General features: G+C 47.4%; 2 protein-coding genes across 2 annotated transcripts; one reads left to right on the top strand and one right to left on the bottom strand.

Annotated features, from left to right (window-relative positions):
- The first annotated feature begins 10,032 nt into the window (after nt 1-10,032).
- LOC144138307 (uncharacterized) lies at nt 10,033-12,481 on the top strand. The gene has a single exon (XM_077670520.1). The coding sequence runs from the start codon at nt 10,174-10,176 to the stop codon at nt 12,295-12,297; it is 2,124 nt and encodes a 707-aa protein (XP_077526646.1). The 5' UTR covers nt 10,033-10,173; the 3' UTR covers nt 12,298-12,481.
- Nucleotides 12,482-24,753: 12,272 nt separating this feature from the next.
- On the bottom strand, nt 24,754-69,280 carry LOC144139253 (uncharacterized). Its single transcript, XM_077671664.1, has 6 exons — nt 68,664-69,280; nt 42,392-42,564; nt 41,252-41,374; nt 39,115-39,429; nt 26,864-27,115; nt 24,754-25,397 (listed from the first exon to the last, which is right to left on the bottom strand). The coding sequence occupies exons 1-6, from the start codon at nt 68,773-68,775 to the stop codon at nt 24,942-24,944; spliced, it is 1,431 nt and encodes a 476-aa protein (XP_077527790.1). The 5' UTR covers nt 68,776-69,280; the 3' UTR covers nt 24,754-24,941.
- Nucleotides 69,281-71,840: the final 2,560 nt, after the last annotated feature.

The following is a 71,840-nucleotide window of genomic DNA, read 5'->3' as shown; positions in this document are numbered from 1 at the left end:
GTTGGCCCATATGACGTCATTCTTGCTCATAACACGTCACTGTGGCGGAAAATTTGAAAGTTTTTAAATATTTCTTGCTTTTTTTTTGTTAAAAAACATCTTTTTGGGCTGTAATGGAGCTGAGTGAGATACTGAATCCTAGTTCTTTCAAATTGCACGAAGTTGTATTTTCTCTTCATGGCTCCTTTAAGCTATCTAGGTTATCTGAATTTCCGGTTTCTTAATTCTTTACAATAAAGGAGCAAGAATTTCTTTTCAGCTTTTCAGATTGTTTCTTACTGTCCGTGGGCAGGATGCCATTGAAACGGAGTGGCCACTGGTCACTTACCCTCCGATCTCCGGCCTGCCAAAAAGAAAGACGACTATGATGTTACTACCTAACTTTTGTTTCTCACTACTATTTCGAGATGAAGCCGCACAATCCGGAAGCCAAGACTACCGCCTATTACTCCACTAACTTCAACGTGGTCTACCAAAAGCAAAAGGGCAAATATCTTCATCAATATATTTCGATTATGCCTTGTCTTGCGATGTCAGGAAAACAAACATGTGGAGAAATTAAGAGAGTACAGAAAAATTCAGAGACTGCGCAAATGCGCAGTCATTCTTACGCCACTTGACTTCATAGTGGGTTTTTTAAAGCCAGAATTTTATATGAAGAGCCAAACACGTAAGGCAACTGTTTTATAGTTTACCTGTGTTTCATGCTCCAAGGATATACATTCCCACTATTGTAGCCATTGAGTCAGCGCCGCCAGTTATGTATTTACCGCGAAGCATACGTATAATTCCCCCACGTAGTTGCGCCCCCATAAAACCAGAACTCGGCGTGTAGTACGAAAACTCGGGCAGATGTGTTCGGCATATACCGAAATCGCAAAAAACGTTTTTCTACATAAATATTTTAATAAAACGGGTCTCGTATTTCCCCTGGAATATGTCGTCGCCACACAAAGTTTGTGAGGTGAGGAAACATCTGTGTAAGCGTGAGCTTTTTCAACTGACTGTCAAACGTTGTGTGTTGCGCAGTGAAGCATGCCCATCTAGTTGGCAGTAAGGCCACAGCGCTATTTTGTACTCCTCTACATCACCGCCACCTGTTTTCCTTATCGTGTACACTGCTTGCGAAGAGCACCGTCCATTTCGCCTCCCGCCATTTTTATGCGTGCATTTAAGCGGAAGGCGGGGGGGGGGTGCATGCACACCCTGTGCGACTTCACGCCCTCATCGCTACGCCATCGTCTTACTGCTGTCCTCCGTGGTGAACGGCTTGGGTTGGCGTGTTACACAGAAAGTAAGATGGCAACGACACGTGAGGAAAACGGACAGCCAAATGTCCGCTAAAAAAGCAGTAGAGTCCTTCCACGTTTCATTCAGTTAATTATCTAGGAAGTGGGAGAAATCACAAATTATCAACACAGGTGCTTTATTTCTTGCACTCTTTGTACTGCGCCAGGATTTGCTGGTTACCATTCTTGAAAGAGTGGAAAGGTATTGATTTTTCATAAGTTTGAAAGCAGAAAACTGCAACAATCTTGAGATGCTATTTATCGAGTGCGAAGGAAACGTCAACGTTTACATTCTGCGAACAAAGAGATTAGAGTTCGTTTGCTTGATCACCAGATCATCGGGAAATAAATAGCAGCTCTTTCAGAAAGACAAGAAAGGGAATCTTTTAACTGAAAGAGCAATACAATCTGAACAAAGCCATTAGGCCGTACTGCCATTTGAACTCGTTTTGCCGCCTACTTGTCCTAGCACACGCGATGAGCACCAGGCATTGGTTATTCCGCTGGGAACAGAAATGTACTGCTCTGCTCTGGCTACTGGGTACAAAAGGTAATGCAGTCCTACCTAACAACGGTCTAGATGCCATAGGTGAGCAGAGAGAAGACGGCCAGGCAAGTTATACACTGAGGTTCGGTGGAAATCCCGCTGCAGGGTCACGCATGCTTCGTCTTCGTCCTCTTAATCTTCAGTTATTTTCAGGACGAGCTTTAGCTTGAGCTGTTGCAACAATGCCGCAATACCGATAAAATAATGGCCCAGTGGGTTTGAGAGAGTGTCTTTGTTTGTACAAATAACACATTTCTTAAAAATCCGAGTTTTCTTTATAACGTAGCACTGAAAATTCCGGGTTAGCATGGCTCGTATGTCTCCACAGAAAAAACTTGAACAGAAATTCAAGCGCTATTTCTCGCTTATTCGCATAGATGTGTATATTGCCATCTTTCACGACTTTCAAAAAGGTTGTCCTTTAGGCGAAGGAGAAAGGAAGAGGGAGGGAGAAGGCTCTTTAATAATTTGATGAGCTGGTGCATGCTTTCAAGGGTTTGAAAGCGCAGCGAAAAAAAAACGAGATATAACACGGAGGCGCACACAGTAGCGCGCTTCGTGTGTGAGCCGGTTTAGTCCCCTGTTTTGCCGTAGCCATTTTAAACCCTTCGATTTTTATGACGTCGACGGGATGGACATGGGAAAGTTTCTCTCTACGTAGACTTTAGTCGCCTGCATGCTTCGTCCCCGAAGCGGCTCGCACTCTAATTACAAGATACGGTCAGTCATGGCCGCATATCCTGGCTCTTATCGCCACCCAGCCGGCAGTATGCGAGAGTACCAGTACTGCGCGTACGGCGTGTTCGCAAAAGAAGGCTACGTTGGCTGAGCTCGCGAAAATGGTAAGCAGCAACTGCGGTGTGCGCTGATGCTCATTTGCACTCCCGTTGTGCCGCCGCTTCCAACCTTCATACAATCATGGCCGCCTCTGTGGGCTTGTTTAGTGAAAAGGAAAGGAAATATTAACAGACGCTTTGGCTTCGCCAACCACGAATCATAGCAACCATACTATAACGAGAAACCCTCTACTTTCCGGGTATCCACCGGCTTTGCCTTAACTGACTTTATACGCACGAAGTCGTGGGGGCTGGCGGAAGCCATTATACGCACGACGCAACTGAAAACTGAAAGCGCCCTCATCATACGGGTTGGTGGGTTCCCCAAGCCCCCCTTAGCGGCTTCGACAGCACATTCGAAGTTGCTTCGCAATTTAGTTGTTTTAGCGATTTCAATTACTCGTTTAGAAAATTTCAGCTCCAGAACAACGCCCTTTTCGTAGTGAAAGCTACAAAAACAGTGGACGTCGTCAATTCGCGGCTAAGTGTAGGACTTGAATGACTGCATAAGAAACTGAAGTACACAAACGCGAGAACCGGCTCAGACATCACGATAACAGAATCGCTCAATAGACTCGGACACCACCATGAGCGTTAATGAAAGCGTCCGATTATTTTTGGCACGATCGGTGCAATTTGTTGTTGAGTTCCGTGGTTGCTGGCATGACTGTTATGTTACACGCTGATACTTCTACGCATGCCGTTTTGTTTTCTTGTCCGGAATAAACTGTTTACGTCTGTTTCTTGCGTGTCGGCGTCATTTCGTCGAGGGGGTGAGGCTCGCGAACCGTTCCCTTCACGACGTATACATAAACCATGCACTTCTCGGAATGTTCAGTGCACATTTGGTTTATATTTTTAGTGTACGTAAATGGCTAATGCCCAAAGCAAACCTGAAAGTTGTTACCATTGCTCAACGCATGTGTATGTGCTTGAAATTAAATGTCGTGGGTATTCAATTTTAAATGGTGAAAAATGGCTTTCATGTGGCCACCGAAATCCGCTTAAGAAAGAAAATGAAATGGGGGTGCATCTCACTTCGTTTTTATATAATTTGTTGCAACTCAACTTGAACCTGTAACTTTTTATGGCGCGTGAGTAGTACCATTTGCCGCATCGGCTAGGCTTTCGGTAAACGTAATCGTCCATATACGAGTTAATTTTAAAAATAGGACAGCTGCTTCCATCCCACAGTATTAATTCGGAGGCTGGATAAGAGCACCGCCATCCGTTGTGGGTTTGATGCGATCGCAACCCGAGAGCTTCTGAACTGCATTGACTATGCAGATTGTAAGCCGAGATATGAAATGCATAAAAATTATAACCCAGGTTATTTTTTAGAGAGCTGAACGTTATTTAAGTGCCCCAAATTTACCATCAGTAATTGGGAATATGGTCGGTGTGTCAAGGGCGTAATGTGGCTCATGTCTTGCTTTGCATCCATAACATCATGCTATGCTTTTTTTATTGCGATACGGAGCGCGAGTTGACGAAAAGCCATTTCGAGGAGCGTTGTACGGCTTTCATTTGAACTATCGGCTTCTCGACCCGTAATATGGTGGCTAGAAGCCACCAAACCCGTGGTACGACAGAAAACGGCGATATAGCCGCTTGGTAATTGGGAAAAAACGCTCTGTCAGGGCGATTGAGACGGGTGGAGCAACGGCGCGGCGCCGGTTGTTCCACCTGCCGCGTTGGCGGGTCCTTCGCGTCGTGCGTATTGTGGCTTCCGCCAGACTTCGTGACGTCGTGCGTACAAAGTCCGTCTTTGGCCTTACCTTTCGCTTTGAGGCTTTACTATATATACAAGTGCGAGCGTCTTGACGTGCAATTACTTTTTAAAGTGAAGCTTTCTCAGCCTCAGTGGCGGCGACGGTTCACTCAAAACACACCGCAGGAAAGGAAACTTTCTCGGACGATGATGATGATCGTGGCTGAAGGGATTGTTGAGTTATTGTTGTCGTTTGATTAAGGGGCACGATGGTACTGATGATAATGATCGTGTGTGAACAGAAAGATGTTTGAGCCGTCTTTGTCGTTAAATGAAGGGGGAAGCTGCATATATACAGAGCATACAGACGATACACAAAGATTGGAAAACACGAGCGATTCTTGTGCAGCGTCTGAACCCCAACGTTAAAGTGGCAGTGGCCTCTACAGTTGCTGGCAATGCACAGACAACACGCTCTTGTAGGAAGCGGACTCGGTTGGTGTGGCTCATGCGGCTTTCTGCATTTATTTTGAGAAAGTAGGCCCGGCCAGAAGTGGGAGCGGCGAAGACGAGCAACCGCCCAGGGGCGCCGTCGTGTTCGATCTCTTGTCGCGTGACACTCCTGACGCTGGCCAGGCACCGCTGATGGTGATTGTGGCGCTGATGATTACTATGACGATGGTGTCCGCACACAACCATTCACTCACGATCATCATCATCATACTACCTTTCGTTTAACGACAAAGGCTGCTTTCCAATTCGTGGGCAGCTTGGTAGACCGCTTACAACGCAGTCTTATTACACGTCTAAAGGAAGAAGATTTGGAACGGTGCAGCGCTCACCAACGCAGACGACAACCTCCTAGCAGGCATGGTGACAAACTTAGCTCAGGTTCCGCAAATAACATTACCGTCATTAATAAAAGCATGACGTAATTCAAAAATCAAACAAAAGCATTTTCAACACTCGTAAAATATACTTAATATTTTAATTAAAAAACAAGTTAGTTTGAAATAGCGTTAATACGCTAAAAGGTGGCGCTGACGTAACTTGTAAGTTTAGACAGGAAGGTAGGCTGCATCGTTGCTGACTTCGAAGCGGTCTCCGCGAAGCAGCCTTCGTTGACGGCTTCGTTCGAATTGGAACGGAACCTAACGTGACAGACTGTCCGCAAAGACGGCAACAAAGCCGTCTATAGAGTAAGTTGGAACGCACACAAAGATTGTTTAACCATCTTGCACTTCCCCACCTTCATCATCATCATTGTGCCCCTCAACAGAACGGAAAGTTAACTAGTTGGATCTGGCTAGGTGGTGGTGGTGAAAACATTTATTGAACACATTTGGTGGACGAACAGCAGCCCCGATGAGTGGCGTCAGGACTAACTCTAAGTGACGTGCTAGGCTCTTGGTCGAATCTAAACGAGCATCTCGAGCGACAAAAGCTGTACTGTCTTTCCTGCGAAGCACAGGACCTGACCAGGCACCTCTGATGATGATTGTGGTGCTGATGATTATGATGACGATGGTGTCTCCACAGTTGAACCAGTCCCAGGTTAATTTTGCTAGTAGCTTGTTTGATTTGCCCGCTCCCAGTCGCAGCGGCGCGTGGAAGCAAAACCCGGGCCATCTCTACTAATGTCAAAACTGGGAAGGGGCGAAAAACTAAGTGTGTAAGTGTATTCTTGGCGCCTTGACGTTTTCGCGAATGGGGAGGAAACTGTGGGGGGGTAGAGGTACACAGCTTTTCCGTAAAAGTCTCTTGTCCTTGAAGCACGAAGCTCCCAAGCGCGAGGCGTAAACGGGTGCCCCGGTATTTTTTTAGTATACGCGTTATGTTCTAGCGCGAGGCGTTAACGAATTTCCCGGTGGTTTAGTACCGTGACTGCATAAGACGACGATCACAACGAGGACATCAGAAGACGCTAGCAGCCCCAGCTCCTAAAACAAATACCCAAACGTACAGAACGACCGCCGACAAGCTCGGATAAAATTCCTTCGAGGGAACGTCCGGAAGTACAAAAGCACGTACACGCCGACGACTTAATGTTCATAATGCCCTCTTTACCACAAAGGAAGGAGAAATGCCAGGGTAAAGGCACTGAAAAAAGCTTATGGTAAGGATGGCGCAACGAGGTACGTCGACGCAGCAAGATATTCAAGCGCAAACCATGCAGCACACGCGATAACCGTGACCGATAGCAAAGGAAAAGAACCAAGCTCGGCAACTATCCCGACTGAAAACATTGACTCCGCAGAAGAAGCAGCGATTGCTCTCGCTACTACGATGATCAAGCAAAGCCAAGCTCGGATGATCATAATCACAGATTCCCAAACAGCCTGCAGAAATTTTCAGAAGGGTCTCATCTCCACAGTAGCGCTTAATATGCTCCTGAAGCTAAAGGATCAAAAAGAAGAAGATGTACCGGACATATACATCGTGTGGACACCGGGGCACGAGTTTCTAGAGGGTAATATGGCGGCTGATGCCGCTGCCCTCGGGAGATCATTCTCACCGGGCAACAACCGCTACCCTCACCCCCATCACAGAAGCTCAAGCCACTCCCCCGCCAATGTTCCCACCTATCCCACGACGCACCAGGGACATATTAGAACATTACAGATTTAGCAGACGGAAATATCCACCTCCTCATCCACAACTCACCAAAGAAGAAGCGACGCAGTTAAGAAGACTCCAAACTAACTCTTTCCCGCACGCCTCACAGTTGCACATGATTCATCCCAGCCTGTACAGTTACGACTGCCAATTCTGTGGCACCCCCAACACTCTCTGCCACATGCTGTGGGAGTGCAAGGGTGTGAAGGAACTCCCAGAGGTCCTGGCGCCATCGACGGAGCAGTGGGAGGCCCTGCTGTCCAGCGAGGTCCTGGATGACCAGCGCGGCCTGGTGATCCGGGCCAGACAAGCAGCTGAGGGCCATGGCATCCTGGACTAGGGACGCCACCCACCATGGATGGTCAACGTTACTGCACTGAAGATCATCCAGCTCTCAATCTTCTTTTTATAGGAATCAATAAACGTTTATTCCTCCTCTTCCTCCTCATAAGCTTACTCAAGTCCACTGCAGCACGATGGAAGGATTCTGTTGGCGACGGTATTGGTCTACGTGGGACTTTGTAGAATCTTTAGGGCTTCGAATGAGTCCGTCAGATACCTATTTGGGAGAGGACGGGGGCGTTAAAGTCGAACATGAGGACGTCTATGGCTTGTATGAGCATTGGCACTGTCCAGAATTTACTGGTTACAGAACATTTAACCCTCCTCCAAATGCCTCATCCTCATACAGCCACCCTCGTACATTGGAACCCTCCACGCTGATTTTAATTGCGCATTACTCTCTGGGAAACAGTCTAGCGCGAGCAGTTTAGAACCGTGAGCGTGCTCTCCACCCCCCCCCCCTCCCACACGGCCTCTTCTGCTATCTCAAGGAGCCAACCACCTTCGGTTTGAACTGTCCGTTTTCAAGATAAGTTATAATCACCCCACCGTCTACTGCCGCTTCCCCCACTTGGCCTATCGTCTTCCCGCTGCAATAAAGGCCATCTCTCTCTCTCTCCCTGTTCTGTGCTGCTAGAGTCCAATGTTTACCACCGAATATCTCTATTTCATCCCTCTATCATGTTAATGGCCTCCCTCTTCTTCGGCACCCTTCTCCTGGTATCCACTCTGTTACCCTAATTGTCCAACAGTTCTTCGTTTGTCCCATAACATGGCCAGCCCAAGCACTTCCCCTTTTTAGTTGAACTATGATATCTTCTACTATACTTTGTTTTCTGATCAACGTAGCTCGTTTGCTGTCCCTGTGCGTTACTCCTGACATTATTCGTTCCATGGCCCGTTGAGCAGACCTGTTCGCTTTCTAGTTGTTTAGTAGGGCGCAAAGTTTCAGTTCCATACGTCACTACAAGCAGTGTGCACTGGCTGTAGATTTTCATTTAGAGTGATGAGGTAGCTTATTTGCTTATTTTTCATTATCTGTGGGGGGTCTTGCCGAGTGCTCTCCAGCCAAGTCATATCCTGCGCCGGATTTCAATCTCGAAGCTGGGGGCAGCACTGACCATGTATCCGAGGTAGTTATATTCTTTTACTACATCTAGCGTTTGGTTTGCTAATATGAAGAGGACGCTTTTGGCAGACTCATTCCTCATTAATTTAGCCTTATTCATCTGTAGTTTTAGCACCACGGCCGGACGTCCTAGTTGTATTTCCTTAAGCATTGTTTGCAGGTGTTCTGCAGTCGCCGACTAAGGTCCACTGCAGGACGATGGATGGATTCTGTTGGCCATGGTATTGGTCTACGTGGGACTTTGCAGAATCTTAAGAGCTTCGAATGAGTCCGTCAGATGCGTATCCGTGAGCGGACGGAGGAGGGAAAGTCAAACATGAGGAAGTGTATGGCTTGAATGAGCACCTAATTTGGCGCAGTAGGTAATTTACGCGTTAGAGAATTTTCAACCCTCCCGCCCAGCTATTGTCTCAGCTATTCCCCGTTCACCCTTAATCCTGTGTTTTCCCAGCCAAGCTTTCTAAATACCACCTCCAGACATGCTGTGAATAGCGTTTTGGAGACCGTATCCTCCCTTCCGGATCGGGAATTTATGGCTTTGCTGTTGGAGGTTATCTTGCCTGTGCATTCCTTAAATATCTCTTCTAGAAGTCTTACGTAGGTCCCCTCAATTCCCTTGTATTTTAATGTTTATATTGCCAGGCTACGATGTGTATGGACTAAACGCTTTCTGGTAATCTTAGTTAACTTCCTAGATAACTAGAATCCCAAATCAAGTGAACTGCCGCGACAAAGTGGCCACTAAACGTCAGACTCGCGTTATCGTGGTAGTGTTCCGATAGTTTGGCAAAGAAAATAAGCTCGATAGTTATTTTTTCGTAAAGTTACCGCCAAACAACCAAATGTAAACAAACTACCTGCACCGTAGCCTTAATCGGCGAAGCCGCCGGTGCAAATTCGCAGAAAATCTCAAGTACCACAAGCGTGAATAACGTCTGCCTCTCCTGCGCCGCAGCGCCCGTGTGTACAAGATTTCGGCGCGCGTTAAAGATTTTGAGCTGGTCAAAATTAATCCAAAGCCTTTCACTACGGCACGCCGCATCGCCTGCGTTGCGTCGGCGCGTTATACACTACGATCAATAAAATCGTCACTGAAGCGCGTGGAAAAAATAACGGTAAATGCACGAACTGCAATCCGATTCCGCTCCCTCCACGACAGAGTAACGCTATCGCGTCACACATATTAACGACTAAACACAGCTGTGATCTGCAACTTTTTATTTCCGGTTTTTGGCATGTTGAAAAAATTGTCAATCTGCAACTCGATTCCAGTTTTTCTTCGGCTGATACAGCCTTGCCTCCCGAACATGTCGCGAAAGTATGGAAGTTTCAATTTGGGCAGGTTCAATTATCTGCGATGCTAGAATACTTCAATCAAAGTGGCAAGAAAAGTACCGTAAATATATCTAGATTAGTAGAAAAGGCAACCCCCCTCTAAGACACTAAGAAAGAAATCAGCAGTGAAGCCGTTATCAAAGATAAGAGGCGAAGATTGTCATCTGAGCAGCATTTGCGCATGCGCTGTTAGTAGCCACCGAGGATATTTAAGGGTGCATAAGGGGATGAAACGCTCAGAGATCGTTTTTGCAACCAAGCGCTTCCACCCGACAATAGGCCGGACGCAGTCCGTGCCTTGCATTTTTTAACAAATCAAGCAATCCTTTCTTCGACGTGCGGTTTCCTCCGCGAGGCAATCTTCGTCCATGGAAGAGCGTCCACCTCCAGCTGTCGTCCTTTCCGATGCGGAAAGTAGACAGCCAGTCCCTCAACTTGAACAGGAGCATCAAAGTCAGCAGATCGTTCCGGACGAAACAGAACTTCGCACCGGTGTCGCCCACACCCTGCCCTGTACCGCCAGCGACGATGACAACGCTCCTGTGTGCCAGCTGTTCCACCAACTTCCCTCCTGGAACCGCGTCCTGTGGCACATCAGCATGCAGCTGCAAGAGGTCGACGCGCCCGGCAAACTTTCACTGGTGCGAGTGAGCCATGATGGCATCGGCTGGCAGCAGGAACAACGCAGTAGTGATGCCAGGGTTCTTTTCCACGCCCTACTCGCGTCGCACCGCTGTGTCATCCGCGTCGACCTGTCTGACGCCGTCTTCGAGGGAGGAACACTGAACGAGATCCGTGAGCTGGCCTTGAGGGCTCTTCGTGAAAACAAGAGCCTCCGTATACTAAACATCAATACCTTACCCGATTGCAACATCATCCGAGCGGATATCTTGACGGTACTCGCCGAAATGGTAGGTCTTCAAGAGTTAAGTATCGGCGAGAGCGAAGATCTGCGGCTTGTTGTCGACGCACTTGTCAGTCTCATATTGCAGTCGACTGCCCTCAAGACTCTCGACATATCGGAACTGGTCGTGGGTGACACCGACTCCGAGCGGTTGTCGGCATCGCTGAAGAGGAACCGCTCGGTGACAGCGCTTTCCGTTCACACGAGCATCTTGATCGCGCGCAAGGGCAGCGGTGCAGCCGAATTCTCACAATACTTGAAGAGGGCCCCCTGGATCGCCTCCCTCACTGTCTCTGCTTGCGCGGCAGACGCGTCGCACGAGGATTTAAGGGGAATCATCGAACCGCTGCTGGAGACGCGGACAATTTCCGCGCTAACCTTGGTTGGTTTCCAGCTGGACGGGCGTTGCGCTGGTTTGTTGGCGCAACTTGTGGCTCACGGCGTCTGTCTGGAGCGTCTGAACATTGGTAGTTGCTACTGGATACGTCACAGGTCGTCATACGATGAAAAGGACGAGTCTTCGGTTCTTGAAGGTGAGCAGAGGAAACAAGCAGTGTCCACTTACTTTATCGCGTTTATACGAGCTTTCAGCCTTAACAAACGCCTCAAGTTTCTTACTCTCTACCTCGGAGAGTTTCCCCCATATGCGATCCGAGCGCTTTTGTCGGTTTTGTGCAAAACCAAATCCCTAAAGAAGGTAGCCGTTAAAGGTATAGCTGAAGAGGACGTGCGTGGCCATGGACTAGCTGTTCGTGAAGCCGGCCTGTCAGGCCGGGTATCATTTGAGCATCAATACAGCATTTGCCCCGTGGTCTTGGGCGCACTTGAACAATGTCCGTCTCTTACCAATGTCATTGTCGACACCCGCGCCATAAGGCGGGACCTGTTTCACGCGGCGATTTGCCGGTTACCCGGCTGGAGGTATGTGACCACACTCTGGCTTTTGTTGACCGAAGACACACTCGACAACGCCACAGTAAAAGCCATCACAATGTACTTGAGCGAAACGACCGTACTGAAGGAATTGTGGATGTTTGGCTGCGACAAAGCGGACTTGCGCGTCGGAACCACCTCAGCGGCCAAACCGCACAGCTCGCTTCTGGAAGCGTTATTCTTGAGCAAGAGCATCACTGTCCTGCATGTCGGTCGATTTGTGTTCGGTGAAGAAAACCTGCGATTCCTCGCCGAATCGGTGCGAAATAGCAACACTCTAAGCGAAGTCTACTTTTTGCCCCTTGAGGATATCGACCGCCACAGCTTCTTTCGCTTCCTTGTTCCGGGGATTGCGGGCAACTACACCCTCCTGCGCCTTCACACCTCGTCGCCGGTCGAGGAAGAGACTACCGAGGACCAAATCATCGTCCGGGACGTCATCATCCGTAACAGAGGGCTGGTCACGTGCGCTGCTCATTTTGTGGTCTACAATGTCCGGACGGACCATTGCACAGCGGCGATCGAACGCGTTCAATGCAGCCTTGGATTGGTTGAACGAGTGAGTGATCTTGCTTCTGTGGACAAAACTGAAGCAGTGGCCATGATTCGGAGGAGTATTCCTCCTGAAACGCGGCGACAAGAAGGCCACCAGTAACGGCAGTTACCGAAGCGAAGAGTTGCACCTGTTTCCTTTCTTTCCGAACTTTCACGCACATGCTTTTTATTTGGGGTCGCTGTTACAAAGAACAATTTGTGCGTACAGACTTGCTAAACTTGTTTTTAGCGTAGACAAGGTGCACAGTCGTATTTTTAGAAAATAAACGCATTGTCGGCTCTTTGTTCTCGTTTTTTTGGCTTGCTGCTGACACAAATTAAGCATCAACGGCAGTGAAGTGGATCAGTGGAAAGCTCAGTTTTCGAGGCAATCAATGTGAGTAAGAGGCGAACATGCCCTCGATAGTAAACGGAAGAATTGCGATCAGCTGTTCTTTGATAGGCGCATGTCGCGTTTTTGTGATGAATAGCTGCACACCCTCGCATTCGAACACTGTGACGGCGCATGAAACATAATCTGGTGACAATGTGGCCGTAAATTATTTCAGCGTTCGTCTCTTGTCGTTTTAGCTTTATGACCACTCACGTAGCGATAGAAATAAACATTTTAGAAGCAGCGCACATCTTTCGATGCACGATGCTCTATCGCTGCCACATTCGGATGTTTCGCTCATGCGCAGTTTTTTTCAATATCTGACAATAGAGCCTACACTTAAACTGCTACTGCCTGCTCAAATGTGGCACGGGTAATTAATATGGTTTCCTCTATTTTGCAGGCGAAAAGCAAAAACGCCCGTGTGTACGATATTTCGGCGCACGATAAAGATCCCCAGGTGGTCAAAATTAATCCGGAGCCCTCCACTACGGCGCGCCTCATCGCCTGCGTTGCGTCGGCGCGTTAAACCCCACAATCAATCAATCAATCATCCTCTATTTTGCACAGCTGCGCGGAAACGCTTTCAGTCTGCAGTACGCATCGAACGAGAAGTACACTTTTTAATTCCGTTTTCTCTAATGTAATTTGTTAATAGGAGTACAATCATCATATATCGTTGCTTTAAGCTTTACATTCCGCTTTGTGAATAAAGGTTTATCAGCTTGCCTAACCAATAGAAGGCTCTAATCGATGTTCACGAGGCAATCGTTTCTACCACTGTAAACAAAATGAACATTGTCAGATTTAAAAGGTCGGGCCAGCAACTTGCTTTCTGATTATTGCAAAAGCGCTACTTGATAGCTTGCTTTCTCAGCTGCGCAGTAACTGTGAAAGGCAAAACTAAGGAAATGTTCAGCACCAGTTCACCGACCCGACATCCCATCCAATGGAAGGTTGCCTGTGTGTGTGAAAGACAAGTGCATGTGCGTAGCATTCGAAATTGGCAGCCAAGTAACGCCTCTTGCAGTGAAGGCTGTTCGCTCTTTGTTTGGCATTGCTTTATGTCCCCCTCCTGGATAAATTGAGGCCTGGGGGCAGTGGAAAAGAGGGCTCCGCGGAGAAGCTAATGGTGTCCCAGTTACTTCGTCTCTTTCAGGCAAATTCATTAGCTTTGCGTGCCGTCAAGGCGCACATACTGCACTGCAGAATGTGCGTGTACCGAGGCTTAATAGCACTGCAGTAATTGTAGACACAGAAACCAGCTCACGAGATAAATAACTGAAGCATTTCACATAGCGAAAACAGATCATGGATGCGTCAGCCACCCGTAAATTTTATGATGCACCCGCCACGGTGGCTCAGTGGCTTAGGCGTTGCGCTGCTGAGCACAAGGTCGCGGGGTTGATTCCCGGTTGCGGCAGTCGCTTTTCTGATGGAGCCCAAAAGCAAAAACGCCAATGGGCACGAGATTTCGGCGCAGGTTATAGATCCCCAGGTAATCAAAATCAATCCGGAGCCCTCCCCTACGGCGCGCCTCATTGCCTGCTTTGCGTCGGCGCGTTAAACGCGACAATCAAATCGATCAATCAATTTCAATATGCAAGAAAGAAGTAGATTATGTTGAGGCTGTTGGTGTGCGATAAGGGACGGAAGGTAGTCCGTGCGGTGTTGCGTTTTTGTGCGAGCAGGGTTCAAGCGGATTCGTAATTTTAATTGATTTTTTTAATTGTGTTGAGTTATGCACGCTTAGCGTTGCACGCCTAGGTTTATATGTGTGTATTTTTCAAAAAAAAAAAAAAAAAAACTTCATCGAGAGACAGCATTTTTGGTGTCTATTACTTACTAGTCTCCGGTCCTATTACGCTGTGCAGTATGAACGTATTCTGACTCGCCCTAATTTCCGACTTGATCTGGTCACATAGATGGGTAGAATTGCACTCCATTTTCCATCTTTTCTCTAATACAGTGTTCATGCATCGTGTTCGTAAAGACACAAAGACGAGCCCCAATTTCCTAACGTTCATTTCATCTCTGATCGTCATGTATGTGTGGCTCCAATCAGAAACCAGGCCAGCTTGACGCTGACGAATACCACCAACGACAGACTGTTTTGGTTATAGCTAACCGATGCCGACACGACAATTTCCCGGTATGGAGAGAGTCAGTCGCGAGTTCCGTGGTTCTCGTGATCTGACGCCAGCTGCGCGATGTCTGTGGCCGGCCCAAGGTAGACTCCTTTGAAATGCTTCAGCGTTTCTACAGCGCGCTGTGTATGAGGCGTTTCTTTGCGAAATTAGTAAGATCCAAAAATCGAAACTAAGTCAGATGAAACGGCAAAGGCAAGAAAAACTCGGCAACTTTGTCCTAAAAGTGGGGTGGCAAGTAAATAGTTGCAATAACGCCCTGAAAACCCGCACGCAGATCGTAGTTCGTATCGAAAATCAGCTAGATCCTGCTGCTTCACAGATCAAAATGAGCCGAATTTATTTCCCCAATCGGCGTTTGCTTTTGGCTTGACTGCCCATACTGGGTCGCGGGTGTTATCGTTTGCCTTTCGGAGCGGGATTATCATGAATTCCGACGGCAACTAGGATATCAGTGAAAGTTCTGTCCCCAAATGTCAACGACGAAGTGAACGGGAGACGAAGTGAATGAAATGAAACTGAGACCGAAATGAAATGAAACAATCATTGCATTTTTTCTCACCCTACTCTACGAAATAACTCTGGTTATATTTATTTTTTCTCCAATATTTACGATTTAGTACTTAACTAAACAGCAGCCGCTTACAAGCCCTGGCAAATATCCCCCCCTCGCCCCCCCCCCCCCCCCCCCCGTGTACGAACCAATTCAGTAAGCTGTAGACGAAGATATGAGCAGCTTGTGAAGCGTTTTGAAAATTCAGGTCGAAGCCATGAAAAGCTTGCTTACTTCGTGAGTGCCTTCAGGCCTGCCCAAGAAAATTATCCTAGGGAAAAATTCGAAAAGAGCTGCTAATGTTGCCAAGAGAACTCACCTGCTCTCCATGTATAGTTATACTGTTCTTGAAGCCCTGTTGCATATTTATAATGCCTTTTTCACCAAAACTCAATCACACCATGCTTGAAAGTCAAATTAAATAAAGTTTTCTAACGAATGCCGCACCAGCTTGAGTGTTTCAATTCAATAGTTGCAATATGCAAGCCTATCACCTGGTATTGCTGGTATTCACTGCAGAATTTTTAATTTCTTGTGGCCGTAAACTTCACCTTGCTGGCATGTAAAATGCATCATTTAATAGCTTTCACGGCGTAGCATATAGATCCAGTAACTAACTTCCGCCTGTTTCGGAAATTCTCGTTAGGTGGATCTGGCTCATTATGGAAAAAACGCCTCATATGTCCCCCTGTTCTCGCCACCGTAAGAAACGTAAACTCGGGGACCTGTGTTGACCAACTGGACAGAATAAATAAAGCAATAGACCCAGGTGTTAGGGCTTCTATAATTTATTATGTCTTATGTCGTCCCTGAGAAAATGTCTCCCCAGCAGTTAATTTTTGTTTAGAGGGGAAGCCGACTTTTACGGGAATCGGTGTGAGCTTCGCATTTGTAATCTCGCTTTCCCGAGCTGTGTGTTGCAAAGCGAAGCATTGTGACCTGCTGAGGAAGCAAGGTTACAGCCCAAATACTCTTCACCGCCACCACCTCTTGTCCGAGGACTGACAGCTCGCTTTACTCCTTTCTCTCTCTCTCTCTCTCTCTCTCTCTCTCTCTACTTTAGCCTATCCCTCCCCCTCTACTTCGCTTCCCCTCAGCTGGGTTGTATCTACCATCGCACATTGCCTGAGAAAAAGACGCCACGAAATTTCAGGAATTAATTCAAAATGCTGACACTATCTAACTTTTGCTCTTATACTTGTTTTTTCCTCTTTTCCGGAACGTGCAGAGCAAATGTGTACTGTTTTTTTACCGTGATTCAGCTTATTTGCGGTGTGATGAGTGAGTGTATATTTTTTATTCCTTTTCACGTGTGCGCTTTATTTTTCTTTTTATTATTAAGTATATTGGTTATTTTTCCTTGCATTTTCATAGGTTGTTCACTGTGTACGTGTCTGTATTCGAACGATTTGTTGCCTATTCGTTGCTCTATTTTTGATGTCATTACCAATTACTTGTTATAACGTTACTTCAACCTTAGTCTGTATTTAATTTGAAATTTTATCATTTTTTGTTTTTTTTTGTGTTGTTTTTGACGTTCATTGTTTCTACTTTTGCTTGTAACCCCCGTATGTAATACCCTCTCACGACGGCCTTTAGGGGTATTATGAATAAATAAATAAATAAATAAATAAATAAATAAATAAATAAATAAATAAATAAATAAATAAATAAATAAATATGCAGGTGAGCTCCCTGCTGAGCTCAAAATATCCCCAGTGCATTTACTTTCCTCCCTGTAGCGAACCACAACCACCGCCAGTGGTGTATGCCGCTCGCCACGCCCGGTGTCTCTCTCCCCCCTGGCACTTTTGTGCTTGCATTCTGGAGGGGGATTACACGAGCACCCAGGCTTCACGCACTCACCATTGGCATGGCTGTTCTCGGGGGGGGGGGAACATTTCAAAGTGGGCGTCTCACAGTCCGATGCGACCTGACTTCACTCCTCCGTTGTAGAGAAGTTTGGGTTGGCGTGCTACACAGACCGCAAGCTACCCTCGACGGGGAATGGAAGCGGACAGCCCTGTGTTTGTCCGCGGGAAGAAAACTCTGGTATTCTCAAGTTTCCCTGAGCTAATTAGCTAGGAAATATGGTCAACTGCAAATAACAAACAAACGTGCTTTGTGTCTTGCACTTCTTGCACTACTTGCACTGTGCCCAGCTTAACTGGTCCTTCTCCTTCACAGATTTGAAGAACACTCAACTTTTATACCGATTCGACGACGAAACCCATTTGTCCACCGGTAAACTTTCACGCTCAACATTTTCGGCAAAAGAGAAACTGCAAATGAAGCGCCCTAGTCATAAGTTGATAGACCACCTATTACAATGACCTAAAGGAATTTCTTCTTAGCAATGCATTTGCGTAGAGTAGTCCAACCGAAGCCCGAATGGCTCGGTGTATAACGTTTCTTATTGATTTTGAATGTTTTTATTAAGGGGCCCCCAGGCATCCCTTATTTAAACTCTGGCTTTTATGCCCCCGAAAAAAGAAGCATCTTCTTTCAATTTCAGTGTTGTTGTCACATCGTCTCTGAATCGGGTCGGTGAACAGCAGGGAGTTCGTGTATGGCAATTTTTTCTTCTTTTTGTTTGGTTGTGAGGACAGTGCCCATTCGTCGGCCACGTCGGTGGAGGGCAGACCCTTCGCACTTCTCAAGGGTACCGGTTAACACGCTTTCAAGATGGCTTTCTGAAGATCCAGTTAGCCGTTACTATAAGAAATTTAGAAATTAGACAAATTAGACCAGCTTGATGCTGACTAAGATCAGCTAGCTCTGGCGCTGTCGATCAGTGTTAATCGACGGTCGAAGTTTTGAGCTGTGGTGGGGGAAGGGGGGAGGGAGTTCGTCGAGAGGGCTGAGGGCCGTGTAATTTGACGCTAGGTGCGCGATTCCTGTGGGCAGCCCAGGCGGTTTCCTTTTAAGTGCTTGCAGAGACAGACAGCCGATTTCTGTGGAGTGTACGCTCTCTAATGCAGATGAAAGGGCATTACTTTAAACACCTTGATCAGAAAGAATTTCTCTGACACGATGCTAGACCGTTTGAAGGCGGAGTATTTAGATCTACCAGCCGTACGTATGCTATCAAACAGAATGCTCGCCACAGTGACAGTGACCCGAGCGGGAACTTGCTTTTAACTGTACCTGAGGAGAAAGGGGTGCGTAAAAGCTTGTCTACAGCTAAAACCACAAAATGGCGTCTTTTGTTTATTTCCTTTACGAAGTTTTTGATTTACGCACTTACACCAACGTAGCGCTGTGTCAACGTACGGTGGTGACACGTTTAGACACTACGTGACATTGCTTTCCAGGCTGGAAGGAGTACTGACACGGAATTTCAGTGTTGTGTTTTTTTTTTTCGCTGCTATGGGCGCCTACCAGCCTACTAATCATAGAAGGGCACATCAGACGGCCTGGCTCAGTGCCTAAGGCGTTGCGCTGCTGAACACGAGGTCGCGGGTTGGATTCCTGGAAGCGGCGGCCTGTTTTCTAACTGAGGCGAAAAAGCAAGAACGGCCGTGGGTACGACATTTCGGGGCACGTTAATGATCCCCACGTGATCAAAATTAATCCGGAGCCCTCCACTACGGCGCGCCTCATCGCCTGCGCCTCATCGCCCGTAAACCCCTACAATCATCCACATCAGACGGTCGATCGCAGAGTAAACAATCATTTATGGCGTGGTTTATTTGTGTCACTTCTTGTTTCGACCAAACGAACACAAAGCGGCCGGCATGACAGGAGGACGCTCATGACGTCACCATTCTTGTCGCACCTCTGCCGGTCTGGATGCGCGCCCATACCGGCCGAGGTCCTCACCATCCCTACGCGCCCGGGCACCATGACGTCAGTCCCAAAACCATGACGCGATACATACGGTGAAGCAGCGCGCGCCAACCTCATCCAGCGCGTTCTCTACGTCAAGGGAGCACCGACGTCGGTAGCTAGGGGCAAAGAGCCGATGATGTCGTGCTGGCCTGCTCTGGGCTTTCTCGTGCGGGAGAGATTACATGGATTTAAAATATGTTATACTAGACGGTTAAGGTTGAAACTTGCTGGCTGATATCTCCTGATAAAAAGGAAGCATTTTACATAATAATCTCTCTCTCTCTCTCTCTCTCTCTCTCTCTCTCTCTCTCTCTCTCTCTCTCTCTCTCTCTCTCTCTCTCTCTCTCTCTCTGTCTCTCTCTCTCTCTCTCTTTCTCTCTCTCTCTCTCTATGTACCTCTCTTTCAGCTTTGAAATTTCCTGTCACTACTGTCACCTTTGAGAAAGTTTAGTGCCAAAATAAAATTAGTTCAATTACTTTGGAAAATTATTGCGGATACCCCACTATATAAACCGCTAGCTTTCATGTTAGCTGGAGAGCACGCAACCCGCAAAAATCGATTGTCTGTCCTTTTAATGACTCGTATGTGCAGCAGACGAGAAATACTGCCCTTCCTGACTGCCAGGTAAAAGCCTCATGTGCTCCTTTCACCGCGTAAGAAATTGTAAGAAACACCCTACTTGTATATTTTCATCATACTTTACCTTGCCTTCCTACGGAAAGTTGAAAGAAGCACGAAAGCTTCCTTATATCAAAACTGTGGCAAACGTGGGCGAAACTTCGCTGAAAGTGCGGCCAATCGATCGCCAAATCTTCCAAGGACTAAGTCGCAAACAAAGGACTAACCCATGCGACGATTTTTCTCAGACTAAACAAACGCATTACGAGCGATCAAAGTACAGGGTATCATAGCTGTCATGCACCAAGCATTAAAAAAAGAGCAAAGGCGTTACTCGAACAAAACCTAGTGCATAATATTTGCAGTACTGTGGAGAAGGCGACAGTAACGTTTTCGTTAACGAGACTTCACTAGTTATTCGTAATTATTTATCTAACTCGAGAATTACTGTCCCAATCACTGAAGTGTCAATGAGGCAGTTGTAGGTACCAAAGTGGGGCATTAACTGCGGTACTTCCAGCGACCAACTAATTGCGTACTCATATATTCTAAGTAAGAAAGAAAACCCGCGAAATATAAAAAAATACCACGTGACGGCGCTTCCGCGCGCGTTGTAAAGCAGCGTCCCCAAATAGGCTGATTTAAAGCAACTGCTTCGACTGTCACCCGCCCGAAGAGACAGCGCAAAACCTTGATAAAGGCATTCATGGAAGGAGCAGCAACAGCGAGATCCGCGGGGTGCGTGTGCCGATAAGGCGTGCCGATAAGGCAGAAACCCGGTCGCGATTTCTTATTTGTTTCCTTTGTTTATTTCATTCTTGCTAACTCAGAGGCAGCCTGGTTGAGGCCATTGCTTTACGATGCGCGCTGAGGAGCCGTCACGTGGTATTTTTTTTCTTATTTCCCGGGTTTTCTTATCAGTCAGAATAAATGTGTACGCAATTAGTTCATCGCTGAAAATACCGCAGTTAGATGCCCCTCGTGGGTGCCTACAAGTGCCTCATTGACACTTTCGTGATTAGAACAGTGTTTCTCGAGTTTGATAATTAATTACAAATAATTATTACTCTATTAACGAAAAAAATGCTGCCCGCTTCTCTACAGTACTGCAAACATTAAGCACTGGGTTTTCTTCGAGTTACGCCATTGCCCTTTTTTGAAATCTTGGTGCATGATAGCTGGGACACCCTGTATATACCGGCTTATGGTTTCAGAAAGGGGTTTGCTATTGTATCCCTTCTTCGGAATCGACGTGTGTATTGTCTTAGCGAGAACCGTTCCTGTTTTGCGATTTTCAAGTGACCATTTTGACACAATGGAAACTCGGTTTCACGCACGCCCTGTGTGTCCAGAGATCTCATCAGAGCTTTTCGGTCGACCAACCGGTCTACGGGGAAATGCATTAGTTTTTCAACACGAGTCCGCCGGTCCCACAAAAAAAGCTTCCGCTTTAATAAAGCTGATTACATTGCACCTAAAAAATGTTTCTCCCCAATCAATTTGTGTAGAGTAGTGAGGCCGACATTAAAGGAGCTTTGTGTGTGTGTTGCATTTAAGAGCTATACATGGTGTCGCGTAGACGCAATAAAAAGATCAAAAGCCCTTTTGAAAGAAAAAGATGGTCAAAACGTGAAGTTTTCTAAAAACTGCTTCGACCATGTCGGCATGACCCAATCAGATAGACTCCCGCATCAAACCCCGAGGTACCTACGTTTGAGTCAGACGTCTTTTAGGCGCTCCGCGTTTTATCAACATCGTGGTCGTCGTCTTCGCCATCATTCGTCTTCGCCATCATTCGTCTTCGCCATGGTCGTCGTCTTCGCCATGGGCGTTTTGTGGAGACCCATCGTGTAAAGTTGGCTTTCTTGCACTGGGTTTGGAGTGTTACTTGATTTAAAAATTTACAGATGCCTGGTTTTTGCGATAGCAAATAAATTACTATACCAACTGCAAAAAACCCTCCCCTGCTGTGTCCCGCGCTGCCTGGCGGAATTAAAAAAATAAATGACAACAGCAATAAAAGGTTCCACAAAATAGGTTTCTTGTCCCGCTCGGAACGCTCGTGGAGTAGGGCAACGTGGTTCTATAAACGTTGTAGTCGGGTGTCTCGATTCACGCGCATCACCGCCGTACGGCCACGCTGGCATCGAGGCACCCGACTGGGAGCAGTGGAACGCGGAAAATTTAAATTGACTGAGCAAACCTCTAGGGTGTTATCTTGGAAAGAACGAGACAGGAGAGGAACAGCATGAGTGGTGAGCGGGAAAGGGAAGGGATGCATTTACTTGCCAGGGGCGCCAGTCGACTATCGTCCTTCGTCGACATTTGCAACAAAAGGAGCATATACGTGGCCATTCTTTTTTTTTTTTGCAGTGGTGAGGACCGGAACGTGGGCCATGTCAACGAAGAGAGCTCCTTTTGAATTAAGTTAGTTTCAAAAATGCCCATTTCGCGTCCACTTCAGGCATGACGCAGTAGCACTTGCAAAGGCCAAGTACCAATGACGCTCACAAAGGCCGACGCCCGCCTTGTTTATGCTGGGTCCCATTTGGGTAGCCCGCTTTCAGACATTCAGGCCATCTCGAAATGGGCGTTTTTGATTCTGCGCTTTTATTTTTTTCTCCATGTAGTTACTCACCTTGCAATGCGTGGCCTGATTAGAAGCCGCGCGGTTGAAGGAATTAGGCTTCTTCAAACCAAAAAGCAAAGTTCTTTTGTAGTGACTCCGATGTGCAGGGCTGTGTTACCAATCAACAACTTGCTACCAAATTTATTTTATTAATGTACAGCTTGAGGTAAGTGTAACAAAAACAGGTACCAAATTGCCGTTTCACGCACATAAGCTTTATTCCCTCTTGATTTGTTACGTTGTTAGCCTCTTTGCCTCCAGAAAAGTGAATAACAAATGGAATGTCAATGGAAAATGTCACAACCGTCATAGGCAGATACCTCCGCACTTTCAGCATATGGCTACCTGCCAATGATTGTCAATAATGCTACTTAACCGGAAGTACTGTTGGCGAGTTGGTTAAACGGTGGCAGGAAAAGGTGTTTTCAAGTTCCTTTATTTATGTGTATTCACTTCCGTCTGCAAAGCCTCGACAACGATGCCCGTATCGAGCATGATCTTGCGATTAATAAATATTCGCACAAAATTGTCATGACTTCATTCAGTTTTACCTCGTCCGTTTTCAAAACAAGCAGTGCAGGAATCCACCCCGCGTGATATGTTAAGTACCGAACACACAAGCAAAAAAGACAATGTAGTAGGACAGGGACCGAGGTTGAACGTCACCTATAACGAGAAGCGGTGGCATTTTTCCCGCTTGTACAAAATGAAAATCTACAGTGAAAACGTTTTTCCTCCCAACCATAAAAAGACCCGAACATCTTGAGGTTTTATGCACCATAGGGTCACCGGAATAACAACCGCGCCTTTTTTACAGGTGTGCTAACGCGCTGCGCTTGTAGTTACTCTTATTACCCGAAAACAACAAACCACGGGAGTTTTTCCTTGATTAAAAAGCAGGTAGTGCCGTAAGAATCTGCTACCTTTTGCCCTGTGGCCGAATGATGCTGATTCCCCGGCTGAGAAAAAAAAACAATGAGCTGTCTGTCATGCAAACTTGACGCTGTCTTGTAGCCGCGCTTGAGTCTTTCCCACAAAACAAAGAGGTAATTACGAAGAACACGTCACTGCGCGGTTCCTGCTCCGAAGAGGGACAAGAACTGTAAACAAATGAAATGTTGATTAGCAAAAGGCCCAACGGGAAATATTGTAAGACGAAACTACAGTCCTGTCTCGGTTCCAAAGAAGTCCAAGAGCATGGGGTAGAGCAATGTAAATCACATAAATCGGGGTATTTCTGTAATTGTGATATCGAGGTTCTCGTGTGTGGCAGATAAGCTCGGCGAGTGCGATGCAAGACAAGTGATAGGAGACATACCGCAACCTGTACAACCCGTACATCACATGCTTGTCGCCAACACACATGGGGAAACCCGTTATGGTTTAGTATGTGTGAGCTGCAAAACACTGGACACTAACTGCAAAATAAATCACCTGCCCATATAATCAAGGAGCCATTGTCAGGCGTATCAATCTGCCAACGCAACTACCCCACCTTCCCTGACACATTGCAGACATTATGAGTGGGCATGCAGGCTTCTTGCGAAGCGCTTGGTGTCGACGACGGTCGTGTCCACAGAAATACACGCCCGTTCCCTCACACCTCCAACAAGGGCCTCGAACTATGACGCACACATGTTGCAGAGCAGTCGCCACCTTACGCGGCTGGTAGGTGTGCCTCCGCATTGCGTACAGGCTGACTTAAAGTTTTGAACTTAGGTTTGTTGTGGTCTTGCACTCTTGGGATGGCACTGCCAGTTTACGTGTTTATTATGCGAACAACACCCAAGCTCAGTGTTTATTGAATAACAAGGCAGCCGCAAAGCAGATGTTGCCCATTTGTTTTCGCAGGAGACCTTTCGGCAAGAGAGCTCTAGTACTAGCTGGTTGGAAACCGGTTTGAAGAGATTTAGTGTTTCAGAGAGTCTCGCTACGGGATCTGGCGCTGTTTCTACCACCAGTGCAGAGGGAAAGCTCCGAAAATAATTTGATTCTTTGCGATGTAACAGAGAATATTGCAGGATACGTAGCCTAAGCGCGCAGGGTCTCCGCTGAGCTTCATGCTTGTGCTGCTTCGCGAAAATTAGCCGCGAAGTGTGGTCCGAATACCGTGTAATGGACGCTCACAATGGAAGCTCATAATTGGGCGGTACCTTCTCGTCTCACCCACTGCCATTCCATTGCCCCTAGACCTTTCAATAGAACGTACAAGTCTATTGCGTGTAAAAGTTGCGCTGATGATAAATATTCTCCCACACCAACGTAAACTCGCAATAATAAAAGAATGAACTGGTGTTGGATCGATTTGGCACAAGCCGAAGTGGCAGTTTACATTGCGGCCATCTATCTTGGCTAAAATCTGCACGCCTTTTCAGATCGTCTTCTATACGTAAACGTAGTAGTAGTAGTACACCATGAATTTCCCTCTAACTCCGACCTCGGCCAGTCACTATCATCGGGATGGTCAAACGAGTGCGCGGAAGGCTGCAGAGCAGCCGAAGAAGCGAACTACACGTGGTGGCCCTCGTCAGCGACGACTTGGTTGTTTACACGCTGAGTGAACACTTTTAGCCGATGCCCGTGGGAGCCAGCTCAGACGAGTGAGAATATAGGCACCGTGATGTTCGCCAACATCTCTCTGCCAAACGTGATGGCCTGCGCTTCGGCCACAGGTATCACGTTCCACGGGTCGTGGTTGAGTATGCTCGTGAGTAACATGGATATGGCTGATGTGAGGTTCCCGAGTCCCTTGAGTAGAATTTGCGCCTTGCCCATCCTCCAGATTTTAACCACGTCTAGTCGATTGTTGCCGTTGGCCAGTTGGGAGATCTGTGCCCAGATGACCGTGCCGGACAGCTTGATGTCGGCGTCGCCGTTGTACAACAGGTGCCGGTGGTCGGTGAGCACGCGGTACTTTGCCGTCGCCATAATGCTCTCCAACTCGATGACCAAGCCCACGGTGACGTCGCCGTCTTTGCAGATCACGTAGGCGGGTTTCCGGCGGGAAAGTGTGTAGACGTTGCGGGCCTGGACGTCGTATAAGAAGACCTGCGCAGGTAAAGGGCCATCTGTAAAGCCTAACCCTTTAAAAATGGAGCTATACCACCAAACGTTCCTTAACAAGGCGTGCTGCCGTATCATGGCGCCACGGAGGAGGAACAGTCCTCCGTGGGTGGTATTCTGAATGCGGTCACTCTAGAACATAGTGCACAGAGCACACTGTGAGTGGGAAAGAAGCAGCATAACGAGCCCATTAATTGTACGGAACTCCGGAAAGGGAACTTTGTAAATGAAGGTAGCTGGATAAGTGAAAATTTTATATATCTGTTTAAAAAATCCTTGCAAAGCGTCTGGCTTGCAATGGCGAGATTTAATGAAGCGTACTACACCGCAGTGTGGCAAAAGTACTGGAGCAAGCGTGCTGTGAAATATTGTCATTGCACAGGATGCGTATGGCAGGCTTGTAGGAGCCACGATTTGCTGATGATCTTATGCTTAGGAACCACGAGACAAATACCAACAAACAACAAAAACAAAACGAAAGCGGGTCGGCATTCGGAAAGTTTTGAATCGAGCTTTATAAAAAAACGCGCGGTAATTTTAGCTTGAAATGGTAATTAGCAGGGTTTTCCAGATACAGAAGTTGAGGGTGAAGCAGGAACGTGAGCAGTTTTCGAGCAAGGCTTGGGGTCTCGCATACGAGCAGTATGGGGGACGGGAGAATGAAGAACTCGGCTTTCGCTTGGCATTAGCCTAACCCTCAAGAGCAAAGAGAATATGCGATGGTAGAAAGAAGGGGGTGTACAAAGCGCAATAGTTTTACGGTACTAGGAAAAGACCAGTAGGTACGCTCACGTCAGGATAGACGTAATATATTTAAGCAAAGTAAAGGACGCCAGGTAAGGCTTAAGGGGGTAGGTTCTCACCATATGTATTTAGAAGGTTTGCGTGCCAACATACTATGGCGGCCCGACCATCGTGTATGCAACACCAGCTACGGTCATTTTCAATAGTTCTTGCCACTCCCGCCATAAGCCATGTCTCTGCCCCTTATCGCCCTTAGTGGGTTTGGCAAGCAAGCCGACGAACACGGAGTGAACACTTGAGGCCAATCGCGGATACTACACGTTGGTGATGATACATGATTCCAGTTTTCACGTTTAATACTCTGCTTTCCCACGAAGTATTCTGTTGGATATTGAGCGCATACGTTTTTAAAGACAATTTACCGGAGAAGCATGAAGACCAGTGCGATGCTGCTACTGACATCCCTTTGGAGCCGAACGACGAAAATAACGAGCTTTTCTCTCGTATTCGTGCACCCACCACATGTACTGAGTCTAATTGCGTAAAGGTTTTTGAACACTCAAGAATTAACGAGGATGAGGAATCCCGTTTCGCCAAAGTTGGGAATGCCATGGCAGTCTGCGAGGCCGCGGATGACTGCATTCCTGTGGCAGTTTCAATTGGGCTCCACAGCCTCTACAGGGTGCTGGGCCCATGCGCCCACGTACCTGCAAGTGCTCCTCGATGTATATGGTGAAGTTTGGTCCCTGGATGGGCTCCATGGCTCTGATGAGTCTCCTGGCGAAGCGGAACAGATAGTCGACGTAGTCGTCAAGCTCGGTTCCGTTGTTGCACGGCACCTGGCGCTTGCTGATGCGGTGCCCGTGAGGCGAGTAGGTGCGGGGGACCTCCGAGTGCGGTGTGGGCACCACCATCGACTCCAGCAGATCTTGCAGCTCGGCGGGCTTCTTGGACACGGCCTGTAACCGGGTGAGCTCTCATTTACATGATTTCAAACGGCATGCTTGAACAGTTGTCATACTACCTGAATACGATAACACGGAAAACTGTAATAATTGTTCGCGCGAACCCCACATACGAGTGAGCTTGAATTTACGCCTAGGGTGTTTAAGCTATGTCGAAGTTGTTTTCGGTAGAATTATAATAAAATCACATGCGACCGACGGGGTACTGCAAATACATTAGCCGCCCTACTACGTTGCTGATGACGAGGCTGAATGTATATGAGCTGCGGGTGGAGAAGCAACTTTCGTTATTGTGATCTCATGGCGCGCATTGACGAGGCATCTTCGTGCCTTGTTCAGACGCTTTCAGGTCTAAAAAAACTTTAAGAAAAACGAGTTTCCACCGAAGCTGCCTATAATTTGATCGCAGATTCACAACAATTCTATTGACCGACCATTGACCGGCGTACCGCTACACTCTAATTCATCCTGCCTTTTTAGACGAGGAAAAATAGCCCCGCTTTTGGAGAAGAACAATGCCATATCATTCGCTTATCTTGAACGCGTGGAGGAGTGACTGCCCGAGGTGGTGTCATTCTGAGTTGCAATGGTTGACATCTGTGGTGGAAAAAGCGCTCCTTATACCCGACAGGCAAATCTTCCTTAACGACAGCACGATTATGGGTGATGTACAACTTCTTTGTAACGACAGAAGTACCTGCGTGGTATACGTTATGTTTAAAGACATTCCGTTTATTCCTATAAAATTTAGGCTTCATTTAAGATATGTTGCCACCTTTTTAGAAATATTTTTAGATTTTGATCCTAAACTGATTCTTTTGTATCTGCCTTAACAAGGACTGTATAAAAGGACCCTTCAAGTATGTTATAGAATAAAAATGAAAATGAATAACAATTAAATCACTGAAACTACCCAAAATATGCCCATCAGGCCAACCGTCATAAGTACTCATCCTGTGACGCAAAAGAAAAATGGCTGGGCAGCAATATAGCTATACATGCAGGCTACGCAATGAACTAGAATCTTTGCTCTGTCATCAATATTAAATATGGTATAGCCAAAAAACCAAAAATAGCATTATTTCAGGTGGTTGCATTCGTGTCGAAAATTTATAATTTCAAAAGTTATTCACGCTTTTCAATTATCCTAGTCATTGCACAGAGTTATGTTTCAGGAAGAAGCATGGGAAGTTTCATCACCAAATATTGGTTTATTCAGAAGTTATGATTTCCTGCGCAACAAAAAAGAACTGAAACTGAAGTTTTGAGAAAAACAAGAAATGTCTTCCAGACATGTTTTATAGATGATTGGAAGATCGTGGGAGGCTAAAAGCCACCAGGCTCATAGCTGGGCCCTTCCTTAACTGCCACGAGTTCACTGTGAGATTGTTTAGCAGTTTGTCGTTTTTTCGGGCTTGTTTTTCGTCCGCCGTTGACTGGCGCTTGGCATTCTTCAAGCGTCTTCTGTCGGCAAGCTACTGTGGTGTAGTAGCCAGGATCGACAACAGCCTGCCTCAAGATGTCCAGCGGGCCGCTATTTCCATTGTTGAAGTGACATATAGAATCGTATAGTCCAAACAAAACAGTGCGCAGTCCTACACAGACATATTTAGGGAGACGCTGCCAGAGCATCCCACTGAAGCATTCATTCGCGTTGTTCAATGTTATCAACCTCTAAAATACTTCACCGCAAACTAATCTAAGTGTATCTTTTATATTTGAGCACAAACATAACATTGTTTTAATGATTGAAATGTAGGTTTATAATTCACAAAATATCAGTTTCGGTTTCAAAAAGGTCTACCGGTAGTTGTAGAAAACATCATAACTTCTGAACGGAACCAGATAGAGAAACAATTTTCACGGCAGCAGAATTCTTAATATCTGTAGATTTTTAAAATAGCAAAAAAAAAATAAATAAAAATCACTATTTTTGAAACAAAATTGTCGTTTTCAAGGGTAGCAACATACCTTAAAGGAGTACTGACACGAAGTTTCTCGCTTTCAGTTTTTATGCTGTAAAGAGTACCTATTGGCGTAGTAATTACAAAAATCGAACCGAAAGCCGTCAGCCGCCAACACAGAATTAATTACAGCACGTTTATTGCAACCAATTTCAAATTTGGTCGCTGCGCGGGAAAATGGCCGTTCGAAGGCCAGCCTGCAAGCGGGCCAGCCTTACGTCACGGTCTCACCCGTGACGTCAGGGACGTTTTTCTTTGGCTGCGTCTGCTGCAACCCGGGGCTTCCGAGCCGATTCCCCCCGAACTGGCTGCTGCGCCCCACGGAAGTGACGTACGTCAACAAAAAAATTGCGTAACTGCATTTAATTGCAATTACTTCAATAGTGTTGCATATATTTTCGGCAGTGACACACTAATATTACAGTATCAAGATTTATTTTTTGCCTGAGTTTATTGTCTTTTAATATGACATCACCTAGTCACCGTGACGTCATAGACATGCTTTGTAGATGTTTGCATTATATTTTTCTCTGCGAAACTCGAGTTTGTTATTTGACACTCGCCTAGAAGTTGTGTAAACAAAGCACTTTTTATAGATTTACCACGGGTTTTACGAATGACCTACGGACGAGCGGCATGGAGAAGAGGCCGAATTCCATCGAAGAGCGAATTTTGGCCCCGTACTGGCCTACGTACGGGTAGAGTTCACTCTAGTACGGGCTTGTCTGTTCCGTGGTACGTCTGTTCCGAGTTTGTTCTGTTGGCCTGTTTCAAATATTCCAGCTTCGCGCGGTGCCGAGGCAAGCAAGAATGTACGAGCGTCGGCGTTGTGCGGAGTCGCTCACGAGTGGTGCGGTGCTGCGCTGTGTTTTCGTTTCATATGAGGTGTTCAGCTCCAAGCCTGTGTCACCGCGCTTGTATCTTCTGCAGTAATTCACAGTCCGATGACTATTCGTGGCAGCAACGCGAAGTGCTGGTCAGCGCTTGCGCAAAGCGCAATGTTGTCATATCAAATACGTACGTATCAGAACCAAATGTTGCCCCAAAATGTGCAGTGAAGTACGAAGCACCGTGTTGCCTTCAAAACGTGACCGATGTGTGTGGTGCGTCATAGTTTTCCAGAGGTTTGTTTGTGTGAAGCTGCTGGCGCCGCAGTCATCGATGCTATCATCACAGTCATTGTTATACACGGTGTTGTGTCGGTATCACAACGCGAGGCAAATACTTTGATACTGTTCCGTACTCGACTTGCAAGTGTCCAGATTCGTGTCGCTGCAGGAGTGTATACGTGAATAATCTAGAGCCCCATCAGCTAGCAATGGTGCGTCGCAGTGACAGCGAGTTTTCGTTCGTTCGCTTCAACTTGCCGTGATCCCTGTCGTTACAAGCGTGGCCAAAAAATGCGCCGGATATCTGTCGTGGGTTACTGTGGCATTTTCCGTGTGTGTTGTGTTCGTGTGCTCCAAAATTTACGATGTCGCCAAACGTACGTGATCGTGCCCATTTATGACAGGCTAGGTGATGCGTCAGTGGCTTCAGCAATAACAGATGCTACGTGCTGTGTTGAACTGTTATATCTACATTCTAAGCATACCATCTAGGTGACCCTGCGTAGTTGTTGTTTCTATTTGCTCTAACCTCAGTTGCCTTGTTCATCTTTTTTGCAGGGTATTTTTATTTACGTGTGCACGCAGCATATTAGCACTAAATCAAGCTTACACACTTACCTGTACATGCCATAACCCTCTTTGTAATCACGTGTGCATGTGCTACTGTTACCCTGCAGTATTTCGTCAGCTACTGTGCATGCTAGCAAAGATTGTTTGCATGTCGTTCTGAACCATTGCTAATAGCCTGAATTTCCTTTAGTATTACTAGCATACCTTTTTCTTTCTCACCTGCTGGCTTCGTGTTGCTTTTAAAAGGAATGAATGATTTAACGCTTATGTCGGACAAACTTGTAAAAAACAATACACGGGATATACCTGCTAAATTTCTCAATGGCACAAAGCACGTACACTGATCGCACAGGCTAATAGTATGTCTGACGTGCTCCACACTCTTCGTCTGCCCCTCAACGCAGTCATGCTTGATTTTTACCCAACCGGCAAAACCACTTCTGCTCACTGACGAGCCAGGGTCACTGTCACGCCCACTTCACAACATATAGTGAAAGCAGTCTGTTCTGATTTTTACCCAACAAACCAAACCACTTCCACTCACTGACTAGCCATGTAGAGTCACTGTTAATAATTAATGGTTACTAATAATTAAAAAAATCCAGATGTAACTGTAGCGATGGTGAAGGCGGTAGTGAAAGTCCGGGGTGGGCGACTTTGCCGGCGCTTGTGGGTTTCAGTGCATTTGGACTAAGAACGGCTCTCACAGGGTGGAAGCCCTAACATCCTTCTGCTCGCAAATCCATAAAATATTTCTCTGTCTCGTTGTTTAATGCAATGCAAAGTTGAGGCCATTGAAAAGCACCATCAGAGAAACATGAGAAAGCGTTGCTTTTGCCTCTGTGGAATGAACCAAGGTGGACCCGCTAGGTATATCTGCATCTAAGCATACATTGGGTGCTACTCCGCAGCCGACTGGTACCCGTTGGCAAACCTGTTTCCCACACAACAACACAAACACATGCCTGTTGCATGCGGCCTGTGCGCATTTTGTTTGTCTGCGTGGAATGGAATGGCTGTGCCAGCAGGAAATAATTCATGAAGCACTGCAGGGCAGTGCAACAGTCGCCAGAAAAAGTTTCCATCGGCAGACTCGCATACTCGAATGGCAACTGGCAGGCTCCATGGTTCAACACAGTGGTAATTCCAGTGTGCCACCAATGCAACAAGTCTCTCCATAGTATCAGGAGATTCGAATATAGGTTAACAAGGGCGGTATGACAACTGTCGCCGTGCTGAAAAATGCCACAACAGGGCTGTATTGTGCACAGATTTTTGTTGCCACTCCCATCCCACCTAGTTGTGCCAGCTTCCAAGTTTACCCCGTATCATTTCAAATTAACTGACGTTTGCTGGTGTTTCATTGATAGATGCAAGCACCAGTAAAGTGTGTCTGTCATCTTTAGCACTAAAATCATGTTCTCAAGGGGAAACCGAGTTTAACGAGGTTGCGGACATGAAAGCTGGCAGTGCTCATGGGGGTCGTAGCAGAAAAGTTGCAGCATGGCGTCGTGCTGTTTTTGCTATGTTGATGTTATAAAGCGCATGGTATTTATATGGGTCGTACGTTTCAAACAAGGCACTAGCTGGAAGTCGTTGCTGTCCCTTCCCTTTGTTACACTTTGTAGTCGTGCTCTTTGTTCGAAAAAATTATTAGAAACTAGCTAGTGTAATTACAATTATAGAACTAATTTTCTGTGAAGGAAATGCTGCCTTGTGCCGGCTAAAGGATATACACTGTTTTGGCTACACACATCATAAGACAAGATAGCAATGCAATACTCTACAGAGCCCGTGCACAAGCTGCTGCCTTGCATTGGTCTGACCCACAGAATTGACAGGAACAGCTCCCCAGGACTGATTCCGAGCAAAGGTTCTGGCTCGCTCATGCCCCTCAACTTCACAGAAGTCAATGAAACCTTGTTACACAGGCTGCGGCTTAAAGTAGCATTGACCTGAAAGTATCTGCACATAATCGGACGCGAGGACAGCCCTGATTGCCTTCTGTGTAAGGCTGTACAGGGACAATTGATCATTTGCATAGTTTTTGACCAAGGTATACTAGTGGGTGAAAAGACCTTGAAGCAGCCTTACTACGCTTGAATGCTTACCCTCTGTCTGAACGAAAGATTTTTGGCACGTGGGCTGACACGAAGAAGAAGATCGAGCTGTCAAATCGCTGCTTGTCCTGTCAGGACTCTTGGGTCTATGTGGTGAAATTTCACAAACTGGGGAACTTTTTTTTTATGGTCGGTAAATAAGTTATGCAAATTATGCAGTGATTAGTCTGTTTCTGCGCCCCATACATGCTTTAAGTGTACAAAGTTCATTGGTTGATTTCACTGTCATTTCTCATACCCTCAGTATTCAGTACCTTCCTTGCCCCAGTGGCATTTAAGTAGCAGGCCCAAGTTCAGTTTCTCAGGCTGGCCTCTTCTCCTTTCAAAAATCTTTTACTATCTCTACCTCTCTCTTGCCCGCATGCCAGGTGCTTGTAACGGTTTACTAGGATTTGCAACGGTCACCATACGATAAAAATTTCTTATGACTACTTTCATTGCTGAAGTTCACTGCACTCAGTGTACTAGGGTGTTTGGCACACAATAGTAATTATGACTGCAGACAGCCTACAGTTCTTAAAGCCCACATCGAAATCCTGCCACGGACTCGTTCTTGCCTTCACTTCGATAAGGCTGTCACAAATGGGTTGATCAGCCGAATATGCTGGAAGGGATGTTTTTCTACACTCTGAATTAATGTTTGATCATTGTGCATACATTAAATACATTAAAGCATTTTTGCTGGTTCTTCCTTTTTATCTCTTGACACCCAGTGCAACCAATGGGCTGGTAAAAGCTGTGGCTTGTCATATGTTTCCAGTTCATAATGGTGCATTCTGCTTGTTGCCAAAGCCAACTGCAGAAAAGTTCTTCAGCCATAATGCAGTGCTGGCGATGGTCTTTTGTGGGCTATAAAAGCAAAATGTACTGGTTGTTGGTCAAATAAAGTGAGCCAATTTTGAATGTTTCTTCCCAATGCCGGATGTGTTTTCTTGGAGGTTGTGTGTATGCTTAGTCCTTTTGGGAACAGTTGAGCATGTATGGCTCATGTGTTGGCCCTGAGACTAATCAGCATTTGAAGGTTCATGGGGCAGGTACAACTTGTACAGCTGGTGAGCGAAGGGATATAACTATTACATTTCCGATTTTCTTGCAACATGTCACTAGCATACAACAATTAGGATTTATAATTTAGCTGCAGTTCTTTTTTACGACAGTACTGCTATTGTGCCCATTATAAAATTAATAGTAATTACGACCAGCCGCCATACGTTGCTGGCCGTAATGTGTGCGGCGTCATCAGAAAACATCATGTCGTGGCTAAGGCGTTGCGCTGTACGTGTGTACGAGATTTCGGCGCACGTTAAAGATCCCCAGGTGGTCAAAATTAATCCGGAGCCCTCCACTACAGCGCGCCTCATCGCCTGCGTTGCGTCGGCGCGTTAAACCCTACAATCAATCAATCAAGAAAACATCATGTCATAGTTACTCCCGCCGTTTACCCCGCACGTGTGCACGCGTTTTGCGATGAGCGTGCGGCATCAACCTGGCTTGCCCGTGGTGCTCGGAAAAATACCAGGAAAACAGTCACGTACGTCTGCGCCACAAGGATGAGCACAAGGCACCTCGCAGACGCCCAGCTCGCGAAGCCGGTTCTACCGCGTGCCGACGCATTTCACTTTAGGAGGAATGGGAAAGCCTGCGGACAAAGCAATCCGGGTCAGCCAGTCATGCATGCGGAAGATGGATATGACGATAATTTTAGGGACCTTATATGACGATGACTACTACTGCCACAGTGAGAAACGACGACGGAACACGTAAATAAACAAATTTCGCAATACGTGGTGGTGTGTCATTCAGTGCTTCAGGAGGAAAAGAAATCCTCCAGCTCGCCTTGCGTCACTAATTGGTGCGAGTTTCGCCAGTTTTAAAGACGAAGGTGTAACATCAAACGCGAAAACTGACCGTACATATACGTGGCCTCGGCGGGGCCACCGCTGTATGGACTGGTGTACTTGAACTCATTTCGCCAGAGCAGCAGCCAAATCCTCTCACTACGGCGCTAAACCGGCACCTTGGCAGAATGGAACCTTGCTGCCACGTGCTGCCAGCTGCAGGTGCACGTGACAGTACGTATACGCGTAAACGGATGCGCGCACACAGCTCTGACTGCTGGGGAACTTCAGCGTGATGAGCATCCAGTCTGCTTGTCAGAAAACGAAGGCCTGTATGCTTCTTTCTTTTTGGACAACAAACGTCACATGGTTGGCCGGTTCTTCATCACTTGCAGTGGTAGGCTGTTGGACAGCTGCTGCTATGACCAGAAGCAACATGCGCACTACTTACATGGCGTTTGTATACAAATTATGTGCAACAACGCTTTTATCAATTTGGTGTTGACAGGAGCTGTGGGCACAGTTTATGTGGGAGACTATATTGGCGCTACATTTGCTGCCCTTACCAGCGTGTGGTACAGCGCTGTGCTCTCGCTGTTTATTAGTTACCAGCACAATTTTTACAACGGTGTGTGAAGTTGGTGAAATGAAGTACAGTGTATCTCCTGGATTGGTCGGTGTTTCCTGCTTCGGCGTGATTCTTTCCAGGCCATCACTAACAAGGGTGGCAAAGTTGGGCTTGTTCCAGAAGCCAAATTTTTTGGCACTTTAATTGTGATCAGTACTTGTAGCACTGCATTGTACCTTGTAACTTTGGAAGCTCGGAAAAGTTGGTACAACATGACCAAATATACAGAGTTGTAGGCACGACGAAAAGAGGCATATTAACACGTGTTTACTCCAAACATCTTTTTGTCACATCTAATATAATTCAGGCCTCTTTTGTCCCAGCTGTGCTGATTTCACTCCCCAAAATAAGGCACCTGCTGGTCTTTTTATGCACAGAAAATATGGTGAGGTTTCAAAACATTTCAGGCTGCTGCGCCAAAACTATACGGACAAAAACGCTGGTGTTCAGCGGCGCGTACTACAGTGCACCAGAGTGGAAGATCAAGTGCACTGGGCACCAGTAATCTAGAACCAAGAGAACTCTTGTCAAATGAGGACCTTCAAAGGTATTCCTTCGGCCTATTCTTCTCCCCACAAAAGCCACAGATTCTATGATCTAAATGGGAGCGCAAGCAGCCTTCATGCAACACTATTTAGACCTTTGCCGGCAGAGTCTTCAGCCAGTGCCCACGTTTGAGGACACAGACCCATTCTTCCCTATTGAGCCACAGCAGATCAAACCTGATGGCGTGATGGGGTGCGCACACACCTTCCAAAATAAAAAGAAAGAAAGAAGTGCGGTTACAAAAGCCGGCGAATTTAAACCTGCAACACAATCCTCCGAATCCTCCACTCGGAGTGGTTTTGCCTTGCCCGCAGGTGCGCCGTAGATAATACAACACGTACCGAACGACAGCCGATGTACCAAGGAGGAGAGTTATCAGCCTGCGCTTACGGCTCGTACAAAAAGCGCGTGCTTTTCATCGTAAACAATGAAAAGCACAGCCGACCTAAACATGAGTGCCGGCACGGCCGCTTTGCACGGCCGGCATAGTACTTCGTACTAGTTTCGGCGATCAACAACAACGACCAAATCCAAGAAATAATAACAAAAAACAGGTGACGTCACTTCCGTGGGGCGCTCCAGCCAGTCCCGATCGGGCGAGGCTGGAGCACCCCGGGGGAAAGGATCCCCGGGGTGCAGCAGCCTTTGCCTTGTCGTTTTTTCGGGCTTGTTTTTCGTCCGCCGTTGACTGGCGCTTGGCATTCTTCAAGCGTCTTCTGTCGGCAAGCTACTGTGGTGTAGTAGCCAGGATCGACAACAGCCTGCCTCAAGATGTCCAGCGGGCCGCTATTTCCATTGTTGAAGTGACATATAGAATCGTATAGTCCAAACAAAACAGTGCGCAGTCCTACACAGACATATTTAGGGAGACGCTGCCAGAGCATCCCACTGAAGCATTCATTCGCGTTGTTCAATGTTATCAACCTCTAAAATACTTCACCGCAAACTAATCTAAGTGTATCTTTTATATTTGAGCACAAACATAACATTGTTTTAATGATTGAAATGTAGGTTTATAATTCACAAAATATCAGTTTCGGTTTCAAAAAGGTCTACCGGTAGTTGTAGAAAACATCATAACTTCTGAACGGAACCAGATAGAGAAACAATTTTCACGGCAGCAGAATTCTTAATATCTGTAGATTTTTAAAATAGCAAAAAAAAAATAAATAAAAATCACTATTTTTGAAACAAAATTGTCGTTTTCAAGGGTAGCAACATACCTTAAAGGAGTACTGACACGAAGTTTCTCGCTTTCAGTTTTTATGCTGTAAAGAGTACCTATTGGCGTAGTAATTACAAAAATCGAACCGAAAGCCGTCAGCCGCCAACACAGAATTAATTACAGCACGTTTATTGCAACCAATTTCAAATTTGGTCGCTGCGCGGGAAAATGGCCGTTCGAAGGCCAGCCTGCAAGCGGGCCAGCCTTACGTCACGGTCTCACCCGTGACGTCAGGGACGTTTTTCTTTCCTCCATGCGTTCGCCGCATCGTCTGCTACGATTGCACATGGTCCGCACTCGTCCGCGCAGTCGACATGTCGTCTGGATCGTCAGACTCGGATGAGTCGCTGCCACCCGACAGACAGAACAACTTTATTTGGCCAGGCGATTAGGCCGGCGATGTCTTCACCGTCGTCCGTTTTTTAATATCACTGCGGCTCGAACCGGCGCAGACCGTGATATCAACAGCTTGTCGCCGCTCTTCTAATCAATCTGATCGCGAAAAAGGAGTTCCACATGCGAGAAAGTAGATGTTAGTGTTTTGAAAAATTGTGTTAGGGGTTCTTATCAGCGCTGAATTTAAAAGCGACGTTCAGATATTTGCCGCGATGGTAAGCCTACGCTGACCGGCGGCGGAGGTTCGGCGCTCCGACCCAGCACTGCCGGCACCGCGGTGCGGCGAGCGGTCAAAAGATGGCGCCACCTGCGCGCTAGAATCAAAACAGGCCGCGGCAGATGTCTTGGTCACCGATCGCTGAAACGGAAATTATTGCCGAAATAAAGCCCCCATATGCGAAAAAGGGGATGATAGTGTGGTGAAAAGTTGTGCAAGGGATGGTCATTCGCAGTTTTACAGATACCAGCGATCAAATAGTCGCCACGATACTACGCCTAAAGTTACCAACACCCAAGGTGACCCGTGCAACCCCGAGCCCGCCCGCTGGCTTGGGCGACAGTTCTTGCGGCCGCCGCCGCGCACGAACTCAGTCCACGTTTAGCGCTGCATGTCGTCGCGTGGAAAATAATGCATCTTGGCGTCGTCGTCGATTTGCTTGGACAGGCTTCCACGAGCAGTACTTCGCATACCGCGAGCTTGCCATAGCACAACTTTGGCGAGCTCGGCGATGCGCACCGCCGCGTCGCCGCGGTGCCCGTCGACATCGCGCACCACGCAGTTTTCGGCACCAGTGCAAGGGAACACCATGCGCCGGCCACGAACTGAAGAGCAAAGACGTCGAACACGCAACGTTTACAAGCATTGCTCACAGCTACGCCCACGTCTCCTGCCCAAACGAATACCACCGACAACAGCAGCGCAGGATATCGTTTCCGGTTCCGAAAACGACTATATGACGTAACCCTGAACCGGCCAGACAGGCAGGCCGATGTTTCGTCACGCCGAAAGCGATTTCGCTAGTGCTGTCGATTTGTGGAAGCTCGCGGCCTCGACAATCAAAATCGATTTTAGATGTGATTCCGGCCTCGGATCGCTGCAAAAATTCCTGTGAGGCATCTGTACAAACTACTGAAGCCAATTATATCATTTTTAGGCGTCAAAATTTGGTGTCAGTACTCCTTTAACAAAAGGCAACCCTCCCTCAGTACGCTATCACTAGTACATGTGCCACTCGCAGATCTACCTAAAATTAGGTGCTACAACGGCCAAAGGGCTGTGGTGCCACGTGCCAAGCATTCAACATCTTTGATCCTACTCTGCCATCAGCGGCATTTGTTAATGGCAAATAACAACTTCTGTACAAAGCATTTAGAGAGCACAAGAACACTCTAGGCTCTCTTCTTCTCTATATAAAGGCGCCAAGCATCGAGGGCATGTAGTGGTTTCCCTTGGTCGCTTTATTTTAGATCTCATCGTCTCAACCCCAAGACACTCCACGTACCTACACATGTGGCAGTCCAATTGGAAATGTTTCCTGCGCAATAAGCGTACATTCGATTTGATTCTACTCAGAGTCAGGAATTGCCGTGACGTCACCTGCGTTATGACTCCGTTCAGCTTTTCCTCGAGCATCTGTCGCACGTGGTCGACGATGCTGGCCCCTATGACGTCAAGAACCTCTTGGTCCTCCGGCCCAGGCTGGCCACCCTTGCCGCTCGCGGTCCGCAGAAAGCGCTTGGTGACGTCGTCCACGTGGGTCCTGAGCCCTGTCTGGGCGATCAGCACGTCGTCCTTGTCTACATTAAGAATTCGTGCAAACCACGACATCGCCGCACGGTCCAGGACTGCCTCGAAGTGCCCGCTGTCCTCCATGACCCGGGACTCCGTTCCGGCGTCGCTGCTGATGTATCCCTGTATGCGAAAGCAGGCAAGAATAATTTGACAAACCTTCGTTTGCTGACACCAACTGCCACATTAATGTTCGGAATGGGCGCTGCTTGCATTAAACTATGCACTTTGTGCATCCTAAAACTAGGATTAGTTCTACCAAGGTATCAGTAATACTTGTAGACGCCAACCACGAGTAACTGTCCTTGAAAGAATGACGTTAGTTCCCACCTGGCTGGGATTTATGTGTAAGCAAGAGTGCAAAACATTAGGCCAAAAAATATTCCCTGGGAACTTAAGCATTCTCACGTTGTTTGAAGGCGAAATCCAAGCGATTATCAAAGCCTTTTTTATTGCTACACCGTGTTTGCGTATCTTTCCTCGTTTTATCCCTTATTTGGCGCGCATTAGTACGACAGGAAGGCAGGATGAATTTCGCGCTGCACCTTCCCCACAGTGAGACCTCAGATCACCCTGGGTGGACTGCGATTAGTCCTTCATGCAGTAAACTTTATTGATGTGAGAGGGGCACGGGAAGGTGAGTCTAGAGAAGTGATAAGCCCTCTTTCCAGGTACCAGTTTCTGGCTGCCCCGATCTTCGCTCTTCGGATCAGCTGTGCCATGTATGTCTTTAAGGTTTTAGGTCCGTGGGTGTTTTCTGGGGACCACATAATGGAGCATCCCTATGATGTGCGGAAAAATAAATTATATCTTTCCGCATTTCCCATAATGTTAGTCCATGGTGTTTGAAACATTAGACTCAGCGTTTCTCAACCATGAGTGTCTCGGCGACCCCTTCCGGGCTTGCAAAAGGGATAGAGGACCCCACTATGGACAATGTTGATCCGTGTCATAATTTCCAAGAATTGGAACTTGCAGCTAATAGGGCCCTAAACACAGAAAAACACCCTTTCTTTGTGTCTGGCTTTTCCGCAGAGCGGGCGTGTCGTTCAACAAGCCAGCGTTGAACTACAGGCTGCACTACACTAGCTACACCAAAATTAAAGGCAATGTGCCGAAGCCATCTTTTAAGTGCAGAGCACTCTATGGGCTCGCCTTGTCGTCTTAGCTCGCTAATGGTCGATGCGACTGCCGGAATCAGGCGGAGCAACGAGATAACGGACTCGAGTAGAGCCTTCTGTACCTGCGTCAGGGAGTCACGCTTATGCTTCGAAAAACCACGCGGTTTAAATAGTCATAACCATTCGAACCTCGTGAACCGCTGCCGCTGGTCATACGTCTCCCCGTTGTTTAGAGCAAAGAAAAATTCATGCACATTTCAGGCAAAATCTGTCTATATAACCGGCCGCCCCGCGTTCATTTATTTAGTAACGCTCGTTGGGTTGGTTTTCACGATAGTAAGCGAAAAAAGCGGCCCCGCAAGAAAAAAAAAAAGCGCATTCCAAATGGCGCAGAAAGGCTCCTAAGCAGAAAGGCTCCTAAAGGCGTTCGAAATGACGCTCCAGCATACGACATTAAAGCAAGCAGAAAAAGAACAGACTATTGCTGGCGAAGTTTCAGGCAGGGGGCGCGCGAGCAGAGCGAAGACGGAAATTTGAAATGCATTAGGTGGCAGAACAGCGCTGCAGCCCATTATAGCGAATCACTGTTCTGCACTTCCGATAGCTTTCACATTGAGTGTAACGGCTTTCATTTTTTGCGTTTCCAGAAAGGTTTAGCAAACAGGAAAAAATGAAGGGAGGGGGGGCAGGTTGAAAAGTTTTGGGGAGGGTTTCGCGGACCCCTGAAATGCCTTCGTGGACCCTTTGCATCCCCGGACCCCCATTTGAGAACCACTGCACCAGAGTAAGCCTAGGCTGTTTAGATGAGTGTGACGGCTGCCCACCTTGACGCGGTAAGCGCATCGTATCTCAAGCCGGGGCATCACCATGAGCACACTGGCCCGCATGGCGGCGTTGTTGGTGGCGACATCGCGGATGGTGAAGTTCGAGAGACCCGTCACAGTCACCTGCGGGAGAAACAGCGAGGGGGATGAGAGTACCGCATAGTTCTTTCACAATAAACACTGTTCACTGTCATCCCAGAAATGTCCTTAGCACGCTTACAAACAGATACATGCACCGGTCAAGAGACGGGAATACAGCCAGTCCAGTAGATTAACTGCTTTTGCACAGAACGACGCGCTGTTCGAAGTTTGTTGGTTACATTTTACACTTTCTATGCATTTTTATCGGTTAAAACCAGCATTTTGACTCACAATTTCAATGTAGCTGTTTCACCGTTTACAAACACGGTTGCAAGCATTTTTTGCGAGGTACAATATACCTGAATGTGCCGTAAAAGTACAAAGACTACTAACCAACTGTAGCATCTCTGAAGGAACTTCTGTAAGCAGTCATGTGCGCCAACAGTGCAGCACGCTAAGAAAAGCACATCGGAAGTAGTCTGATTGTCTTTTTACGAAGAAAACCATTTCTTAAAATGTTAAGAAAGGGGGGCGAAACACTTCCTCACATTGGTGGCCAACACTCGCCCGATGACCTACCAACCTGGTTACCGAAGAGGCTGGGCTACCACCACTTTCTTAGTATTTCTGTAAGCGTAATTGCCTTCTACGCTTGAGTGTGGTAGCCGGCGTAGGATAGAATTACATCCACATACATACCCAACAAAATGGAGCGGAGCACAGTCTCGGCGGAAGCATAGTTGGTATGGCAGGCGATTCGGGTCCCAGCCTAAGAGGAAATTTTCCTCTGCTTTCGAAACTTTCAAAAAGTATATGCCTCAACGAGAAAAAAAGTGCACATCTTCTGTTGTGCCTGCCTTTGCACTTCGAATGCTGCCTCACCTTCTTGTGTTCATTCATGTAGCCCCTCGTTCCCTCTACTGATACGCTATATAACAATAAACTTCGTTTCCCCTTGAAAGGAGGAGTACGGGACCAAACGCTCGAGCATCTTGACGAGGTCCCGGCCCTGTGCGCTTGTCATTACATCCATATGTATGTGTGCCATCCCCTACGCACCTTGGTGAGGGAGACGTTGACGTAGGTGCCGGTCTCCTGTATGAGGAAGCCCAGAGTTCCGGCTTGCATGGGGTCGAGCCCGTGGCTCACCAGGCCCCTGGCACGTTCCAGCTTGCGCTTCAGCAAAGCGTGCAGCGACATCACCTGGTCCTCGTCCATGGAACGCATGTTGCCTGCGGGCAAAGGGTGAGAATTCTCGCGGTCACTCAGACGTTTGCGCACACGTGTAACACTCGGGAGCAGGGGCGCATTTACCCTGACGCCCTCCCACTTTTCCTGATGGAGACGCACACACGGGAAGCGGATGTGCCACGTGAGCTCGAACGGATCTCTGGGCTTCGTGGATAGTTTCGGTTATTTCGTGCCTTCAATTTCCCCATATAAACAGGTGAACGGAAACAATTTAATACAATGGGAACTGAGGAATACTGTTCATTACGTCGTGGCACCGATATGACCCTCGTAACGCCTACATACATCTTCAGTGACGCGCTTTCGGGGTATAGCGAAAAGGTACACATCGCCCTTAAATAGTCCCGCTCTTGCAATAAGCCGCAGGAGCGAACGATGGCACATTCAGAAAAATTCCTCATCAAAGCTGCATATTAGCCAGCAACGACAGTGAGCCCACTTTGTGGGATGCTAGCGACATCCCCATTGCAAACAGTGTCCTCATTACGCTATGTGTGTGTGTTCGAGTGCTCCTCCTCTATCTAACGAGGATATTGAGAGCATCACGCAAACTCCGCTGTTTGTATGTTTATGTGTATGTGTGTATGTGTGCATGTGGGCGCGCGTGTGCCTGTGCGCGTGCGTGCCATTTAGCCGCAACATTCGCGGCGCCTTTCAAGCACTTGCCGGGGTGTTTCACCGTGGAAGCGTACTGTATGTCGGAAGCACAGCGTGCGGTTTTCTTGCAAATGACCCCCTAGTCAGGAAAATAAAGAAAAGAAACTAGCTTTTGCTATCAAGCGTTCGGAACAGCGAAAACCTGGTGCCTTACGGATATATCCAAGATACCGGCGTTTCGTCGACTGCATCACTTGTCAGCGCGCGGCTTCGGCGGACAAAATAGGACTCGGAAGAGATCACAGATCTTGAGAATTGTCAGCAGCGGTTCTAGTGCAGAAAGAGGAGTTGGGAGAAGGCAAGGCAGTTACCAGCTTATGTTGTCGCTCGTACTTTCTCTGGATGTCTGTTTTTTTCTTTCTCTTTTTTGTTGTGTTCGGTTCTGTTCTTCGCTATCTCTTTTCCTCCCCGAGCACTTCCGCAGGACAGAACGTGCTTTGGAGGTAACTTTGTTTCCTTCTTGCCCTTTCTCCAGCAAAACTCCGGTTTATTAGACAATGACTTATCTCCGCGCGGAGGAGCTTTTTTACTCGGAAATTGCGCCGTCCGGGCTACCACGACACATTTTCCCGGTGTACCGCTCGAGTCGCCTTTCGGCCCGTTTTGTGAATCTTCCTGAATCAAAAGACTCTGTCTCTTTCTTCGCTGTTCTGCTCTATACAACGGAAATCACGGTACATCTTCCTTTCACGTTCAAGCCGCTTCCCGTTACATGAACATCTTCTTTCCTCAACGTTCTGAAAAACTGTCGGTAGAGCAAGTGGCGGTCAGCCGACGGCATCCAGGTCCGTAAACATGCAGTTGTGGCGCGCACTGGACATACTTGACACAAGACTGCCATAGACTAGATTTTAGCGCACTGGGCTGAAATAGTTTTTTGTTTGTATACGTAATTTGAAATCATTGTCTGTAGGTTGGAATTTAACATGTTGTGTTGCAGTTCGAACATACGTCTGCCTTTGTCATCAGGTTTACAAGCCAAAAAACAGTTTTCTTCTTCGTTAGTTCTACAAAATGCCGCAGTGCGCCCTCAGTGCAAAATCTCGCAAGGGCAAATCATAGTTTGATCTTCTTGACTCGCGAGTCTCGGCCAACCTGACTACAGAACTGTTTGGAATGGCGAGCTCTACGAACTAGTAGAAGCGAGCCTAATGAAGCATAAATAAAAGGGAGAATCATAGCCTACAGGTACGGCCTCTCAGAATCCGAACCAAATGATCAGCGTGCTCTGAAGCGACTACCTTGTTTCGATCTCTAGAGAAACATCCCAACTTCTCCCAGCACATTCAAATACCCTGTGAAAATTACGCGAAACCCGTGCGAAACATCGCCACTGCATTGCCACCCCTTCTTTATCCTCACCCGCTTGTCACCGCTGTCGACAGCCATGTCCTTTAAAATCAAAGTTGGCGCCACATGTGGTTCTAACGCGACACAGGTTAGAAAAAAACAAATAAATAATACTACGCTACCCGTTGGTTGTATTTGCATGTGTTTAATTAAAGACAATAGCTTTCCTTGGGCTACCGAAACGCGAAAGTGTCTGTCTGTCTGTCTGTCTGTCTGTCTGTCTGTCTGTCTGTCTGTCTGTCTGTCTGTCTGTCTGTCTGTCTGTCTGTCTGTCTGTCTGTCTGTCGGCATGCCTGTCTGTCTGTCTGTCTGTCTGTCACGCCATTCAGCCGCCAGCCAAAAGTTGAGAGAATGCTCGAATAAGCAGTATATGTATGGAAGACCGTTCCAACTGCTGCAATTGATTCATGCAGCATGCACATCAACCATGTTCGGACCCTAAACGGACCCTAAAGCATTCTTATCGAGCTTATATTTGTGGTTTTATTCTGCAGGTAAGATATTTGTGGTGACAGGCAATCTGACGGAGGTGGTTACTGCAGCCATAGCTCGATTTTCGCCGCCACCTTTACAACTGCTGCTATCCCACCCAATAGGTTCGCAAGGTTATTTGTTGCTACCACCGGCTTCTGAATTTCAATACTAATCTATTCTATGGTTATCATCATCTTTCATTGTGTTCAAGAGAAATTTAAGACCAGTCAATATGTAAAATTTCAACCAAAGTGCTACAATAATGCCGTCACAGGGGCAATGTCACGAAATCGTATTCAGAGCTTGGGTAAATAAAAACTGCGCTTTGTTTTAAGTTTAGTTTAGATGAACTTTCGTTAAATTTAGAAAAAAATGTGGGCGGAACACTCCAAAATAAAAAAAATAATATACCTAAGATGGGCAGCATCCTCCAACATTCAACTCCACACAGCGATTTCAGTGCTTTCATTGGTCCTTCAATGCTCCTGCAATCTTTTTCTTATTCTGCCAGAGGTGTTCAGAGTCCAATAATCAACGACAATGATGCGTACTATATTTATCTGCACTTCTAACGGCCATTGAACGTGTATAGACTCACGGCTTTTATATAGCCGCTTCAAATAGCGTGGCCCGTCGAGAGCAGCAATATTTCCATTACATATAATGCATCACGAACGTATACACTTCGTCAGGAGAACGAACCGTTTTCCGTCCTCATCCTCGCAGGATATATCGCTACCTTTCAACTCTCCACCTGAGCGTTTGTTTCGCAATTCAACAGACCTCCATTTCAGCCAGCATCAATTCTCCGTTCATAGAGCGGGCGCTCAGAATAGCTCGCAGCCGCAGCCCGCCAATAGAGAAACGTGAACTTCCGAGTTTCATTATCGCTTAAACACCTCCACGTGCGCCTTCCCGGAGTTCGATGCCCTGCGCGGCATCTGCTTTATTATTGGAATTGATTCGGCGTACAGGCAGGGGACGTCTAAGGGCGGAATTCGTTAGAGCGGAATTCGTTACAGCGAGGATTAGTGCCCGGATGTAATTTTCCGCGTCGGAGCCACCCAGAGGAAGCCGTGCGTAGGCTTGGCAAGCGTCGGCAGTTTCATGAGGGGAAATAAAAGCGCGCGTACCTTCGTCTTAATGATAATACGCAACGCTGAGCATTGGTCCGTTTCGAAAGCCGACTGGCACTGTTTTTAATTCTGACCGTTTAGCATCGCTGCAAGGGGCAATCGTACACATTGGAAACTCATGCGCGAGTTGGACTGAATCGGGGCTTGGTGTTTTAGGCGAAGCTTGTATGGCTAGAGTACCATGTATTTTTATGTCTGCGAGCAGGTTGCACGTGTGCTTGAAGCAAGAGGCGTTACTTTGCACGAGCTGTTGAAAAATAGACGCCCCGTTTCGCGTGTGTGTGCTAATAGCAGACGGTGGTCATTTAAGTCTCACGGCGTTCAAAACGAGAATTCTCTCTCAAGACTATACGTCTCGCGATTTCGATATAAATATTCAGTGGATTAGTTATTGATAGGCACCATTTCTAAGATCGACAGGTCATTTAGACCTTAAGCTTATAGTTCTCATTATTTGGATATGCATTTGTATAGAATTAGTTACCAATAACAGCCATGATTTTCAAGATGAATAGGAGGAGGAGGAGAAAAGCGAGAGGAAAGGCCGAGAGGTTATCCAGGCTGAGAGCCCGGATTGCTACTCGGCACTGGGGAAGGGTTGTTCAGGGGATAAAAGAGATGGCAGGCGAAAAAGGGGGGATAGGAGCGGGGTCGCGCACACACTTTAGTCCCTTCGTGGGCACTAGAGCCTCTCAGCTAAACCTGTGTCCTTCATAAAACGCAGAAGGGCTTTTGTTGCCTTCTGCGAAGTCGATTGTAGGGATCTTTGTCCTAGAATAGTCTCTAGCTTGAACTCTTGATTGTCCAATCTTCTGAGCTCGGCTGCCAAAACGCGTCTTTCCGATGAATACTCGGGGCAACAACAAAGCACATGGTCGATTGTCTCTTCAACCTCGCAGGCGTCGCAGTGAGCACTACTGGCCATCCCGATGAGGAAGGAGTAGGCTTTCGTGAAGGCCACTCCCAACCACAGCCTACAAAGTAAAGTAGACTGTGATCGAGTCAGCCCACACGGAAGACGACGCTGGAGTAGAGGGTCCTGGTTGTGGAGGCGCGGGTGCACAAAGCCCGGTATATTCCATTGAATAATGGAGGTCCTCCGCGCGAACTGACGAAGCAGCCTAGCGGCATCAGTCCTTGCAAGCGGAAGCAAGATGGTCCTTTCACTGTCATGGCCTGTCCGGGCAGCTGCATCAGCCGAGACATTGCCGGTGATTCCACAGTGACTTGGCAGCCACTGAAATACAATGTTATGGCCCTTTATGACAGCCTGGTGGAATAATTCCCGAATTTCTGTCACTAGTTGGTGCAAAGGACCGTAGCGCAGGGCTGCTCGGAAGCTTTGCAGGGCGCCTTTGGAGTCGGTAAAAATGGACCATTTTTGGGGAGAAGCTTCCATGATGTATTGAAGAGCTTCACGAATGGCTGCAAGTTCAGTAGCCGTCGAGCTCGTTACATGGGCGACACGGAATCGAATCCTGGTTGATTCTGATGGTATAACCACCGCACCTGCCGAACTCGAGGACGTCACAGAACCGTCTGTGTATACATGCTTCCGGTCATTGTGTTGTTCGTACAGTAACTGTTTAGAAAACTGTCTGAGAGCCAGTGGTGGTAAGTCGGCCTTTTTTCCAATGCCCGGAACATGCAGACGAATGTCCGGTGTTGCCAGGCACCACAACGGGGAGGACGGTGTGACCGCAGGCGTGTAGTCTGACGGTACCTCAGCCCTGTGCGCTGCGACAATGGCTGCAAAGGAAGAGCGTGGTCGCCTCTGAGGAAGCTGCGCAAGGTGGTGACTTGGTAGCCTCGTGAGGAGCCTGATGTGTAGGCGTAGCGTCTCAGTGGTCACATAAGTTGCTGTAGGATAGTCTTGGGCAATGTATAATGTGCCCACTGTTGAAGCACATCGCGGCAAACCAAGACACGTGCGGAGAGCCTGCGCTTGGATGCTTTGGATCACCCGAAGGTTAGAGGAGCATGTACCGGATATCGCTGGCAAGCTGTAGCGCAAAACTCCCAAGAAGAGTGCCTGGTACAGTTGCAGCATTCCTCTGACCGATGTGCCCCACGTCTTTCCAGCGAGAAATTTGAAAATATGGGCGATGGCAGTGAGTTTCTTCTTTAAGAAAGACACATGTGCGCTCCATGACAGGTCCCTGTCGATGATCACGCCAAGAAATCAAGATGAATAGGGTCTACATAAGAGTGTGTGCATGAATGCACGTATCTTTTCTGGGGAGGACTGCCGTTAACCCTCAGCAGAAATGAAATTTGCTCATACCTTTCAACTATATTTTCTGTCACCTGTATGTCGTGGGGTAGAAAGCTTCGCTGGTTATCCATATCAGCCGAGGGCAATGGCTTAAAAATTTAAAACAACCATCTTTGCACCAACTATTACGGTGCCTATTACGTTGCACCGTCGGCACTCACGTAGATACTGCGCAAGTGATTTTATATGCGCAAAATAAAAAAAGTAACTGAAAGCAGACTTCTGAATTCGTCATCTTTGGGTTGCGGACGCTAATATATATTTGGCTTAAAGGGGCCCGTGTTTCCTTCTGAAATAAGCAAGTTTACATTGATGAAGAACTTGGCCAAGACATATGTCTGTTGCTATTTTGATTTGGCTGCGACGGGCGTTCAGGACTCCGTTGGGTGCAGCGGCTCGCTCAAACTACTAAGAGAGCCTATTGAATAGATGGAAGACAGAATTAAGGCGATAAACAACAAGGTCGTCATCACATTTCTTCTTCGGTCCAGGGTATGACTTTGCCGAGAACTGTTTGTATTGTACAAATTTGTTTAAACAGACAATTATCCTTGCTGAACTCACAGAAATATTACTCCGATTTTCTTTAGGTTGTAGACATGGCAACTTTCTGTCGGGTAAAGCGAGTACCCCTGAGTTACTACAGTAATCGAGAACTAGCCATGTACTTTAAGAAAAAAATGTTGTTCAAAGTTCCACAACCTGCGAGGTCTGAGGAATGCGGAAAATGATTGTAAGAGGCAAACACATCCACAACAAAAATTTTCATTGAAGAGTCAACGTGTGGGCGCGTATTCCTGAAACAGTGGCCGCAGTGATGCCGCTGTGATTTTTTCTTAGCGGAAACGATCACAGATAAAAGTTATAATAGGAAGTTGGAAGTACGCCGTAACTTACCATAAAATAATCTATAAGAAACAGGAAATGCACTGTATGCGGCTGGATTCAAGCAACGAATCGAGGGAACAAGTACCTAATGCGTATAGAGGAATTTGTGGTAAGCCCTATTCCGGGTAATCGCATGCCAGTCCCAACTAAGAGGTGCTTTCAACCCTGGCTCTGTCTTGTCCCCTTAGTGCTTATGGTCATCACACACATTCTCTCAACCCGCGAAACTGAAAGTTGGACCTTGCAAGGCTATTTCCAATCCCCAAGTGTGGCGAAACGATCATTGCAAAGATTAAGCCCACCATTTTATGTCGGCCGCTCCACATTGATACCTTTGATTCCAATGTTATTTTCTCACTCGAAACTTGCATCACTAAACTTGCCTGCTGTTCTATGTAACGTGATTACGCAATAAAACAAGCTGCCTGCGTAGTCGTCAGCTATACAATGCAAAGAGGAAAATAGAACAAACAACCGATTTCACGCACTCTTTGCATTCGATGTTGTTGGATGCTAAGACAGAGCCTGTGCTTTCGGTGTGCTCTCGGTGAATGAGGACAACATGCTCCCAGCTCGCTGCGAGACCACGATAGTTCGGTGGCTATGTTGGGTGCGCCGTATACAGTTCCTTCGGGTCGCCGCTCCCCTCGAAGTGTGCCTCTCGCTACATCTTAATGGGCTCCAGTTCAATCGATTCCTCTGCGCTCGGGACGTGTGCTTTCATGGAGGCACCGTAGGGAGAAACCAGTTTCATTGCGCGCCAAGTCGACGATATCCAGGCAGACTGCGATGCGACAACGCGCGCGTCTTCGGGAACGATGGCAATCTCCAGAGAGGTGACGTGTGGAAAGTGAATCTGGCTCCTTAAGGGCCGTGTAGATGACTGAGCATGACTTCGGCCGCTCTGCTCGGTCTGATTACGTCGCAAGCAGATCAACCATTGGTTGTTTCCTTTTAAAGGCGACAGTTTTCCGTGGACTACCTAAAGGCGACATTTTAGGGGCCAAGCCGCATAGGGGCTCGGGCTGTTGGCGTCTAATGTCGTCGTCACATTTCGTCGTCTCATGCAGCAACGGTACTAAAACGCCGGGACACTCGTTTACTCCTCGCGCTAGGCACGGTACTAAATAAATTAGCAGTGGTTTAGCTCGGCTATGCCAGCATATACGTAGCGTGAGCTAAGGCTCAGCATTCCAATACAATCCAATACAATCCAGTCCAGTCGAGACCAGTCCTATCTAGTACAGTCCAGTCACTGCTCTCCGCGGATGCGCAGCACAGCTCTCCAGGAGCCATAGAGTTTCTCACAAGCTTACCTAGAGTGGAATCTGGCGCTAGCGTCAACGTGATTCGGCGGAAGCACTCTACGCCTCCATGAGTGCCGCCATAGAGTGCAGTTCCTCCGAAAGTTCGGCGGGGCATGTCCGCCAATGACTTTGTGGCTACGCAAATTGAGTTTTTGTTTAAAAAATTGCTGCGAAAAGTGCCGCTGTTAACAAATTTTATTTTGTATAAGATAGTGTGTCAGAGGTTTTGTGCTGCAAAACAAATAAGGGTGTTACAAAGAAAAGAAAAAAGTAGGACCCCTGCCTTTGGCTCACGCCGCCAGATACAGTGACCCGTCCCGGATATATTTTAAAATTATTACATACTCCAAACTGCATGAGGTTTTCTTTTATCTTTTGTAATATTTAGCTGAAAAAAATTATTTATATTGTCCAAACCTGTGTTCTTGCTCTCTCTCATTAGTCTCATTATCGTATGCTACGCGCCTTGGCAGGCGGTGCAGATGCAACATAGAGATGCAAGAATGATGTAGTCGCGTTGTATTTATTTGTTTTGTCTAAGCAGGTATAAATAATCGTACAGGCAAAGCCTGTTACCGCAAGCAAGTCTTCAAGTACGCGCGCAAAGCATTATGAAATTGCAGGAATGCTTCAAATGGGAAATAAATACTGGCTTGTCGAGTCGCTATGTATGTTGCCCCATTGTGCCTGTCCAAGGCAGCGCATTCTTCAAGGGGAAAGTGCACGAAGCGACGGCGGTGAGCGACACGAAAATTGTAACTGAATGGGTACGGAAAACGCATAGTGTGTACTAGCGAAGCTTATTTAGTGGCTGTAGGGTGGGCCACATCAGCAAGCGGTATAAAGCGGCCGCCGGGGCCCTCGCTCGCTTTTTTCCGGCCAGAAGCAGCCCACAAGCGCGCGGCAGTGACGATACAGTGAACTGTAGCGACGAGCGACGACGACAGAGGACATAGGCGGCAGTTCATTATTTTTTTCGCTTGTCGCTTTCGCCATGTACACCCTCTTGTTGCACCTGTTTGGTTGCGTTTTTCGCGTGGCTTGTCGCCGTCGCTGCATGTGGTCACCCCTTCATCTTAAGAAACTCCCCGCTAACCCGAGCTCATGCGTTAAGAGCGAATCACGCTGTTATTTAGACATGTCTGTGATAGCCATTGAATGCCGAACAGGGCATCCCGAAAACAGAACTAACAACCGCATCAGAGCCAAGAAGCTTAATCCATAGCCCTTTGCACTAGCCACTTGCTGCCAATCCGATTCCTACAGTACCCACAATTCCCATGGCGGCGTGCGATCGCAGCGACGGTTTCCACTCTAGGTGATATTGAGAAACTCTATGCCAGGAGCCACGCGAATCGGCTATGAAGCGGCTCCGGCGCAGCGTCAGACTTGGCTACTGCGCAACTGAGGCGCACAGCTGGGGACCCGCCGGAGCCAGTGCGTCTGCCGCGGCTATGACGTCAGTCCTCTGGAATGCGCAGACCGGCGAATGTGCAGATCCAATTCTCTACTCACCCGTACTCCAATTGGAGTGGATTTCCAATCCAATCCAATCCAATCCAATCCAATCCAATCCAATCCAATCCGATGCTCCTCGCGCTTGCGCACCACGATCCTTCAGGGTCCGCGCGAAACTGCTCAATCTCGGCCAGTGTAGCATACGCTCGTCGACGCCTCGTGCTACAACGTAAGCCGTACTAAAAGGACACACCGGGACACTATAGTTATCCAACGCCTCGCGCTAGAATGCCTCGTGCTTCAAGCAAAGCTGCATACTTCTAACCTTAACGGTTTCATCTCCGTGGGCAAAAACGGCAAGGAGCCAAGAATAGACTTATGCACTGTACCTACCCTCCACCCCTCCCCAGGTTTCACGTTAGTGGAGATGGCTCAGGATTTTTGGTGTGTTTGTCCCTACGTCGAGCCAGCCGCATGGCCAAAAGTTATAAGAATACTTGAACGAGAAGATTATATGGCGAAAGAATTTCCACATTACTAATTCTGGTAACATACTTCATACTTGTGAACAATGCTCAGGAAAAAGAAAACGTTAGGCATATCTGAAGGAAAACACATGTAGATAACTGATACTAGCAGTGTTCCTCTAATAAATATGGCCGTGAGAGTAATCTTTACAATAGAAAACACAAAATGAAACGCGTTCAAGCAAAATTTTAACAACAAAAGAAAAAAAGGGCTCTCTCCCGTGTCTGGAGCTCGTGCCTGGAGTGCCAAGCCAAACAAAAAGTTAGAAATGGCTTAGCTCGGCTATGCCAGGATATACGTAGCGTGAGCTGAGGTTCAGCTGGTTATTCTTAGCTTTCCAGGTTGTCTAGGAAACGCCCCGTTATATGTATACCCCCACTGGTACCTCCGCGCATGCACACAAAATGAGAGGCGCTATCAATCGTCTCCGGCGCAGCATCAGACTTGGCTACTGCGCAACGGAGGCGCACAACTGGGCACGCGCCGGCGCCAGGGCGTCAGCCGTGGCTATGACGTCACTCCTCTGGAATGCGCAGACCGGCGAGGCGCGCGGCCGCGGCGGCTCCGGCGCGGCAGCTGTGCGCCGTGAGACGTCACCGCTTCACGCGCGTGCGCAGCACGGCTCTCCAGGAGCCACGCGAAACTCCCAAACCTCGGCCAGTGTAGCTCACGTTACGATAACAAAATGTGCCAACAGATGGCGCACCAGTAGTGTGAAAGCGGGAAAATTGAGTTGAATCTAGCAGCCCTCTACAGCGTTTTTAATGGCAGTGGCGAGACAAAAGAGGAACAGCGTGAGAGTTGGGAGGGGGAGAAGGAGAGACAGTTACGTGGCAGGGGCTACAAAAGACTGCCGTCTTTCAACGACATTTTCAGCAGAGCGACCAGATACGTGGCCAGTTTTTTCCTAACGTATCTTCCGCTGTCTCTCATCCTCTGTATAACTCTGACCACGGACCACCCACACCGCAGTTCAGAACCGGTGCTCGACACGGGACGGACTTCCAGTCGGTCATCTCTTCCGATTAGAGTGCGTTCGTAGACAGACGAATATGAAATGCGACAACCGTCATGCCCATTCAAGCGCGACCAGCGACGTTACTTTTTTCTACCCGCGCTTTGTCTGTCAGAACGCACAACGGGAACAAGAAATTTTATTCAGCACAGGCGTCTCAGGTTAATTCAAGCGGATCAGTCTTCCTCGTCTTCCCAGCGGCCGCGCTTGTCTCAAGCCACGATAAAAGGAAATGAAACGGCGGATGCATTTTAGCAAGCTGGCAGTCCTGTACAAGACGCGGTTCAGCGAATAACCCGAGGAACTCAGCGCTCGACCTCGTTCCGGGTCGCGGGCCACATTTGTATTTCATATTTTTTTTTCCCGCCAAGCAGCTTTCGGAGCCACAGAGAATCGCCGCGTTTGTAGCCGGCGAGGCGGCCAGCGCAGACATCTGTCTAGCGAGAGAACCGTCGCGGACGTCGGTACAGCCCGAGGCGAGATATCGCGGAAGACTGGGCGTACACTCTCCGTCGGCGGAATCGACAGCCGTCGGGCTTCCTTGTTCGGCTGTCCGAAGACTCTCTTCCGAGGTCGCGGACCTTTCGTGACGACCAGCGCCGTTCTGCTTGCGAGGCGCGAGAGCTGAACACGCAATGACCGCCCTATAACCGCTTGTCATGAAGGCTGTCGACGTCTCGGCCCGCCTTTCTGTATATGAATGCAGCAGGACGTGTAAAAGCGGGAGCTTGATAGACAGCGCTCCACTCAGGTATTACAACTGAAGTTATACTGTGCTAATCAGATGGCGTTAGCGCAGACACGTACAATTGTCCGTATGATTGTTTAAGGCGAAAGCGTTAACTGCCTCTTTCTACGAAAAACAACCTTGTCGTTTTGATGTTCCCGTCAAGAAAGTGGCCGTGGCCGATAAGAGTAAATAAAGAAATTAAAACCTTTCCACTCAATGCGGAAGCTGTCGGAAGTGCAGAGCAGTGATTCGCCATAATGGGATGTAGCGCCGTTATCCCCTCACTGCTACCACCCAAAGCAAATCGAATTTTCCGCCTTCGCAGTGCTCGCGCGCCCTCTGCCTGAAACTGCGCCAGCAAGAGTTCTGTTCTTCTTGGGCTTGTTTTTCCTCCCGCATGTGCCGGCGCTGCGCTGACACTTTTTTTAGCTTACTATCGTAAAAACCAAACGGACGTGCGTTCCTAACTAAATGAACGCGGGCGCTGCTAGTTAATTACGTATATTTTGCCTCAAATGTATCCACAGTATTCTTTGCGCTAAACAGCGGGGAGATGTATGACAAGCACCAGCGGTTCCCGAGTTTCGAACGCTTATGACTATATAAAACTCTTGGCTTTCGAAGCCGCTGGGTTACGCCGCGACTCAATTGAAAGTTGGGCGAGTTGGTGATACATCATTGGAAAAAAGCTCGAAAAACGACTACACGTAGAAAAGAATACAGGACAGCGCGCCGTCCTGTATTCTTTTCTACGTGTAGTCGTTTTTCGCTCTTTTGTTCCCAAGATACGCCGCGACGACAGCGGCTGCGGCGAAACGCCGGCTATACGGTCCAGCGAGCGAGCTACGACGATAAGGCGCGGCCGTAAAGTGTTCTGCACTTAAAACAAGACATGTGTGATAAGATGGGATTTCAAACTCCCCATCCCCACAGTATAAGCTCAATCTGCAACCAATCCGTCATCTCTGCGCCTCTCCAGTGGTAAAACAAAAGTGGCTCTAGTAAGTGTTCCCTGCCTTGTGACACATACGCACCTGGGGGATTGGCGAGGGATCAAGATCTTTGAGGGGCTAATGTGGCCGCTTCATAAAATTCCCACAACAATGAACTGGAAATGCAAAAGGTGTTGTTGGAAGGGGCGGGGGGGGGGGGGGGGGGGTTGTAACACGATGGCACGTGATTAGAACATGTGCGCACCAGCCGTGCAAAACCCTGGCTTTCGCCTTCTAAGAACGTCAGCAGACTTAAGCGCACCGAAGGTTTTTTCCCCTGTTATTTAATTCCTCTACACCCCCATTAATTATCCAGATATACAGTTAAACCTGGACATACCAAAGTTGACACAAATTCGTAATTTTTCGTTACATGCAGGTTGTCGTTGAATGCAGGTTTGGAGTTAAGTAAGGCTCGCGGGAATGAATCAGAAACGGAATCAAAATGCTCGAGTTCAGTGACGGTGAACTCACATTGCAAGTATTTATTTCACAATAAAAAAAAACAGCGTGACTTACGCCTGTTGCTTTCCCACGAGCTTACGAACTACAGGCACACCCCAGAAGTTATTGCTTGTAATTGCTTCTGGGGACTGTTGTGAATAAGGGGGCAAGCAATTGCCTTCTCGCGTATTTGCAAACGTAACGTAAGTATCTACTATGCCTTTCAATACTTTTAGATGCCTCAAAACGCGATGAAATGGCCAAACTTTCGCTCAATGGGCGCCTTTTTCCGAACTTTATGCTCTTTTCCGCACTCAAGATTGTCCGTTGGGTGCTAGCTCGGATACCGTACCGGGCAGTGAAATTCTTTTTTTTTCTCGCCGGCGGATACGGTTGTTAAAATTGCGACCTTGTATTGAAAAGAAAACGTTTCGTTTTCTGACAGCAGATACTCATCACCGACGAAGTGACACCACAGATAGCAGTGGAGACACGCGACTTCACGCCAACAGACAGCCTAAGTCTCGAAACGACACCGTACTCATACGTGGAAATGCCCGGTAGATGGCGGTGCGGGCTAAAGTTGCTATATTGGTGCATTTCTCACGCGAATGTTTGCGAAAAAGTGCAGAAAACAATGACTCATCAGCATAGCGAATTCGTTACATCAAGGGTAGCCGTCGCAATGCCTCCGTTACATAGAGGTGGCAAGAACATGGGATTCAATGGTGGTGGCAATGAGGACTGAAAAACTTCGTTAAATCCAGGAATTCGTTATATAGAGGTTCGTCACATTCAGGTTTAACTGTACCTGAAATTTCAACGGTGACGCAGCAAATAAACAATAAGAAGTTCCGGGGTTTCTCAAGAAACGTACTGGGCATTCCGTGTAAAACTTGTCCTATTTTCTGCTCCGCTACATGCGCGTCACCTTAAAGGAGCCACGAAGACAAAATACAAGTTGGGTTTATTAGAAAGACTGCTTAGTCCCGATAACAACGATGCCAATATCATCGCAATCTTCGAATAAATAACGGAGATAATAAAGAAAACGTGTGAAGCAGTCGCGAGCCCCTAGCCAATTTCCCGCAACTTTTCCATGACGTCACGGAACCATAATTGTTCGTGCGATTGGCGGCTGCCTAACTGACCTGTCGCGACGACACATGACTGGACGTCTGTAATGGGTCCTCTAGTTCTTTTTGACCGCATCACTTTAATGCTAACGTGTTGTTAACGCAATGGAAATTATGTTTTATTGCTGGCCCGTCTGACGTCATTCTTGCTCATAACACGTCACTGTGGCGCAAAATTTCAAAGTTTTAAATACTTCTTGCTTTCTTTTCGTTAAAAAACATCTTTTGTGGCTGTAATGAAGCTGAGTGAGATACTGAATCTTAGTTCTTTCAAATTGAACGAAGTTGTATTTTCTCTTCATGGCTCCGGTAAAGGAGCGCCCCTCAACGTGGTTGGTGTTGCGTGCATGCTGCGAATGGTGTCAGAGATCTACGATGTTTGGGAGTGCATTGCGTCAAGTAGCGCGTGCGCACGATAGCGGATAACCGCTGCCAGTGTCAAGTCACAAACGCCTTCCCGTGGTGACCTGCAGAACGGTTTCATAGACGCTGATTGCGCTGATTCCTTCCGTCACATACGCGGTGGTTTCGTTCCTTTTTTTTTCGTTCACAACACATTGCCGTGCGGCAGTTTAGGGTGCACGCAAAAATAGTAGGCGCAGTCTTTAACGGCCAGATGGTCACGGAGTAGATTCCGGTCAATATTCTGAGTTAAAACCGGTGGCAAAACAAGCCACGACACATCAGTTCTTGAAAAACGCACTGCCGATCTCTCTTATGTTGTATATCTGGTCTCTGCGTGACAAGCATGTTTGTTATTGGCTTCGAGGGTGGTACATTGATGCGGAACTTTCTTTCTGCTCGACAGTTTTTAAACTGCCAGCCGCTTATTGGAAGCGTTATGCGTAAGCTTGAAATACACACCATTTGCCCACCTAGCCCGTACGGTATACTAGCGAGCCTCCCAAGGTTATATATTCCGCATCTGATAAGGTTTAGCAGGTTTAGAGTTTTGATTGTATCTTTTATATGGATTTTAAAGAGACCCTGAAACATTTTTTTCTAATTTTTTTGAAATCCTAAATGCTTGCAGAACGTAGCCACCCAGGAGGTTTAGGGGGTCGCAAAGTACCACAGCCAAAAATTACTGATCCATGCCTATCAGACAACTTGGAAACTCGCTCAAAAGATTTTTCTCTTTTTCCCGGTCTTGACGTTCTTAGACCGCTCGAATTACGTCATTAAGGCCATGTAGCGGCTGTTGGCCGGTTTGCCTTCAGTTGCAGCAATGAACGGTTTTCGATAGCAACTTTAAAAATAGCGCCACAAAAGCAAAGGAGTAACGGAAGGCCTATTTGTTGCAACGAGCTAATCACACAGTGCGGCTCTGTGCTGGCAATAACTATAGCTTTCCCAGTGGTTCCAGACGCCGAGGAAAGAGTGAAAGTGCTTATCAGAAGTTTTGCAGGGTCCCTTTGAGTTTTCCGTGCTACCTGGCCTGGCGGTAGGTATTGGCTTTCGATGCCGCTGCACGGATTCACGGCCGTCGCAGCACCAACCTTACTTGAGGGACCAAAAATGGCCAACGCGTTGTGCGCAGTTCGCCGGGAGATGACATGCATAACATACATAAGGCCTTTCACTTGACCCCCCTAGATGTCCGTGAAGTGGGGCAAGATGATTGCAAAAAGACTGCCGAAATTGCATCACCGCTGAGCACAAATTCAGAATTTTTTGCCCGCCCAACCACAGGAGGTTCGCCGTTAACTGCGAAAGCAATAGATTTCCACGCAAACGAAAAAGCTGCTCTTTACGGCGTGTGGGGCCGCGAAATAATTCCCAAACCAACGTGGCTTCGAACCGTTTTATAGTGCATTCATAAAACGCAACAAAGCGAACGCGTGGCTACGCAACATCTGAGTAAGCCCAGCACCTCTTTGAAAGCGGAAAGTGCAGCGGTCGCTGCGGCCGTCGTCCGGCTACACCTTCGCAAAACATGGCAAGCAAACTGGAATGTACAGACAGACAACAAACTACACGTAATAAAGCTACTCTTTGGAGCATACCCCACTCACACACACAACAGACACACTGAAGTTAGCTTAGCTAGGTTTCGGATAGGTCGCACCCGTGCAACACAGTCCTACCTGCTCACAGGATCTGCAAGACCTCTGGGTAGCAGGTGTGGAGGCTGCCTATCAGTGACTCACGTACTTCTTGAATGGAAAGCACTCGACAAAACACGACACAATCCTTTCACCCAACTCTAAAGACAACACATCCCACTACCATCATTTTTCCTGTCTGACGATCCCATATTTTCCGCGAAGAGCGTTTTTAACTATTTAGCGGAAGTGAAATTTTCAGACCTAATTTAATACCACGCATTATCACAAACTGCCGTTCTATAACCGCCATCCTCATTGTCTTTCACTGATTTTACTTTTGTTCTTCTAACCGATTTTGGTGTTTACCTCTTCATCTCTCACGTGTTACCACTGCTTGTGGCGCTCTTCGCCCTAGTTAGCCTTGCGCCACAAACATACAACCATCATCCTAACCAACAGCGACACGTAATCAAGCACGTACTGCTGTGACCTCGCCCCGCCACGCAACAGTCACCAGTTAGCCGGCCGCTCTACAGTGCAGAATAATTCTTAGCAATATCGTCCAAACAATTCCAGTCTATAGCAAATACGCTGACGTAGAAACCATAAAAAATCCACCACATTACTGTAATCGCAAATCTCTAATGCATAGCCGGAAACAATATTCGAAAACATTACTTGCTGCGAAATTATTAAACGAGCACTTATCGCCGTTTAATTAACGATTACGTCGTTCACATTCACGACGAACACGAAATGCCTGCAGGTGCTCTTGAGCCTTTTCGGCGTTATTAATTAAAATTAACTTAAGGACACCCGGCCAAATGTCACCGGATGGCGATACGTGTGTTCGCTGTAAAGTAAACGTTGTGAAGGTTCGTACAGGTGCCGTCAGAAGTAGTTGGAACAAAGGAGCTGTGGCCGAACCGTATTGGAGCGCCGTGGAGGTGCATGGGCGGTAAACGAAAGTAGCAGAACACGCATGCGCGCCTGCCGACGGTGATAGCCCATTTATAACTCTCAGCCCGCTTTTTAAAGACGGTAGTCTTTCTTGGGCTACTTAAACCCAGAAATTTTGGTCTGTCTGTCTGTCTGTCTGTCTGTCTGTCTGTAACTCGATTCAGCTAACCGGCCAAAGTAAAATGCTTGCTGCGCAATAGACTTATATCCTCACAGCCAAATGTAAACGTCTAAGCCCGGTTTACATGTTCATACTTGTCAACTTTGTTGAACATGAACAAGACATTACGCAAATATAAGACAGGAAATTAGTACGCAAGCGTTATTTACAGTATTCCGTAATTAAAAAATTCATGGATGCTTGGTTTTTCGATAGCAAATGATATTCTACATCTACTGCAGAAAACCGTCACCTCCTGCCGGCATATGAAAACTCACGCGGCAACAGCAACGAAAGGTTCCACTAACTAGGTTCCAGGTTCTGCTTGGAACGCACGTGGAGCACGGCCACGCGGTTCTATAAACCTTGTAGTCGGCCGCCTCCATTCACGCGCGCCTTCGCCGTACTGCAGCGCTGGCATCGAGGAACCCGGCCTGTAGCAGCGGAACGCGGTAAATTCAAATCGCCTTGCGCAAACCTTTAGTGTGTTTACCTTGGGATGAGCGCGACGGTACGGGAACAGCATTAGAGGTGAGCTGGAGAGCAAAGGGGGCATTTCCTTGGCAAATGTCTACAAAGACTATCGTCTTTTGACGAAATTTACAACGAAAGGAGCAGATACGCGGCCATTTTTTTTATTTTGTGAAATTGATAGTTGTATGTACGGTCAGCGCCATCACCGAGACCTGTATGCTGCAAAAATGCTATTGGCCACGTCAAAATACCTCGTTTGAGACGTATAGATAGGTTATCAACGTAGGCACGCGCGCATGCGTGTTCTGCTCCTTTCATTTACCGCCGGGGCTGCACCACGGTGCTCCTATACAGTTCAGGCAACATCTCCCGTGTTACAACTACTTCTGGCAGCACCTGTACGTTCGCACGGCACCCGAATGAAAGCTGCCTCCCCTTTCCGCCTCTCAAATACACGCTTTCTTCAGGTCGACAATACTAATCTCCATCAGTAAGTGAGGATGAGTAGGTTATGCGTACTGAGCTCTGGAGAAAGCGTCACAGGAAAAAAATGGCACATTTTTTTTGTCTGAGTAAGAGAAGAACGAAGATTAGTCCACCACCTCACAGAAGAATGATCTCAGTTCGAAAGAATGTCTGGAAACTAAACACACAAAGATTTGCAGATTTTGGTGCATGTCCGACTTTCGATACAATCCCTTCTTAAGTATGCCGTGAAGCTAAACCGTACTAGTTTCGCCTTTTTTCCCAGCGACTTCTTTATGCGAGTATTCGTGGAGTTAAGGCTCAGCCGTTAACCGACACAACACCCTGCCTTGGCGCTACGCCTCACCGTCTACTTAATGGGACCAACAAGACAACACACAAGTTGAAATATTAAAAAAAAATTGGCCGCGTATCTGCTCTTTCGTTGCAAATGCCGTCAAAAGACGATAGACTTTATCAGCTTTTGCGAAGTAAATGCATCCCTTCGCTTTCCCGCTCACCTCTCATGTTGTTCCTCTTGCGTCGCGCTCCTCGCAAGGTAAAGACGCCAAAGGTTTGCTTAAATCATTTTAAATTTCCCACGTTCCACTGCTCGAAACCGGGAGTCTCGATGCGAACGCTGCCGTAAGTCGAAGACGCGCGTTAATCGAGGCGCCCTACTTCAACTTTTATAGAACCGCGTTTCCCTACTCCACGTGCGTTGCAAGCAGAACGTGGAACCTATCTAGTGGAACCTTGCGTAACTGTTGCCGGTTGATTTCTTAAAATGGCGCCAGAAGCTATAGTGGCGCGGGCGACAGCAGGCGACGGCGGAGTGAATTCTTTTTCTGCAGTTTATGAAGTATTTAATTTCGCAAAAGTCGAACACGTTTGATTTTTTTATAAAGGAACACTGCAGATATCACTTCGGTATTGATTTGTTGTCTCATATTTGCGTAATGTCTTGTTTTTCTTCAACAATGTTGACAAGTATGAACATTACACCGGACATAGACGGGTAGATTTAGCTGTGACTATATAAGACTATTGCGCAGGCATTGTTTGGTTTGGCCGGGTGGCTGAATCGAGTCACAGACAGACAGACAGACAGACAGACGGACAGACAGACATACAGACAGAGAGTCAGACCAAAATTTCTCGGTTTAAGTCGCCCAAGAAAGACTATCGTCTTTAAAAAACTGCTTTCCCCACAACAAGCATACCAATTTCGTAGCAAACTCCAAACACCTAATTGAGCTAAAACTTAGCAGTGGCTTAGCTCGGCTATGCCAGGATATACGGAGCGTGAGCTAAGGTTCAGCTGGATATTCTTAGGTTTCCTGGTTGTCTAGGATTAGCTGATTATCATGCTTGCTGCTGCTAAAACGATTTTCAATCCAATCCAATGAAATTCAATCCAATTTAATCCAATCTAATTCAATACAATCCAATTCAATCCAACCCAGTCGCGGCGGCGGCGGCGGCTCCTGCGCGCCAGCTGTGCGCCGTGAGACGTCACTGCTCCTCGCGCATGCGCAGCACGGCTCTCCAGGAGCCACGCGAAACTGCTCAACCTCGGCCAGTGTAGCTCACTCTACAATAAGGAAAAAAGAAGCAGTGGCGGCAACCCAACCACTTTCCGGCGAACTAGCTATGCCGTAACAAAGGTTGTCTGCGCTACTAGTGACCACCGACCTAAGCACCCCCCAAAAAACATGAATAGGCGATTGCAGTGGGACCCCTAGTTTCGTTTGACCTGGGGCGGTATTCCCGTGTTTTGTACGTTTAGTGTCCGTTTCAAAAGTGTCCGTTTTGAGCAATCCCTGATTGGCTAAAAGTGAACACCCGGATGTGACGCCATGCAGGCACGGCGGATGTACTGCGTTGTGCCGCGGCTTCTCGGAGCAGACGATTTGTAGCAGACGATTTTTCGTCGCCGTGTTGTTGGTTCGCTGGCGGAACAATAAGGAGATAAAAGATAGTTTTAAAAAGGTTTAGTCGTTTAAAATGTGTTTTTAGAAACAGTTGCGCGAAAGTCAACGCAAAGCTCGCCTACAACTTGAATTACGTCACAATAAAACGGACGCAAAACGGACGTTTTCAAAGCGGACTCACACGAGAATACCGCCCCTTATCACTTGAATGCGAAAGTGCAGTTAACGCACCGGTAGCTATGTTGTAGTGCTGACCCATATTACGTCTCTCCTGCCCATATTACGTCACCGTGGCGCGAAATTTCAAACTTTTGCAGAATTTTTATTTGCAGAATTGCAGAATTTTTATTTAAATAACGTCAGGGCTGAGTGAGTTGTTTCCAAATGCTAGTTTCCTCAAGCTGATCAAAGTTGTATTTTGTCTTCATGGTTCCTTTAACTTGGCAAGTTTCGCAGAAGCTTGTCTCCGGAATTTGCAGTCGTCGCTGTAATTTCCCTTTTTTTTTCTCTCAGCGCACCAGTCCTCTGGCTCGAGAAGCAGGAGAGGGGCAGTGGGCCGCTTCCGATGTGGCCTAAACCGGACTCCCTCTCGTCCGGAAAAACGAAGTAAACGAAACCGAAGAAAGAGAAAGAGCGGCCGCGGGGGCCGGAAAAAGTCTGTCCGAGAACTGGAGGAGCATTGTCGCGTTTACGTCATCAAAACCAGGAAGGCGCCGGAACCTGTTCTGCCTTCCGGAGGCTCAGAAAATTAGGAAGTTTCGCTGCAGCTTGGCGGGAAAGTTGGACTTTCGTTGGGCGGTTCTAGATTGTCAAATTACCTAAACAGCCTCTTTGTCATGGGTCCACGGCAGCTGTCGCCGACCTCGAGGCGACCTCATCGACTTGAACGTATAATTTTTGTCAAGTGTCTAGGCCATGCCAATTGTTTAAAGGCCATAAAGATGAGTAGTAGCAGTAAAACTTTCTTTTGCCAAACACTTGAGGTAATTACACCTCTGAGTTATTTACTCAGTTTTCTAGAGGGCCGAGCTCCGGCTGTTTTGTGAGCTTGGTGTCTTCAGCCAACTTGGCGAATGCCTCTTGGACGAGGGAGCCTGGGATAGAGATGGCAGCCTCCGACTCAGGGAAGGATGCTGCGTTATGAAGGAGGAGATGAGCTCTTCAACGTGATGATGATAAATATCTGAAAATACATGTTAACCTGTCGAACAATCCGGTCAAATAAAGTCCCTGTTACTCCGGGATCCACACGAGCTAGCGTACGGGCAGGGCCGACCTACGCCACATTATCTGGGAACGCCCACAGAAGAAGAACCTGTTCGGTGCCTCTTTATTAATTAACACAAAAGGGCAGTGGGAGGCTGTTCAGCGCGGTAACGACCTGGACGTCAGGATCAACGTTGTTCCTATGTCCGGAGATGCCACTGCAGCGCGAGGGCTCGTGGCTGACGTCTGAGGTGGGTGAATGGGTTCCGTATCCGCTTGGTCAAAACCATTATGGGCGAATAAATGTTGGTTATCTCTCTCTCTCTCTCTCTCTAGAGTGAGACTGGGGCGTCTTAAAGCAGAGAGCTAACGAGAGCTGCTTTTTTTGTTATTTTCACCTAATAATTTGGTCATACCTGAACTTTTTCTTCGACTCTTTCGCTGCCCGGAAAGAGTGCACATTTTTCACCAAGGGAAAAGGGAGGGATCATAAACAAGTGTTGCGAGCTCTCGTGTAGTCACAAACGTAGGGAAACGATTCATCCCGATTTGTTTACACTTGCCAGCTGAGGGAACCAGCTGAGGGAACAATAAAGGCGGCGGCCAGAAAACGTCCCCAAGACCGTGTCAACGTCCGACGCATTACTTCTAGGTGAATTGATTAACCAAATTCAGTCGAACATTTTTTTACCAATCGAAGGTGTCATCTGGTGTCACCGAACAATAGCCTTTGTCGGAGAAACTTCAAATAGTGTTTACATACACACAGCGAAAGGGAAAATACGATGTCGATTTGTAACCTCCGAGATAGGCATATGAATGACCTCGGTGTTTTGCATCGTGCAATGACCCGTATCATAACGGGCCTCCCATGTCATTCCGGAACAGATTTCCTCGAGAAGGCTTTATGGGTGCCACCCTTCCGAGTCCTCGCGAAAAAGAATAAATTGCGTCACCAACTGCGCCTAAACCTTACCACTCAGGGACAAGCTCTTCAACAATGGGACCATCAAAACAGCCCCGCAGGTATCCTTAATGAGCCGTACATCTTTTCCGCCCAGCACTCGAGCATATTCCCCGCCGCCCCATTACGCGAAGCAACCAATGCACAGAAGCAGTGCATTTCCCAGTTAGCCCCCGAAACAGGCACGCAGAAGTAAGATTTTTTACAGACGCAGCTAGTGGCATGAGTGCAAAAGTCGGTTGGACTTGAGAGCTCACCTAAACTTACGATCTCGGCTACATAAGTAACACATGCGGCCTCGCTGACGATCTAGAACATTTTGGCATACTTCAAGAGCTCTTGGCAATTGACATGTTTGAGCAACCGGAACATCACCATTACCGTAACATAACGGATTCGCATGTCGCCCTCCAGAAACTCAACATGACATAGACTAGTAATAAAACTGCCGACCACAAACAAAAGGAATAACGGAGCTGCGAATCAAAGGACTGAAGAAGAGTACAGAACCAACTTTTATGCACGGAGACAAGGGGAACGGGTAATTGCCAAATCATAGAGTGATAACCCCGTGCTGTACAAACAAGGCTGTTATGCCAACCCATCAGAACTAACCCGTGGAAACTGTACAGTACATCTATGCCTTCCACATTGTCTCCAGCTCAGTCCCGCATTCAGGAGATCATGCTTGGTCCTACATTGAGATCGCGTTTCGTGTCCAAACAAGCTGCTCATTCGTACGTAGCTGCATCAATGCAAATATCTTTTGAAGGCGTTTACTTTGGAATGTTTATTCGGCTGTACGCGCATTTAAAATAAAGTATTTTCACAGCATCCACTTCCTGCGTGTTTGACATATTTCTGCAAGGAAGACCAACCGTTTTGCTCCCATTTCATGTCGCTGCCGGGTCTTTCTGCTTGTGCGTGCTGTGAACGCTCCAGAGGGCGAAGCATATTTTGTCACGCTCTTCTTAACCTGCCCGCAGTATGAGATCGCGTGCAGGCAGCCTTGCATGGCTCGCGACTCACGTAAGCGCCCCGCTCAATTGGTGTTGCGAAATACGCTCCTGTTTGCCGTGCTCGCGAACTAGCGCGTGCACGAAAACAAAATACGATGAATGCCCTTTGCGTGACCTTCTCGTCTCACCAGCAGAACTTGGGCACCTCGTGAAATTTACCATTGATTGTGAGGTATGCCGGACTCGAAGAGGAAGTGTTCCCGTTTATACTTAAACGAATGCAGCCACCTCACATCACCGTGAAATGCTTACGCCCCTAAGGGTTTAATCCCTGTCTATAACTAGCACACCTACACCACAGCAAAAAATTAGCAGTGGCTTAGCTCGGCTATGCCAGGATATACGTAGCGTGAGCTAAGGTTCAGCAGGTTATTTTTAGCTTTCCTGGTTGTCTAGGATTAGCTGATTATCATGCTTACTGCTGCTAAAACGATTTCCATTCCAATCCAATTCGATCTAATCCAATCGCGGTGGCGGGGGCTCCGTCACGTCAGCTGTACGCCGTGAGACGTCACTGCTTCTCACGCAAGCGCAGCAAGGCTCTCCAGTAGCCACGCGAAACTACTCAAGCTCAGCCATTGTAGCTTACGCTACAAAACCAAAACACAGGAAAACACTTTTTACGAGTGTTTTGTCATTTACAGCACCCTTGCATCCTAGCAAAAAAACAAACAAGAATAAACCGTTTTCAAGGGTGTTCTGTTTCTTCTTACACCCTTTCAAAGAGTGTTTCCTTTGTTTTCGATAGGGCGTAAGGGTGCTACTTATAGAGAAAAAGAGTGCAAACCATTTACAGTGATCTGGGCCCATCGTGTCGTCATCATTGACTATGATGATGACGCTGAGGATGGCTATTATGTATTGTAGATTGTAGTACAACGTCGCGCAAGCTCCACCTCCCTAACCATTTTAGGTGCGGTTTGGTTGCCATTCCCGCTCATAACTAAGCTCTGATCAAAGTTTGGCGAGCACTCGAAATCCCTGGCAGTGTATCCTTTCGTGTGTTAGTCCGCTTGCCGCCCTGCTTTGCAGTTATGGCACCCGAACTCACTCAGGCTTCCGCCCTAACAAGTAGGGCACACGAACAGAAGGGGGCACGCGCGAATACAGACTTCTTCACGGGTGTAGTGCTGCGGCTATTTACTTTTTGTATGATAGCCAGCTCCTGTGACTTGATTTGAGGTAATCCTCGAAGTGTCTCACGGGTATCCAGGACACATAACTCAATGCCCTTGGAAAATAACGGTGAAGACCTCATTGGAAAGCAATTACACACTGAGTGGTTCGGCTAATAAACCATCTAAAAGCAGCATTACTGCTTGTTTCCAATGCCAATTACTCATTCCCGCGCTTGACATGCAACTTCTAAGTGCGTTATTTCCCTTCACTTGAGCTATTTCTGGGCGCAGAAACCCGGTTGGCCCGGTTAATGCCCATCATTCTAACTCATCTACACTCTTGCGTTTGGTAGCATCATCGCTTCAGTTTACCTCATCGGTATTTGAGAATCTCGGCAGGCCTTGACACTTGAAAAAAATAGGTAAATCAGACTTTAAACAGCACACGTAGCCTTAATTAGCCATATTAAATACAATCAGGTTGCTCTTCTGGGGCACTGATGGGTGTTATTTTGTATTATCAGTTCATTTTTCATGCTTTTCCTTATGCAACAAGACCCACACTTTTAAACTGTGCAAGCCGTTGGGCGCATATATGTATATTATTTTTGTAGAATATGCGTAGAAAACTGCATTAAGGCACGGATCTGTTATGTATTTGTGGAAGTTTTTAGCTACGGAGCTATATACCAACCTTTTGGTGATTCTTCAGGAGGAAAGAGTCTTTTGGAAGGCAAATTCCCGAAGCAGCAGTAGCTTTCAAGGATTACCCGGTGGATTGTTCTTTCCTGTCGACAACTGGCTCCGGTCGCTACGCGGACGTAGTCAGGTTCTATACAGCAACCATGTCCCCCGTTCGGGTGATTGTTCCTATAAAAGCTATGACAACTCGCGGTAAGGGAATTCGTACGGTAGTTGTGGCGTATAATACTGGATAGCTGATGCTTCTTCCATTCTTTCCGCTAAGTTATATACCTGATAAGCAGTGCGAAACATTCTCTATTGATTGTATACACGTAGACAACTTTCCATGTGGTCCGAAAAGACTACAAAAGAAAGCGTTGTTTTGAATACGGAAAGAATCCTGATATACTACAAAACGTAATTCGTGTCAAAAATGGCACTTCCGCCGCTTCGTACTACAGACTTTGTAACTATTGCCTCATCGTCATTACCGAAAACTAAAGGCGGTGAAGTAGAACTGCAGTGTCAAAACAGCCCAATAGTAGTTTTACCGACTTGTTCAACGCAAAAACGTTACATTCCTCGAGACTTTGGGCGTTGAAAATGTGAAAAAAAAGAATGTGGTGAAAATGAAACATCACTTTGGCAGATTACTCACCTGTTATATTTAAACTTGATGAAGATTTAGGCAGCGAAACTTCGTCACCGGACGTCACCAGCTTCACGACGCACAGCGCCATGACGGCAATGCAGAGCTCCTTGGAGATCATGTCGACGCTGTCCGAGCTACCTCCTCATCACTGGATGTCACCCGCTGTGGAAATTCGCCGTCTCGCTCACATACAAATAATGTGCTGCCCTCACTGAACTTCGCGCACGTGGATCGGACGTTGAGTCGTTGGACGTCGTTTGAAAACTGCCTCACAGAAGACAACGCAAGTGAACAACCAGCTCCAGACGTCAGTCAACCATTCATCCTTGCGACGCCCGTGGCAGGAAGGGGTTTAAAAACCCGCACCGTGGCTCCTCGGTTCCGCAAATAGGCGGGGTAGTAGTCAGCTACCGGGCGGCTGCTGTCTTGGACATTTCCCGGTCGCTTCCGGTTTCGGTTTCTCCCGCGGTTGCTCAGCAGGCGTAGCAGACGACACTCCGCAGGCTCAGGTACAAGCCGGAGGACGCAGACGACACTCGCAGACGACAGTGTGACGGGATCGTCTGCTCGACGCAGGGGGGGTTGACCCGAGCGACTGTGCTCTCTCCGTAGGGCAGGCACGATTGCCGCTGTGACGCCGAGACCACCACTCCGGGAAAAAGAGAAGTCGGCAAGGAAGCGGCGAAGTGGCGAGGAGGCCCGGGAGGTCCGGAAGACCGCCGCCGCCATATGTAGGTCACATCGTTTCGGCTCCGTAACGGCGCGTGTTACTTTCCCCGCACGGCACGGAGGAGGAACCACTTTCTCTCCTCTCGAGTGGATTCGCCCAAGAGTGTCGAGTTTTTCGGCGGACGGGCATCGCCAGCGGCGAATAAGGCGGAGGCCCCTCCGCTTAGGAACCAGCCTGCTTGGGCGCTTCGGTGACCTTTACAGATCGCGGTCCGTGTCGCCAGAGCCGCTTCGGTTCCAGGCTCGTTAAACTCGCGCGCGACCCTTTTCTCTTGTCTCGCGAGAAGGATTTTCGGCTGTCCGTGCAGTTCTGACGACAACGTCCTGACCGCTTGTCCGCGGGTGTAATACAGCGTGTCTTCCGTCAGCGCCGCTTTCGAGCCGTTGTCTTCAATCTTTACGCACCACTAATCGCCCCACTTTCGCTGCCGCTTCCATTTTAGTTGCGTCTAAACCGCAAAGGCGTGCGATGCTGAGTTGCCTGATAAAAAAGAACGTGGAAGCGGAGTTCCTCTTTCGCTGTGTGACGCTGCAATTAATTACAAACGTGAGCGGCGAATTTAGGGTCCCCTTCCGCGCCGCTAAACAACGGTCAACGCAGCATCCCAAATTTCGCAGCTTCTTCCTGCATGCTCACGAGCTGGAGGGGCAGCACATTCTTGCGACTTTAGTTGGCTTCCAGCAAGCCTTTCTTGTTTGTGAAATGCGTAGCGCGGTAATGCAAGGGAGTTGTCACGACCGCGTTTTCTGTCGTGCCTGGTTGCGCCTTACCGGAGCAATAGTCTTGGAGCCGTAAGCCGTCTGCCTAACGTCAGCGTGTTTGCTGCACTCTAAACAGTTGCTTACAGGGTTGGAGATTACCCGCCATGCAGTTAAACCTGGATGTAAAGAACCTCGATGTAACCAATTCCTGGATTTAACGAAGTTTTTGTATTCCCCATTTCCACCTTCATTGAATCCCATGTGTTTGCGACGTCTATGTAAGGAGTTGCGACGGTTCACCTGGATGCAACGAATTCGCTTCGATGATGAGTCCAGGTTTCTTGCCCTTTTTCTGAAAAATCGGCTCGCAAAATGCACTAATTTAGCGAATTTCGCCCACACCCGCAACCTCTCGTGCGTTTCCACGTGTGAGTGCGGTGTCGGCTATACGTGCTAGGCCTGCCCGTGGGCGTGTAGTCGCCTGTGTCCCCTGATATCTGTGGTATGGGTATGTGATGATTTCTGCTGCCTGAATACGAAAAGATTTGTCGTTTCAAGACCAGCTCGCAATTTTAAATGCCGTCTGCTGCGCCGGCGAGAAAGAAGAATGTCACCGCTCGGTGCAGTGTTTCAGCTAACATCCCTTCCACAATTTTTACTGCAGAAAGTAGCATTTGGTTTGCGAAAAGGCGCCTTTAGGCATAAGTTTGGTTCTTGTAACTCTTCAAGGCACAGAAAAGTATCAAAAAGCAGAAGTGATACTTAGTTACGTTTGTGCATTCGGGGGCTGTGTTTTAGCGGCAACCGCAAATCACTCAATTTTTGAGTGTGAAATAATCCTTGAACAAGGAGGAGTCCACAATCACACATGCCTAGAATATTGGTTTTGTTTCTGCTTCACTCCCGCAAGTTTTAACTCGAAACGTGCTCGTAACAAAAAGCTGGATGTACTGAAAAAATGCGAATTTTTGTCGACGTCGTTTCATCCAAGTTTAAATGTACTCCCGATGGTCGGTAGATGCTGGGAACACGCATGCACAGTCATGAAGAAATGAAATGTGGATGCGCAACTATATACGGGAACATAGAAATGGCGCAATTTATTTATACGCAAGTAACATCTTCGCATCACTCCATAACCGCAGAAGAGCTTGTAAGCGTGACTTTCCAAATATACCATAACAACTTCTTAAGTGATTTTTATGAAGCACATTCTTCTATTTTGCGTATTCCGGTTCGTATATTTGTGTTCAGTTTTCATTTGTCCATCACGGTACATGTACCAATGCATGGTACAGGTGCCATCATAAGTAACTGCAACAAGAATTCCTGAATATCTCAAAATATCTGTCTTAATGGCTTGATAACAGCCATTATCGGTTTACTGGAAGCTTTTTTCTGTTAGAGAGAACTCCCATAACACCGTAATTATGCTGCCCTGCAGTTTCTAGAAGCAGAAATTCGTGTAAATTTACGAGACGGCCTTCCAATTACTCTTCACGGTGCCTGTACATGTACAAATTCAAGGTACACGCCCTCGCCGGCCGAAACGCTACCCGGAGCAAAACTACCCGGTGGGTTACACTCTTAAAAATGTGTTTCGAAAAGTGATACCTAAGCCTTCGAGCCTCTCGGCTTGTTAACCTCACAAATGTGGCAGGAGTCACATCTTGTAGGACCACCGGTATGGCAACCACTTCTTCACACGTGTGGGATAGTAGGCGGACTGATCGCTGCGGTGCCTTCAACTGA

The sequence above is a fragment of the Haemaphysalis longicornis genome, unplaced genomic scaffold (genome assembly GCF_048455015.1).
Source record: "Haemaphysalis longicornis isolate Haplotype H1 unplaced genomic scaffold, Haemaphysalis longicornis Haplotype H1 scaffold_5, whole genome shotgun sequence".
Classification (NCBI taxonomy): domain Eukaryota; kingdom Metazoa; phylum Arthropoda; class Arachnida; order Ixodida; family Ixodidae; genus Haemaphysalis; species Haemaphysalis longicornis.
This window is presented reverse-complemented; position numbering and strand designations above follow the sequence as displayed.

What these genes read in the sequence shown, in the direction of transcription:
- LOC144139253 (XM_077671664.1), bottom strand. Translation starts at nt 68,775, where the DNA reads ATGATCTCCAAGGAGCTCTGCATTGCCGTCATGGCGCTGTGCGTCGTG. An exon ending in ATCAAGTTTAAATATAACAG is followed by an intron (nt 42,565 to 68,663) that starts GTGAGTAATCTG and finishes CTTTGCCCGCAG; the next exon opens with GCAACATGCGTTCCATGGAC. An exon ending in TCAACGTCTCCCTCACCAAG is followed by an intron (nt 41,375 to 42,391) that starts GTGCGTAGGGGA and finishes TTTCTCCCGCAG; the next exon opens with GTGACTGTGACGGGTCTCTC.
- LOC144138307 (XM_077670520.1), top strand. Translation starts at nt 10,174, where the DNA reads ATGGAAGAGCGTCCACCTCCAGCTGTCGTCCTTTCCGATGCGGAAAGT.